Consider the following 72,089-nt stretch of genomic DNA (forward strand, 5'->3'; position numbering starts at 1 on the left):
AATGACATTAAATTAAGAAGCAGAGAACGACAATAAATTAAGAAGCTGATAAAGACAACAATTGAAAATACAATAAGTAAAAGAAGTTGAAAACGACATAGAAAAAATTAAACGACAAGAAATAAAAGAGGTTGAAAACGACAACAAATTAAGAAGCGGAAAACGACAGAAAACATTTAACCGACAAAAAATAAAAGAAGTTGAAAACGACAACAAACTGAAAAAACGACAACAAAATGGGTTTAATTGTATTGTCGTTTTGAAAGTTCGGCTTCCCCTAGATTTGTATTTCTGGTTGTTCTTCTCGCCATTTGCGGCAAAGGCAAGCGCCATGGCTCTCCTCGCTCGAACCTCGGCTCATCGGATTCCTCTCCAGCTCGCCTCGGCTCAGCGAGCCCTGGCCCTTCACACCACCGTTCCTTCTCTCTCCTCCACCAGCAGCGGTAGCGCTCCCACCACGTATGCTCGAGCCCCACCGCCTTCGGCCACGTCGCCGGCCGGGGTCTCGAAGGCCGCGGAGTTCGTGATCTCGAAGGTTGACGATCTGATGAACTGGGCCCGGCGTGGCTCCATCTGGCCCATGACATTCGGTCTGGCTTGCTGCGCCGTCGAGATGATGCATACCGGCGCCGCTCGTTACGACTTGGACAGATTCGGTATCATCTTCAGGCCCAGCCCTAGGCAGTCCGACTGCATGATCGTGGCCGGTACTCTTACCAACAAGATGGCTCCCGCTCTTCGCAAGTAAACCCCCTTTCGCTTTTTTTGATTTGTTCATGATTTTAATCTCTTCAGGGGCTTAGGGTTTGGTGACGATATCGTAAATTATTTTGTGTGTTCCTTTGATGGTGTTGCGATTGGGAATAAATAGATTGTCTTGTTGAAAATTGGGGTCCAATTAGAAGCAAAAAAAATTGTTTATGAATTCAATCCCTTCAGGTATTTAGGGTTTGACAACGACCTTGGTAACTTATTTTGTTTGTTCATTTGAAGGTATTGTGATTGTGAATAAAAAGATTGTCTTGGTGAAAATTGGGATCGAATTTGATAATTCCTTGGTGCTTCTTTGCATAAAAGATTTATCCTTAAGGACATTTTTTGTTGCCCAAATGCATCACCGGAACAAACGTTGATTAAGTATCTTATAATTTTACCCTTTTCAATTAGATATATCTTTGTTTTTTCATGGGTTATTCAACGATTTAAGTCATCACCGTTTGTGCTTCTCATTTGGTTGCTGCTGCAGAAAACAATTTCTTTTCAAAAATATATTTAGATATTATCGATTTCATGACTCGGTTTGAGCAAGCTTGGCATAAATGACCTTTGTTTTGGATGTTATAGGGTTTAGTTAGTTTAGAACTTTATTTTCTTCTGTAACTAGAATCTGTTGTATGACACCATAGGTATTTACAGTTGCTTCGTAGCTAGCAAGCTTGAAACCTTTTCTTTTTTGGTGTATGTGGCTTGTTAGATTGGTGCATAGAAGAAATGCCGACCCATACAATTTGACTTATATGTGAACAAAGTCTTGCAATTGAGGAATGTAGATCACCAACAGTTGGAAATCTTAGGTGGACATTTTGATTGTTTCTTTTGTTGTGCTTGGATATGGAACTTGGTAATCCAAATTTATTGCTGGATTGGTGGTAAATCTTATAAACTTGTACTTTGATTTATAATATTAAGACAATAACTAGTAAATGTACAAGTAAATGATCGGGTGGAGTTTAGCTTGCTGGAAATGTAAATTGCAGAAAAAGTGAAGTCTATATCTATAGTTTAAATAGGACCAGTTGAAATATTACTGGAAGAATCGAAAAAAAAATTCAGGGTTTATAAATTTCTTGGGACTGGAGAAACTGATTAGTAGTGTGTTGAAACATAAATGAGGCCAGAAATACAGTGTGAAAGATTTTATTAATATGTATTGATGACCATTAAATCAAGGTTTACCGCCATATAATACTGAAGAAATAGCTCAATGTTTATAAAACCAGTATATATGATTTAAGTTAGAAATGAATGGAATAAGGTGAAAGTTTTATGTACTTGCAATTAGTGGCGATAACTAATTAGAAACTGATTTGAGAATACTATTAAGTTATTGGAGAGTAAAGTATGAGTTGGTGATGTAGTAAGGTAGAAACTTAGTGAGGTGAGGGAACGGAAGAGATTTCTGAGAGTTTGTGCATTGGGATTTTTTTTGCAAGATTTTTGTGCGTGTAAAGGAATGTGTGCTTATCATTTTCTGCCTGAGGAATGATTTGTATTTAGAGGCTTTTACTGGCTTTGGTTTCTCCCAAGGAAATTTTTAGTAGCAGACAACTTCAACTTCTTGTTGACATGCAGTTGTTTAACTTTGCGGCACTGGTGTTCCTTCATTTGGTCACTGTCACTACAGCGACCAAATGAAGTACTTTGTATTTCTTTTTTCTGTTCATTTCAGCATACTTTTTGCTGTAATCTTTATATATTAAGTTAAATACAAAACTGGCTCCCCCTACCATGTCTTTTTTCTTCTTCATAAATTCCCACTTTGAAATTTCTTGTCGATAACACATATATTTATGCACTTTTTTTGTGCATACATGGATATATGTTAAATGCAAATTTATGCATATATTTGTTGCTTACTTCTGTTTTTTAAAGTAGGTTCCCAGTTGGAGATTGTAAACCCCGTTGAAAACGTTTTAAGATTCTTGTTGATTTCTTATATTGGACAATGCTGACAAATTTTCAGTTGCAAATTTTAATTTGGATAATGTCTAACAACAGTTCATCCAATTTAGATGCTATTCCTCTCCTAATTTAATGAAACAACCTATTTCACCAATGTGTGTGACATATTATTGTGCAGGGTCTACGACCAAATGCCTGAGCCTAGGTGGGTTATCTCTATGGGAAGCTGTGCAAATGGTGGTGGATACTACCACTACTCGTATGCTGTTGTCCGGGGTTGCGATAGGATCGTCCCTGTTGACATCTATGTTCCAGGTTGCCCTCCCACTGCTGAAGCTCTACTGTACGGGCTTCTTCAGTTACAGAAGAAGATCGGCAGGCGCAAAGATTTCCTCCACTGGTGGACCAAATAAGAAGAGCGCCTCGCCTCGCCTCCTACTCATGTTGGATATCTCTGGCCATGTTTCAGTGGTAATAATAAAATTAGTAAGGGATGCTTTGCCCTGTATAAGAACTGTGTAGAGCAATATCTGTTCATGTTATGAGTTTAAATAACACAAGACAAGACAAGCTGTTACGAATTTACCTGTATTTCTCGCTTTTTTCCAGAGCTTTCGCAGTACCTGCAGATTAAGTAAACATACTATATTCTTTGGTTTTCTGTTCTTGACTGAGGTGCATGGACTTCTTGTCATTATTTATCTGTTGTTCTGAGCAATATTGGTTTTGATTTGAGGTTTGAATTTTGTAACCTCTGTTCCTTGTTTCAGTTGTTTTAGATCTAAAGCACGGTTAGCAATCTCATCACTTGTTGGAAATGAGAATGTGTTGTAATTTGCACAAGCCAAATTGCTAAGTTGGTATATTGTGTTTGTCAAACAAGCATTGATTTAATTTTGACAAAGCACGTTCTTCAAAGCCATCCAAAGTTGATATTCTATAATTATTGTTGAATATCATTATTTATTTATTTATCAAAAACTATATGTATGTATTTATTTATTGGACCTTGGAGCATGCTTTCTAATTTGTTTCTCTACATCTTAAAATTGGAATGCATTGTTTGAGTTTTACTAATAATGAGTCCCATATTCCTCATTACCTAGCATTAGGATGGATGATATGACTTTTCTAGTGAAAATTTTATTATTTTATCCTTGTCTCATGCTCTCACATTACCAAGATGAGGGAGACATTTGGACGAACACATACCAAGAGTTTATTCGATAATTTATTTCTTATTTTCATCGGTATCCCAATGATTCTAACAATTGTTGTAACAACATGAAAATGTGAGCAATTGTTGTAACAACATGAAAATGTGAGCAATTGTTGTAACAACATGAAAATGTGAGAGCCCTTGAATAGAGCTTCGAGCACTCTAAGAAATGTATGCGAGTGTGTAAAATAAAATAAAAACACAAAGAATTATAGCGGTTCAACAAAAGATTTGAGTATACGTTCACTTTGGAAAAGAATACTATTTTTTTCATTACTTTTCAGTCATTTTTAAATGTTGTTGGGATCACCTATTTATTGGGAATTAAGGTTTTTCTTTCTCGATTTAGGTCATCCTATGATCGTTTACAATTTAATGCTATTTATACATTAAATGTGAAATATGCTATTTATACATTAAATGTGAAATCTGCCTACATGATCCCAATACATGGATTAAAGGCAAAATCTGCTATTTTCATATTTGAAACAACTAAATTGATTTTGTTTGAAAGCTTCACTTTTTCTTTATTTGTTGGGTGTCTTCACATTTTTTTCTTAATACTATGAGCTCTCTTCTCTGAGATGGGTAGACTAGTTTTCGTAATTTTTACTAAGATTATCCTTGCGGGAATAATAAAATAGAGTCTGTAATACCTTAACAATCAACAATCTAACAATTGTTATATGTTGAAATGATGAAATTAGACCAAATGAAAACTTGGACAAACTCTCAATTTATGCTATTAAATAGCTAAGGGATGAATTTTGATAATTTTTCCAATCCTTTTATTGCCTTGTAGCAATTTAAAGCTTTAATTGGGCAGGAGGAGGGGATTCCTTAGTGGCCTTTTTATATAGGGCTGATCATTGGGCGGGTTGGTCGGGTTACAAGGCATTTTTATTCGTTCAATGTCATAATCAGGTTAGCAAAAGTGACCTGTAACTTGCCCAATTAAGAATTTTTTTTTTAACCCGTCCAATAATTTGGGCGGGTTGGTCGGGTTAACCCGCCCAAACCGAAATTGTATATTTTTTTTGGTGGGTTGGGCGGGTTGGTCGAGTCAACCCGCCCAAACCGAAGTGGTTTTTTTTTTTTTTTTACATTTTTTAATTTTTTTCTTTTAAATACTAGTACTAATAGTGTGAAGTTTGTCTTTTTAAACTTAAAACAATATTTTTAAATTTATAGTAAAAAAATAAAACAAAACTTAATTAATTTATATATTTATTTGAAAATTTTTCTTATATATTAATTGACAATATATTAATAATTGCATCAACATTAAAAGTATTAAACAAAGTAACAAACATATATCATTAAAATGAAAAAGAAAATTAATATAGTCCAAAGTCCAATTACAAATATAAATTTAATTAAGCATATATATAAATTTAATATATTTATTTAAATGTATTAAAAATAATAAATTAATAAAAAGTTCTTAATTGGGCGAGTTGAGTTATATTGGGCGGGTTAATAATTATTTTCAACCGCCCAATATAATAATTTGGCGGTTTAAATTTTGGTCGGTTTATTCGGGTTGCATTTTTTGGCGGTTTTTTCAGATTGGTTTGGACGGTTTATTCGGGTTAGGCAGATTGTAAAGATGTCTGCATAGCCCTACTTTTATATAATATCTCTCGAAAAAATAAAAGAATAAGGACAAATGAGTGCACTTTTTTACTTTTAAAGAATAAGGAGTTAGATGCAAAAAATTATATTAGGGCACCTAAATGCAAAATACACTAAACATTAGGGATATATACTAAAGATTACATAAATACCGTATAAAACATAGACCATATAAAAGGCGAGTTCCAAGCAGTAGCGAAAGCCTCTCTCTCTCTCTTTATCTCCCTTCTCTCAGTGCTCTGCTAGGGTTTTCCATTTATTCAATGGCCGACGAAGCTCAGTACTCTTCTGGTCCAGACTCTGCCACCAACAAGCGCAAATACGAGGAGCAAACCACGCCACCGCCGCCTCGTCGACCCACTGGATTCTCTGCCCCAATTACCTCTGCGTCGCCCGACTCGGCTCCTCACTCCTACAACAACGTCCCGCCCCCAGTCGATGAGATCCAGCTAGCTAAGCAGCGAGCGCAGGAGATCGCCGCTCGTTTGTTCAATAACGCTAGTGGTGGCGGAGCCGCTGGTGGCGCTTCTCCTCTCGAGGCCAAGCGCCCTAGGGTTGAGAATGGCAGTGGCTTTGATTCTGCTGATAAGGGCTTTAGCTCTGCACCAAGTGGTTCGTCTTCTTTCTTGATGTTTCTGTGCAGCTTTAGGTTTTTTTTTCCCTTATTGTTGGTCCGGTCGATCTTAATCCATTCCAAGAACCGAACTTTTTACTTTAGTTATTTGTAGTATAAAATTGGTCAAATTGTGATTTTGCGGGAGTGATGCAGATTTGAAGTCCCAGGCTTCAATGTCTTCGCAATCATCGATACCAGTTTCGTATGGATTCCAGGGTTCGAGCAAGAAGATTGAGATTCCAAATGGTAGGGTTGGTGTTATTATAGGTAAAGGTGGAGAGACTATCAAGTATCTTCAACTTCAATCTGGAGCCAAGATTCAAGTTACTCGGGACATGGACGCGGACCTCAATTCTTCGACTAGAATGGTGGAGCTCATGGGTACTCCTGAACAAATTTCCAAGGCCGAGCAGTTGATAACAGATGTTCTCGCTGGGGTATTGTTTTCTTTGGTTGATGAAATTTTAGTATCGCATGCTTTTCTTTAATGGATGTCTGAACTTTTCAGCTACTCTTAGTTCTTATATTTATAACAAAACCCCAGTTCGGTCCAATTTGTTGGATTATCACTGTAAAGCTTGAACATGCACCATGACATACATTTCATGCAAAAGCTTTATTTTTTGTGTGTTCTTGTTTACGTTAAGCGGGTGCATGCTACAAAATATTGAAATTGGCTGCCCTTTACCATATCTTTAACTTGTTTTGACTTCTAGATATTAAGAATTGCTGATGTATGTTGCACGTTTATTCTGTAGAACTTCACTTATTCGGTATGCACTCATTATCCATTGTAATTTTACCAGGCTGAATCAGGAGGTCAAGGCATGGTTACTCGAAGGGCAGGTAGTCAATCCGGTTCTGATCAATTTGTCATGAAAATTCCTAATAATAAGGTATTGTCAAACTTCTAAATATTTGATTACTTGGGCTGCTACATTTATATTGTTCGGAATGACCTGTAACATGAGAGCGATTTCAGGTTGGTCTTATAATCGGTAAAGGAGGAGAAACAATTAAAAATATGCAAGCACGAACTGGAGCTCGTATTCAGGTATCTTTATTTTTCATACTGCAGCATTTTGCTTTTCTTGAAGTTTGCTATTTATTTTTCTGCTTATGTATATTTAGTGTTTGAATGAACTATACTAATATAGATTTGCATTATAACTTGTATGATTGTGTCTATTTAGGTGATTCCTTTGCATCTTCCCCCTGGTGATACATCAAACGAAAGGACATTGCAGATAGATGGTACCAGCGAACAAATTGAAAGTGCAAAACTGTTGGTTAATGAAGTTATCAGTGAGGTATGTTTGATATATATGTCTGTTGTGGACTATGTGCCAAGTAACTTCTTGCTATATTTAGTGCATTATTATTTGTGTAGTTTTACTCCAGTAATAAAACAACTGGATTTGTATGTTTGACTGCTTATAATATTTTTATATTGGTTTGCCTTATTAACGATTAGCTTGTCTTAAGGATCAAATTATGTTGTGATTCTGATAATTACACTTTTCTAACCACATATGTTTTTTTTACCCTGTATTGATATGGGTTGTTCTCTATTATTGTCTGTGACTAAATATTATTTGTCAGTTTAAGTAATAAACAATAATGTAATCTCAACTCATATACTGTATTGCTCTGTAATTCTAAAGTTTAATTTGTTTCTACAACTTGCCCGAGTTGATTGGATTTTTCATGTTTTATAAAAGATTTTGCACTGCTGTTGCTTGTTTTTTTGTTGTTGCAGGACATGAGGGTTTTCTTTTTAGTAAAGTATTTGTTTTAGTTGCGTTTATGACTTATCTTTCATTATGTCTATTCATCTATATGTGCGTCCCTGTCAATCATCTACCTATATCAACTTCTGTCCCACGTTATTTTGCATTTTCTCATAAAGGTTCTCTTTTAAATTTTACTCTATTTTTATTCCTGAATTTTAATTAACTTCAATTTTTTTTAATGAAACATATTTCTTTGTTTAAAGAAGGTTCATCTGCATTTCTTTTCATATTCTTTTTAGTATAGCATATTGATCTCTAGATGGTACTTTTTCTAGGTCATTGGACATTTATGGTCTAGCATCTTTAAATTTACTTTTGTTTTTTTGCACTAATATAGACACATGTATTCTACCTATTTTATGAGGATTGGATAGATCCATTATAATTGCTTTTCTTCCCTTGCATAGTCTGGTGATATTTGGAAATATCTTTTACTGCTGATCCTCTTAAGCGGACAAAGGATAGTTGGTTAGGAACTTGTTAGCATGGTGACTTGTATCCATTGGTGGCCATTTGGATATTTTTTTAGATTGAGCTATAACACTATATATACAGACTATCAAGCTGCAGGGTCCTTTGACGTGTCATCTATATTGAACTCTTCTTCTGTCAAGTTCTCCCGGTAGATGGTTCATGCAGATAGGGATTGTGAGAATTTTGAGGTTGACTTCAATATAGTTTATACTGCCAAGATATATTGCAGAGTGATTGTTATTATAATTGAGTTTTCTCTAAGCCATATGTTAGTTTGAGTTTGCTAGTCAGGTTTGTCTTTCTCTTTTAGGTTTTCATAGCTAAGGCCGTTCAAGACATTCCTAAATTTCACCTGTATATATGAGTCGATATTACAATATTCTTGGTATAAGCAATTGATCGTTGGGATTATAGCTTGTTCAACCATCCAATATATTTATGTTTGTATCATATGACTGATATTCTTTTTGAGAACTATTGTAGGGTTAGTTTGTATTGGATCATTGGTGACACCAACATGGAATTCTTTGTGTTGGTGTTCCCTCAGCATCACTCTGGTATGGTTCTAAATCCATTTCTGGTATTTAGTAATGATATTGTGGAGGGAAGCTGCAAGGTTCTGTGGGAATTCAAGGTTAACAATGGTGATCGCTGATTAGTTATTAAAGTCGTTTCTATTATAGTTCCATAAACTATATTCTGAGAAATTTTTTACTCTTTATTCTGTTACCGAGCCTTTTGCCTATCGATTTTCTCCTTTGTCATATTGAAGCACATACATATATGTTTCCAATCTTAGTATTTTAACTAGGACTTTCACTCATTTTAAGTCATTTTATATCTTATATCCATTCTTATCAGTATTTTTTGTTACCTTTCTTTATGGTTCAAGATCTTTTAATTTTTTTGAAGCACATATGTTTATGTTTCTGATCTTAAATGTTTTTCATTAGGATTTTTTTCCCGCTCTAAGTCATTTTTATATCTTATATTGACTAGCATTCTATTACATTATATCCATTGCATTCTTATACTACACTTGTTCTTTTCAAGCTGGTGTCTTTTTTTTTTCTTTGAAACAATCTTATTTTTTTCCCTTTGGCTGCAAATTTTATAGCGGTATTGTTGGATATACTTATTCTGTTTAGTTATGTTAGAGTTAGACAATGCAAGTTTAACTTACTCAGCTGGTCTTGTGTTAGAAAATGCAAGTTTATCTTAATTTATGTTAGAGAGTGTAATTTATCTTTGAGATGCTCAGTGAATTGTCCTTGCAGTAGGTTCGTAGATAGTAGATTGGATACAGAATATGTGCATTTATATCTCATGCATGCTATTTTATTTCTTCTATATATGCCAAATAATTTGATGCTATAGATGTGTTTTGCATGTTTCTTGTATGCTTTCTAAAATGTAGTTATGACTGTAACACTATTTTTTTACCTCTACTAAGTGAAGTATTTAATTGTACGACATATTTCTTCTAATCCTAAAAATAATGAAAAGATAGGATGCACGTACCAAATTCTCCTCTTATAAATCTTGATTTTAATTCACAAAATTTCATCTTAAGATAATCAATGCTATGCACTTGAATATGAACTCGTTGCTTCATGGCAACATCATATTTCTCTATCTATGTAAATGCTTTGTATAGCATCGTGTTTTTTCTACCCATTCACTTCAAGTAGGGAGAGGGTGGGCTTCTGCGGAGTAACTCCTTTAATTCAAGAACCAGTACGGTATGTAGGCGTTTATACCCTTCTAATACAGTATGGTATCGATTGATCACTGTATGGATATATATGCTGTTTCATGTGTATCTCCCCCCTGGTTTTGTATATGTTTTATATGCTATTGTTTTGTGCTCTGTTTATTGTATACCTCCATGTCCTGGCATCATGGAATGTTCGCCTTCGTTATTGTGAAACAATTTTCTTGCAGAATCGTGCTAGAAATTCAACAATGTCTGGAGGTTATCCCCAGCAAGGTTACCAAGCCCGACCACCTTCAAGCTGGGCCCCACCAGGGGCTCCTCCAATGCAACAACCTGGTTATGGCTACGGGCAACCTGGTGCGTATTCTGGTCAGTCCTCACAGTATAACATGCCACAACCTTCTTATCCAGGCTACCCTCAGCAAGCATCTGGTGGGTATCAATCCAATTGGGACCAGTCAGCCGCACCGCAATCTCAGCAGGCTGCTCAAGGAGGTGGCTATGATTACTATGGTCAACAACAGGCCTCACACCAGCAGCAACCTGCTGGCTCTGCTGCTCCGACCGATAATTCTGGCTACAATTACAGTCAGCCTCCAGCTTCTGGCTATCAGCAAGGACAAGGTTATGCTCAAGATGGTTACGGTGGATATCATGCACCCCAATCTGGCTATGGTCAGCAGCCTTCATATGATCAGCAAGGCTATTCTGCTGCAGGCTATGGTAATGCGAGCAATTCGGCAGAAGCACATGCTGCCTCGTACGGATCTCAAGGAGATTCAACCCAAGCTCCTGTCCAGTCCTCTGGCCAACAAGGATACAATTCCAGTCAACAACAGCCTAGCCCAAGCCCTGGAAGCTATCCACCCCAAGGAGCTAGCCAGCCAGGCTATGGAGTGCCACCAACTTCACAGGCTGGTTACGGGACTCAACCCGGTGCTCCTCAGCCTGGCTATGGCCCTGGTTATGGAGCACCTCAAGCAAAGCCACCTCCAAATGCCCCAGTTTACGGGCAAGCAACCCAGTCACCCACCACACCAGGTGGAGGGTACAGTCAGCAAGCACCTCAGCAGCCTGGCTATCCCCATTCCCAGCCACCAACGAGTGGTTATGCTCAGCCAGATTCCAGTTCCCAGCGTGGTCCCCCATCCAGCTACGGGGCTGCAGCAGCTTCTCAGCCAGGATATGGTCCCCCTTACGGTGCAGCTCCTAGTCAGCCAGGTTACGGACAGGTACCGCCATATAATGCCTCTTATGGCAGCGGCGGCTATTCTCAACCGCCTGCTTACTCTGCTGACGGAAGTGGTGCACCACCAGCTTCCCAGAGTTCTCAACAGACTGGTGTTGCGAAAACATCTCCTCAGACTTAGTGCTTTTTGAATTTTCTATGTTTGCGTTTTGGTTATTTTGATCATTGGTCGTCCAATCTATTGCTGTAATTTTAACTAAACTAGGTGGATGTAGGGTTTGTAGTGAGATGAGATATTAGTGACTTTTTAGTGTATTGTTACCAAGTTCCTTCTTTTTTTTTTTTTAATTTTTTTAATTTGAAGAGTTTGTGGGTAAGTACTCTTTGGTTCTCCATGCTTTGGATCTTGATCAATATTTTCTCCACTTGTTTCCTGTTGGCATGTTAAGATTTTTCAAAGTGATTCTAGTGTGATCAAGGATAACCACAGCTCACATATGCATAAAAATATTAAACTTAAATAATTAAAGACCGTCTTTGTCTACTTTGATCAACTTTTTTGTTAGGTTATCAAGTCAATTACCCAAAGCCATATCTTATCACACAGCTTTGGCTTAATTTAACTTGTTAATTCTCTTACAATGTTTCATGTAATAGTCATCTCACTGCAAAAAGGGCCACAAAGAAAAGAGTAATTAAATAAAGAAACATACAGCTCAATTAGATTTTTCTAATTGATAATAATGAACTCACCCAAAAATCCCTTTACCAAAATCTTACGCAACTTTTTCAGAGGTGATCGATCACAGCAGCTTTGATCCTTTCAAAGCCACAGTGAGTAATGAGCCACCAGAACCAACCTCAAAGGTTCCAGCCTCCAACTGGTCCAGTAGTTGTATCAATGAGACCAGAATTGGCTGGCCTATCTGGAAGGATGGCAAAGCCAGATGGCAAGAGTGCCACGTAATCACATATATTAGTTGTATCATCATGTTGCTCTGACTAGAATTTGCTTGATCAAAAACAACAACAACAACATTAAGTGAACATGTCATCAAATATGTATTATCATAGTTTTCAAAGTATTAGATGTTGCTCACTGCCAAGCCATAACACATAAATTAATCGATCGACCAAAAACAAAAAAAATGATAACTATTTAATAATTGATGCATTTGATATCCAGTGTAGCAACCCAAAGCTTTGCCCCAAAGGCAATACCTGAATTAATTAGCAATGTATATATATATATATATATAATAGAGCAATGTATAAGTAATGATTACAAATATTTGGGTATCTCCAACTTTTCATTCTCTATTTTGACTTATGTATTTGCATTAGAAACGATTGATGTAAAAGCAATACAATAATAAAAAACAAATCGACATAAAAGTAACACAATAATGAAGTGGGGTCAGAAGAGTTTATTATTTCTCAAAGGATAGGATTTGTATTCTAATATTTAATGGCAAAAAATATGTTATATGAGTTTTAAGAGGAATAATGTATTATATTCTATTTTCATTATAGAGGATTTGAAGTTAATTTTAAGAAAAAGATAAAGAGTGACTTAATATTTGGTAATGTAAATTGTTAAAAAATTCAAAGCAAAAATTATTTACGGTCAAGAATATAGAAGAATCCCACTAGTGAAACTCTTTTTAAAGCCTCTTTTCCATAGTAATTATATTGCAAAAAGATTTTGACACACTTGGAAAAAGGATATCTTTGACTAATAATCAAACAACTAATTTTAAGATCAAACTACTCAAATGCATTGAAAATTATTAAACAATCGCACATATTTCACTTGGACCTAATGCCTCTGCTGAAAAATATATTGTCTTCAGTCTTCAAGACCAGAGCTAATCTATAACATAATAATCAGTAACAAAACATGCATACTTCAATTAAAATTTAATTTACTAAAAAATTGTCTTTTTAACTATTCCTAATTCTTCTATCTACTAGAAATTCTAGAATAGGAGTGTCACTTTATAAACTCTACGGGTAATGTATAACTAAAAATTTATATTTGTGACTAATATTTTTAAAAAGTAAGTTGTGAATTTAGTTAACATATTTGTGAACAAAAATTTATAAAACTAAGTTTGTAACTAAAAGATATAATTTTATTTTATAACTATTATATACAAAAATGTTAAATTGCATTAAACAAGTAACATATTTTTAAAAAAAAAATTGTAATAACTAATAAAAAAATAGATTATATTGATTAAATATATAGTATTTATGTAAGCATAAATATTAATTTAATATTAATAATTATATTCATTTTAAATATTTATAAGTAAAATAAATATATTTGTAATTATTATTATTATTAGCATACCAAAAGTATGTATGAACTAATTATTGAAGAAAAAAAGACAAAAATAATAATAATTAAAGTATAGAGAATAGAAAGAAAATAGTAAGATATTATTATATATATATAAATAAATATTCATTTTTTGGTTTAAAAGTAGTGTGCCCAAGATTTATAATTGTATAAGTATATATATATATATAATATTAGTTTGATGTATACTAAGGTGAATGGGTGCATAATTGTGTGAGTGTGTTAGGAGAGAGCCTAAAATTTAATATCGTAAATTTATAATGATTTTATATAACCATATATTTAGATTTTTTTTCTCAACTTTTGCCCATTTAGCTAAGTGTGTTTTATTTTTACTTTTTTGAAAATCCATTTAGCTAGGTTATGGGCTGAAAAGTTAAAGATTTCTTATTTGGTTGCTTTATATTTTAAGAGAATGAGTTTTCTTCCATTTTCAGCAAAATTAAAAACAATTTCAATACACAAATAAATAATTTTTTCTTGTTTCACTCATTAAATTTGATTTTGTTCATATTCCCATGTATTAATTTTTTTTTGGGATATTTAATGTAAAGGTACTTAAATTATACAAAATATTACACTCAAGTACTCAAAGTTCAACTTTTATTTGTACCAACCGATACTATTTAACATTAAAGTTAACGACAAGTACTAACGGTTAGTATACTGCTATATTAGTGTAATTTAATATTGGGATCCACATAATTTAGTTTAATATAAATATAGAATATCGTTAATCAATCGTGAGGAACTATCTTATGTGGTGTTAGATACATTAATGTGCTTAATAGCAACACTCTAAAATTATACTTGTCATTAATAAACAATTAAGCTCCAACCAAGAATAGACGAAAAAACCCATATATCTACAAATCTTCTCAAAACATAAACCTAGATAATTATCACTATACCTAATAACCTAGTTTATTATATATGCAAAAGATATATAGGAAAATTTTATAGTACGACATAACTTTTGAACTCACTGGTACAGACGTTTCTATTTTTAGCACGTAAAAAAATTATAATTTAATTTTTTATATGACGGTGTACATTATAGTAGACATTCCACTAGTTTTTAGGGAATTCCAAATAATTTAAGGTACCAAAAACAAACTTCAAAATCATCTAGTTCACATGCACGTATAAAACAAGCTTCAAAATAACATGTTTTTTTACATGACGGTGTAAAGTATATTTAGAACTTCCCACAAATTTTTGTGAAATTCTGAATAATTTACGATACCGAAAACATAAAACATGTTGTATCAAAGCCTGTTTTATACGTGCGTGAAATAATTCATTTTGAAACATGTTTTGGGCACAATAAACTTTTCGGAATTTTCTAAAATCTGATAAGGGGTCCTAAACAACTACATTGTACATCGACCGTCATATAAAACAATTTAGATTATAATTTTTTCACGTGCCAAAAATAAAAACGTCCATAGTGATGAGTGATGATGAGAACAAAAGTGATGTCCCCATGAGTGTATAAACTTGGATATAGAAGATATATAAAGAAAGAAAGTCAAGGTTTTTGAAGTTGTGGTGGATGTGTGGATCTGATGGGGTGGCGAGGCCTGGTTTCCACCTTTATGCCAATATTAAATCCTTGGCCTGAAGTAGCAGAAGATGATGTTCCATCACGCCCTGGCAGGAACACAATAGGAAGATACTCTTTACTTTTACAGTAGAAATTCTTGCTCACAAAGGATGCCCTCAAAGAATCAAGACCCTGAAATATAATCATTAATTACATTTAGTACTAATTTGTACTAATTAAAATCGTTTGATTAACTAATTTGTTTAACAACTATATATATATTAGATAAAGGGTATTTGCGGCATAAATACCCAATATTTTACACTTGTTACACTTAAATACCTAATTTTATGTTCAATATATGTTGAAGATAAATACATAGTCGTTTTTCTTTGTAGCAAAAACACACAAAATTGCTTTTATCAGTACCTTTTCTGTTGAAGTTATTGACTGTTGACTCACCAGATATGTATCACTCCGTAATTCGAGTATTTTTGTTCTCAAAATATGAATTTTTTAGATTTGAATTAATTAAAAATTTCTCTTTAATTAATTTTTCTAATTTAAAATGTTATTTTTTAAATATTATGAAATTGACCGATTACATAGAGATAAATGTCTGTTTAGATAACATATTTAACAATTCTAACAGATGAGGTACTTATAGAAACAATGTTTTAGCAATTATAGGTATTTTTGCCGCAAAACAAAATGATTACGTATTTATCTTTAATATATATTTAACATTGAATATTTTTACTATAAAAATAAAAAATTAGGTATTTAGCAGTAAGAAGCGTACAAAATTGAGTATTTACTACACAAATAGCCTTATATATATATATATATATATACGTACTAACCTGGATTTTTGCCAATACCACTTCACAAACCTTAGTACTCTGATACGACGATGACCAACTGAACTTGTGGAAAGCTTCAAAAAATGTCCATGCACCCTCACTCGAAGTGAAATTCACAAATCCATAACCAAGATTAACAATTTTCTTGCGATTCCAGTATTGGCTGCAATTAATAATAATGTTATTAAATAAATATATATCAAAAAGAAAACACAAGATCATATATATATATTACGTACTTGAAATCCATAGGCAAATACAAAAAGTTGTATTTTGAACCAGACGATCTACAGTGTTCGTCCAAGATTCTAATCATATCACCTCGTCTGTCACCATCAACACATGCATGTTTATATATATATATGTATATATATTCTAATAAAGAAGATTATATTGAACAAGAGTAGTCACCTGAAATAATTGGGAATATTTTTGACCATTACCGTTGTACTGTTCGACCATTGAAGATCATAAAAATCTCCAGGAAAAGGTATGATGGTCGAGCTCCGAGTATTCTCATCATCGTCATCCGAAGCAACCGGTTTCACTGTCATCGTCGCCGGCGAAACTTCCTTCCTGGTCCAAACGGGGTTTGGTAGCCGGCGACGAGGAGGAGGACTACTTGGTCTAGTAGAGTACAGATACACCGGTCGGCGAGGAAGCACGACCAGAGTCATAGACGACGTTTCTCCAAAAGATGGATTGAAAGCATGAAAATGGGCATTGTTGGCGAGTACTTTAGTACGGGAAAAGAAAGGTGTAGCGTTTGGATTCAACGGCTTCGCCATTGACTAGCAGAAGAAGAAGAAGAAAGTGAGTTTATAAGAAGAGATGACTCTTCTTCTCATTCATATCTCATCAGTATATACTAAGAAATCTTAAGTATTTTCGGTACAATTTTTTATTGTAGTTATCAATTGTTGTAAAATTTTAATTTTTTTTTTAATAATTTACTTTACTAAAAAAATAAGGTTGAAATTATTTATTATAAATCATGACTTTTTTTTGTTATGCCGGTAAAAAGTAGTTTATTTAAGCATTAGTTTTATCTCGGTAAAATATTCCAAATTTGTTAATATTTAAAATAATTATAATATATATTACAATAAATATTATTTTGAGAAATAGCACCAGTGTACCGAAGAACTACCCATATGTTTGTTTTGAAGGCTTATATATTTAAGAGAGAGAACGAGAATATAGTTTTTGTAATCTATGTTATTATTTTCTTTAAGGAAAACGTAATTTATGTTATTATTATTTATTTATTTTTGCTCTTACATAAATTGGTATTGTATGTTTTTTTTTTTGCTCAGAAGGGAAATTTTATTGGGATCTGTTTGAGATTATAATCTTTGCCATTAATATAACTTATTACAAAACTATATTAGAAAAACTAGCTGAATAAATTTAAAAATAAATAAATAATATTATATATATATAATAATAACATAAAAATATTACAATTGCAATTAAATTAAAATATTGTTTATAATTTTTTTTAAAATAATAAGGTAATTGACGGCAGCAGCGTACCTATGTTGGGAGAAGGAGGGGCATATAATTTTCTATTTTTAATATCTTATCATTTAAAATATATATATATATATACAATATATTAGAGACTATTGCTGCCCAAAATAAAAAACTTAAATACTATAATTTTAAAAGAACGGAGACCTTATAATATCAAATAAATTATAATTTTTTCACTAAAATAGGAATACGTAATCCCCAAGATTATATCAGAGTTCTAATATAAACTTATTAATGTGAAAATGAGGAACGATGAGTAATAAGAGCACTCACAATAGCCCCTTCATAATTTGCTTTCTCTCCATTTATCCTTTAAATATTTTCATTTATTTTTTTATTCAATTTTTTCTCTAAAAATTATTAGTTTTTTTAGTTTTTATTCATTCTTTTAAATATATAATATTTAAATAATATAAAGAAAAAATAATAACTATATAAATTATTTTGTGGTATCCAAAATAATATGATCTACACTATTCCAAACAATATTGAAGTTAATTATGAAAATACCACTCGCATACAAAATACATATTATATGCATGCGTGGTGATGGAGCCAGACTTTGGCAAGAAGTGAGATTTTCAATAAATTTAGAATTTTAGTGAAGACTTTTATGTTATTTTTTATAGTCATATTAAAATATTTAATTAAAATTTTAAATAAAAAAAATTGAGGTGAGACCTGAGCCCTAACATTGCCCTTAGTGCCTCTGTCCCGACCATGTGCATCTAACCGAGCACCCATCTAGCTTGTAATGTGCTTTTCACGTGCCTCGAGAGTTGAGCACGCTACGCATGTATCAAAACAAGTATGATAGTAGATAAAATTTAAAATAATAATTTGACAAAAAAAATTAGTTTACAATTCTCACTGACTTATATAGCTTAGCTTATGGATATACATAGTAATAGAAAAATATAAATAAGATTCTACTACGAATGAGTAAAACAAGTAAACAAGTAATTAGCAAAAGTAAACAACTTAATTATTAGCATTTTTCATCTCTACTTTTGTTTTGTGCCAAAAGTAAATATTATTCACTGTAGCTCAATTTGGAAAACCCCTGAACGTACGCTTTTTAATTTGGTCAAAACAACCATTGATGATTAATTGTTTTCCATAACCATATAAAAAAAACAAAAAAGCAGCTAGCTATAGCTATAGCTATAGCAATAATATATTATTACTTGCTACTCATTGCATCCATTGTTTGTGGTTTTCTTTATATCAATAAAGATACACATATGATATATATATATATACACATATATCGTACGATTTTCCATTCATTTGATCAATAACAATATATCCATTTAAAAATTTATAGTATTAGGTAGGAATTAACACCTAATCAGCATTATATATTGAGTTAAAGAACACGTTTAACCCATAATTAATATAATTTTGTAAATGTTAGATTATATAATAATAAGCCTACTTTTTATGAGGTGAATATTTTTTTTAATCCTACTGATGTAGCTCTCATTTCTGGACGTTACCACAAGACCTCCAATTCCGCTTAGGAATATTCGTCAAGACCTTATTCGACGGGTCGCCCTCACTTACGATGGGGTGCGTCACCTGAGCCCCATCAACTAACTAGCATTAAAGAGATCCTCAGGTAGATGACAATAGTGACTGGACTAGCGCACAGAGTGCTTACATTTAAGATTTTTTGGACTGTCGCTCCACGCTATTAAAAAGAGTCGACCAGATTTGAACCCTTAACCTCTATCATCTGAGGCATGCAACTTTACCACTTCATTGATTATAGCAATGGGAAAGCTGAATGTTCAAATTTGGCAATTGGCCATTTCTTTTTCTATAAATATATATATTTTTTGTGTAGAAATTATTATTGTTATTATATAATTGAACACTTGAAGTAATAGTAATATTGTGTTCCCCATTGGCATCACATAAGTCATGGCCCTCATGGGTAGTAGTGGTAGCCACTTTCGTTGAATAATAAGACTTAAGTTACTGAGAGTAGAGTATTAGTGAGTTTTAATAAGTTCATCTTCAACCATATATGTCATTTTTTTGTGTAAGTTTAGTACAAAAGTTGTGTAACACTACGTTGAATTCTCATTCCAGTCACATCACGAAAAAATAACACAAAAAATATATTTTAATATAATATAACTATAAATATAAATAATAATCATATTATATATATTTAATATAATTTATTATTATAATATTAGTAGTAAAAAAATAATAAAAGGACAAAAATTTGAACCTAGGTGATGAGGTAATAATTAATATATTGAAAAATTAAAACTAACAATAGTCACTATCATATAATAATAGAAAAGAATGAAAAACTGTTTTAAGTATATCTCAGACCTCTTTAAATCATTCCACCTAAAGAGTCATAAAGGAGCTAGCTAAATGTAAAGAATTTAATATGTTTTTTAATCAAAATTATCTATCTGCATGGATTATTTAATAAAATAATATTAAAAATTATATATTAAATAAAATATGGGTTATAATTAGAATAATGTCTCTAAAATAATTTTTTAATCATTTTAGGTAAATAATAGAGAGCATCATTGGAGTGGATATTATGGTTAAATAATATCCAAGAGTAGTTTAGCACTTAATTATTAGATAGTAGAAGAAAAGCTAGATGATTATAGTGATTTGAGCATCGCTATTAGACACTAACGGTGCCTAACACCACCAAGAGGCGATGCTTAATGAGTGATTAGTGATTTTCTATAATAGTTATTAAATTAAAATATGTGAGACTCGATATTAAATTGTGACAACTAATGACGTTGGACATCCTTTTAACAATTTTATAATAATTTATATAAAAGATAGCAATGAGTAAAATAAGAAGTGGATCCTCAATTTAAGGAGTGGAGCCCTAGGCATTGATCATTTGCTATTCTTTTGTTTAAACATGCTATGTAGGCCATTTATTCTCACATGGTGAATGCACACACTAAGCCTAGATATGCTTAATCATTATGTGTGGATATATATATTTTATTTGTAATTCTTTTGGTATGTGTATGACCACAATTTTGTCTCTAATAATAAAATGGACATTTATTTTCTTGAGTAAAAAATTTATATAAACCGAGAATTATCTTTTTCTTTTTTTTTAAAAAAAAAAGAAAAGAGAATTGTCTTTTAGTGGAAAATTTTGTAGTTATTTTTTTTAGTGTGAGGAAAGAATTTGTAATAATTTACCAAGAGTTTAGATTAAAGGTGTATAGTAAGAAACATGAGTATAAATATAAACTTCTTTCATATTTAAAATCCAATTATTTGAATCAAATACAATTTAATTGTAATTGGATATTCAATTTTTTGTAATTGGATTAAATTAGATTAGTTAACTGTAATTAGATTGATTTGGATATTGCTCACCTTAAGTGGCACTGCCTAAACAGTTGACCACAACGACATGAGATGACATGACATGGTCAGCAATTCACACACAAAGCCCAAGAAAATGCCTTTTTTATTATTATTATTATTATCATAGGAACATGACATTTAAAAGAATTTTGTTTCTAATCTAAAAACAAAATAACAAATTATAATCATAAGCACAAGAGATGGGTGTTTGGCAACTTAAACTTCTTGTCTCTTCCACTCAAAATGTCTTTGTTTTGGTTGGAATCCCATGCTTACTTTTATCTTTACCCAATCCAAATCGAATGCTGCTTTTTAATCTTTTTTTATTACTCACCACACCAACACTTTCTTCTTATTATTATGTTTTGGGGTATTTGCGGCGAAAATACCTAAGTTGTTAGTTTTATAACACTTAAATACCTAACTCTTTTTTTTTGCGATGAAAATACATTCCGTCAACAATCCTTGGCATACATTGGTACTTGACCGTCAAGTGCCATGTAGAGGTACACTTGGAAATTTGTAATTGGTCCACACAATTTTAAACATGACAGGTCACCTAAATCCTTTTTTTTGAAAAAATTTACAATATATCTGATATAATAAAATAAAATTAATAAATAAAAACTAAAAACTAATATAACTAAAAACTTAACCATCTGAATAAACTTAAAAATTAAAAACCCCATCCTTCGTGTACAATTTGAAGAAAACGAAGGTCTAGGGCATAAAAGTTTGAATGTGACCATGGAACAATGGAGCTGCAATTGTCGGCCATCGAAAGAAGTCGTCATCAAGACTTCTTGGACCAACGATAATCCTGGAAGAAGATTCAAGTGCTGCCATAAGTATCGGATGTGGTTAATTTGTAGTTTTTTTTTGAAAATTTTGGGTTTGCTCATCTCTTCTTAACTTCTACTGGTTTGATTATTTCTTTTGTGTTTACAGAGTAATGGTGGTTGTGGGTATTTTCTGTTGGTTAGACCCTCATATGTGCGCTCGAAGCAAGGTGGTCATACCTGGGTTGTTGAGAAAAATTAAATAGTTGGAGGATGAACTTGTTTCTAGAAACACACATGTCGATTGGAGCACACAACAAGCTTTGAGTGATCTTTCTGTGGGAGAGGATATGATTTTTGTATCTGATGCTGATTGCAAGGATGGAGTACAGCATGAAGATGAAGTTAGGGTGGTAAAAAGTAATAAAAAATTATGGGTTGTAGCCATTGTAGTAGTTTTAATATGTATCAACAAATGGTTTTAAGTTATGGGATATCGTTATAATGTTTTGTTGTAAATTATGATCCAATTTGTTAGACCCTTTTGTAAGTGTTATTTGTTTAAATCGAATTTGATGGTTTATGTTTAATCTGGTGGTTTTAAGTTTTATATTTGTATTGTGCAATTCCTATAGTAAAAAAATAAATAAGTGTACTTCATTAAGATGCAATACCAGAGTAAGAACCAGAACTAGATAGTATTGACATTAAGTTTAAAGGTCACGTTGTCCATAACTAGCAAACAAACTAAGATCTAATGCCTATTTGGTTTACATCAAGTGTAAAGGCCATGTTGCCCATAACTATCAAAAAAATAAGACCTAGTGAAGTCAAGTATTCACAAAAACATCAACCTAACTAGACATAAATTAGTTCATTCCCTATCTTCAAAAGCTTTGTCAAAAGTGTGAACATTCTTCTAGCAGGTTGTCTAGGCATGTTGTGTGGACCTAGTCGAAGGACCACCTTGCTAAGAAATGTCATGTTGTCTAGCTCGAGTTTTGGGACCCCCTTGCTGGGTGGTCTTTCTTGAAGTTGGAATGCAAGTGCCTAACATAATTTCTCACCTCTGCACCCTCAAAAACAGAAGCAATAGCATTCTCCAACCCTTTCTGCGTATCGCTCATCATAGCAAACTGAGAAGGCCTGTCAATATCTAGATCTTCCTTCAATAATTTTAAAAACCAAAACCAAGTTTTAGTGTTTTCTTTCTCACAAACTGCATAAGCAATATGATACATTGAGTTTGTTGCATCTATTCCTACTGCAGCCAAAAGCAATCCTTTACAATACCCTTTGAGGAAGCACCCATCAAGACCAATGAGTGGTCTACAACCAGATCTGAAACCTTCCTTACAAGCTTTTAAGCAGATGTATACCCTCTCAAATATCCTTTTTCCTTCTACCATATTTGATTTGATGATGGCAATGCTACCTGGGTTTGTAGCCAAGATCATTTTGCAGCAGTCTTCCAAGATAGTATACTGCTCAGAGACACTACCTTCAAGCAATAATTTTGCTCTGGCCTTTGCCCTGTAGAATATCCAATTAGAAACATGTGAGTACTTGGTTTTAGTTGTCATCTCTTTAAAAGTCTTATACTTCATATCTGGATTAATTCTGAATTGCTCTAAAAAATACTTAGACGACCAGGGAGCATCGGCATGACTATTATTAAGGACCAAACCACAGTTGTGGTTATCTACTAAAGTCTGCACTTTGAAAGTAGTGTTGTCAGCTCTTGAAACACTTGCATACAACAACCAAGGGCATTGTTTAGCTTTGCATTTGACCCTAATTATTCTCATGTCATTGCTTACATATTTAAACTCCCTATTACTTTCAATAAAGTACTCTTTAATAGCAATCCTCAATAGTTTTGCAGTCCCAAATTCCATTCCCAATACAAATTTGAAATCCTTAAAGTTGGACCCAGGGTTGTAATCTTTTTTTGACTTCCTAGGCCCAACCTCTTCACCATCACTTCCAAGACTTTGCAAGTCCTCTTCAGTGTCCACCCCATCTGACTCATCTCCCTGAACACCTTGGCTACACAAATTTGTCACACTGCCCCACCATTTAGTTGGATCAGATGGCCTACCCATCTCTTTTTCTGCCTCAACCTCTTGCTCATACTCCTCATCGTTTAACTCAAAGTCTTCCTCTTTTAGACACCCTCTTGACTGCCTCTGATTAGAAATTTCAGGCATCTCATGTCTTTCATTATTCACTTCATCTGGTAAGACCTCCTCATTTTGTGTGTCAGCTTGAGGTATGGGTGCATCATTCCCAACATCCATTTCAACAGCTGCTTCCTCACTATCCGAAGCAAAATGGACATAAAAATCTTCCTCATTACCTTCATCACTTGCAGCCTCATAATCATCGTCTTTCCCATTCCCTTGTTCTGCCTCATCATCATCACCACACTCAGTTTTCTCACTATCTGATGACAGTTCCACTACAGGTATACCCCCCACATCAGGCACCACATCAGTATCGGATGGTAACTCCTCAATCACACATCTCCTTAATATTTTAGGGGGAGGGTCAGGTATATGTGGTACTGCAGTGGGGTCTTCCTTCCATTCCAAACCAAATGTAGCCTCAGGTAGGACCAAATACACTTCAACCTCTGATATTCTCTTGACATCCATTTCATTAAGTATTTCTGAAGCTTCCTTAGGCCCAACAACCATCTTCCCAGCATTAAGATGCTTCCCATGTGGCTTATATAGAAACCCGAAAGGCATAGAATAACTGAATTTGCTAGCAATATCCTCTAACACAAGCCTGCTGAATTTTCTCTTCGAAACATTGTCAAAGTAGTCTATTTGCCCTTTCTCATATCTTTTATTACCAAAGGGTGTGAATCAATGCCCCCTATGATGCAATTTGACTGTAAACTTCCCAGAATTTTCACCTGTGTAAATTAAAGTACAATATGCACCAAAGCAACAGTACATAGGGGAAACAAACCAAGTCAAAAGTAGTAATAGTGAATAAAATAGTAAACAAAGAATCAAATGCACTATTTTACTCCACAAAAAATGTCAAAACCCCAAAATTGTCACATAGAGATTCCTACAAAAATCCATACGTATGGACCCCACTTTCTATTCTTAAATATGCTTTAAAGCATCTCCACCAACCAGAACCCCAACAAAATTGATATAAAAAATGTAAAAAAAATTAACTCATTTAGAACCCCCAAAACACAAACAAAAATTTGAAATGGGTTCTAGCAAACTTACCGTACGCTGGTGGTGGGTCGTTAGGTCCCCTACGTTAGTGATCGCCGTCAACGTCTGCAACTCGGTTTGTCTTCCTCCTTCGTCCGAATACTTTGATTTGTTTCTTCACGTTTCCTTCTTCCTCATTCAGAAGAATGCTTTTCGTCTTCAACTTTGTTTTTCCAGTTGTTAGTTTATATTCAGATGATTAAGTTTTTAGTTATATTAGTTTTTATTTATTAGTTTTATTTTATTATATCAGATTTATTTTAGACTTTTTTAAAAAATAGGATTTAAGTGACCTGTCATGTTTAAAATTGCGTGGACCAATTACAAATTGTCACGTGTACCTCTACATGACACTTGACGGTCAGGTACCAACGAATGCCAATGATTGTTGACTGAATGTATTTTCACCGCAAAAAAAAAAGAATTAGGTATTTAAGTGTTATAAAACTAACAACTTAAGTATTTTTGTCGCAAATATCCCTTATGTTTTACTTCTAATTTTGTTTTTGATAATATATAATCTTTTAAAGTTAGAAAATGGATGTTAATGTCATTTAGTACTTAACCATTTTCTTGTTCTATTATTATTTTCCCGAAAGGAAAAAGATAAATTAAGTTATACCTAGAGCAAACCAAAGATTAATTTAATAAAAGTGAAAATGAATGAGAGAATAATAAAATACAAAATGTTATATGTAAATATTACTTATTTAAGAAATAATAAATTATACTTATCCTGACACATCCAGCAGTGATAATAATATGATTAAACATACCAAAATAAATATTTGATTAATTATTAAATCACCTTTTAGTTAAAGTATAATTGTTTAAATGATTGATTCCATAAATTAAAAAAAATCAATGTATGTTTTGAGCTTTATACGAACCAAAATTTTGTTGTTCATAATTGGGATAGAGAAGATCTCTTGACCTAAAACTTCAGTTAATCAACAACATAGCTCACATTAATCAGAAATTTAAAAAAGTTCTCTAACAAAGTTGGTTTTTAATATTAAGATGTTAATAAATAAAAATAAAAACAAAAAAAGGTCCAAACAAACAAATAGAATGTCTCCTTTTTGGGGTCACAAAGGTAGATCCTAAGGTATATATTTGTGTGTATATAATATGTATATACATATTAGGAGTTTTATAAAAACATATTTTATTAAGTATGTTTTCTAAGTATTAAAAATTTCATGTACAAAATATTGATGTATAATATACTGAATTTTCTTTTATATGATTTTAATTAAAAAAAAAGTAAGTACTTGTTAATATTGTTAATTACCAATCAGACTTTAAGTTTTACTTGTTTTGGTAATTCTTACTATTATTGTAATCTCATGTTTTTTCTTTTGTTTTTTCACATATCCCAAGACAAAAATACTTCTATTTTTTTACAGTAAAATACTTCTACTTTTGACTATATATATACAACAATATCATATCTATTTTTATCTATCTTTTTAATGTATTGTGAATATATAACATAGCTTGAAACTTATGATAACATTATTATTATTATTGATAACACAAATCGATAAAAAATATATCAGTGGCCGTTTACTATTTTGGGTATCTTTGGACTTGTAAATTAAGATGACATTTTAAGTTAATGCTCCAACTACGACTTGTATATAAATCTCATGATTAGTGTACTTTAAATTGTTGTTGTGATCCTATATATGTTTATTAATAGAAAATTTACACAAACTGACGAAACTATCACATTTATTACAAAAATAATGTGAGACGGATTTTTTTTTATCTATTTTACTGTTTGGGGTTTTCTTATATATTCTTTGGTAAGTTTTTATATTACCGTAAGATGGTTTATATTATAATTGAAACCCACATAGGTTTGTCGAGATGCTTTTTCTTCAATATCTTTTTAGTCACTTCACTCTCTTCATTTTTTTTGTTTTTCCCTAAAAACTTGTGCAACTTTATTGGCTGCACTAAAGTTGTCAGTGGAATAATTTATTTATTTTATATATTTTCTTCAATACTTGTTCATAAAAGTCGGATGTTGATCTTTTTAGTCATTCTTGCATTGAAAATGCCAAAAGTTCACATTTTTATCTCTTTCTTTCTTTTATTATATCTTCAAAAGTTCATAAATGTCCATGTATATATCATCTCTCATGGAAAACTGGTTGATTTAAAAAAAAAATCATAAACACGAATAGGCTTAAAGGAAGCACGTGAGCTAATGTGAGCGAAACTAATTTCTTATTTTCTGATCTGTTGTTGGATTGCTGTTGTGTTGTTTATGTATGATTGTTGTGTGATTTCTTATTTTCTTTTTTGTTGTTGGATTGTTATTGTTGTGGTGTTACTTATGTTGATCTGAGTTTTATGACTCAATGAGCTCTCTATATCTTTAATGGTTATGTTGATCTATAGTTGTTTATAAGTTGTTTTGTTGATGTTTTCATCTTTTGATTTTTTTGCTATTGTTGTTGCATTTTGATTTGATTTATTTTGTTATTTTTTAGTTTTCCTATTGTTTTCGTGTTGATCTCATGCTGATGACTCTTTTTATGTTTTTGTTTTGTTGCTTAAGTCTTGTTTTATGATTTATGTTGAGTTGTTTGATCATTTCTCTAACGTTTGCAACATAAACTCTCTCCCTCCAGCTCTTTCTTTCATTCTTTTTTCTTTTTATTCTTCTTCAAATTTTCACAGCAACAACATCATCACCATTAGAGACCGTTGTTGACTTGATGTTGATTTTGTGTTGATCTTGCATTGTCTACTTGTCTGTGCAGGTTGTATGCTAGGATCATTGACAACAACCCAAAAGCAACAATGTTTTAGATTTTGCTGGTGTTGCTGTCAGATCTAGATCGCCGACAACTACAGTATTTTGGTGTTGCTTTTTTCTCAGATTGAGATCGGGTTGTAGTTGTGATTTTTTTTTTCCAGATTGAGATTTGTTGTCTTTGTGGTGTTGCTTTTTAGATCTAGATCATCTGTAGTTGGGGTGTTGTTTCAGAACGAAATGCTTTGTAGTTTTGTTGTTGTTTCAGGTCAAGTTTGGCTATTGTTTGAAATCAAAATCGTCGTGGGTCACCTGAGAGAGGTATGGTCTGTGGTTTTTGTTGTTGTTTGAGGTTGAATTTGGATGCTGTTTCAGGCAGAAATCGCCGTGGGTGTCGCTTGAGAGAGGGCGAGTTGCAGCCTGCAAGAGAGAGAAAGAGCAAGTAGTATTTGTGTAATTTTGAAGTTTTGTTCCGTATAAATATAAATTTTTTTGTGCTATAGTAAAAATGATATTTTTTATTACTTTTTGGTTATTTAAGAAAAAATCCCTTTATTAATACTATTATATATATTTGCATTGTTGCTGGTAATATTATTCATTTATTTGAGTGTTAAATCTTATATTTTTGGTAAAAGATTGAAATGCGAGATGAATTTAAATGAAAAAAAAAGTAAAAGTAAATTAAAAAAAAAGTAAATATAAATTTAAATTAGGATTGTAGCCTAGACCACTTTGGGCAAAAGCACCTTTTTGACTACCAAGCATTATTCCAAAGGTTTCTTTGCCCTAGTCATGAGTGGTGAACAACATTATAGTTAGTTATAAAATCATTTCTTTTAATCCCAAGTTTTCTTTCACATACAAAACAATTTCCTCATTGAGTGTTGATCAAAAGTTAATTTTTTTTTCAAGGCATAAATTTCACTAGATAATGAAGAAACATTTTCTTTTAGAATTTTGTTCTTAGCAACCAATCTAGCAAATTCATCACGTAAATCACTTAAAGTATCAAATAACTGTTCAAGACATTTCTCACAAAAAAAAAAAAAACATTTTCACCATCACGATCACTACTAGGTTGCAACTTCATTTTCTTCATCACTTCAATCAATTATTTCATCATCCCAAGTTGCTTCGATAATCTTCTTCTTGTTTTTTTTTCTCACGAGGCACTCCTTCATGATGTGGTTGAGTTTGTTGCATTCATAGCAAGAGACTCTTTGTCTTTCCTTTGTGGAGAATTTTTGTGCAATGTTTCTCCTTTTCTTGTGATCCTCCTCGTCCTCGTCCTTGTCTTGTTCATCCGTGAAGATTTCATGGTTCATGAGAGAACCAATGAGTGCTTCCAATGGTAGCTTGGAAATGTCTTTGGACTCGTAAATAGCTATCACCTTTCCATGGAAGGCCTTATTCAAGCTCCTCGATATTTTACTCATCAAATCCTTTTGAGAAAATACATGGCCAAGAGTGTTCAATTCATTAGTAATATTAGTAAGATGAGTGTACATGTTAGTAATAATGGTTTCATTTGGTTTCAGAACTTCTTTCATAGAGCCAATGCCTTGATGTGTGACTTGTAACATATTTTCACATTTCATGAGCCGATGAGTCTTGTTGTATATTTTTGAACGTATCTCAGTCTAATTCACATAATAAAGCGTGTTTGGCCTTTGCATTTTTAGATAGCATCAAATTGTTGTAATCATCAAGATCCTTGTATTCCTTATCTACCTCCTTACCTTCTATGGTTTTCTTAGGAACATAAGGTCCTACACTAACAATATGCCATAGATGGTAATTTGTGGCTTGGAGATATATTTTCGTCCTAATTTTCCAATATGAAAAATCAACACCATTGAAAAATGGTGGTCTAGTTGTGTTAAGTTCTTCTAACATTCTATTTTGCGAATTTGTTGAGTAAGCCATACTCTCCCAAACCTTTCACAAACACAGTGATTAACGGTCAAACGTGCACCAACTTTGCGATAGTTATAGTGGAGAAGAGAGATCAATTCAACAAGGAGGTAAAAATAAACAAAAATATTAGTACAAAATAAATAAGAATAGTAAAAAGTGACAAAAAATATGTTTATGATTTTGGGGTTTTGTGAACTTTATAATGAAAACAAACAAAGAGAATGTTTAATCAGTGATAAACGATAGAATTGTTTCAAGAATCACTCATATACGTTATTTTAGTTATTTAAATTTTTTATTCACAAAATTGACACATAAATAGTTTTTTCTCAACTACTCAGTTCGAACAAAAAAAATATTTAAGTGATTAAGTTCTTTACTTTGGAAGTACAATAATAGTCTTATGAAAAACCTCAAGATGACAAAATACCAATAGTCAATAATGCAATAACAAATTGAACATAAAAATAAATATCAAAATTGTTTTTACCAATTAGAAATACATAGAAAGAACATCACTAGTCTTATATATTATTAACAAAAGTAAATAAGGATAATAAAATGAAGATGATGTTGAAAGAACATTAATCACTCAAATGTTTTAAAATAAAAACATAATGAATCAAAAATACAAAATAACATTACTTTACGTAATTATCCCTAACATTCTCAAGAAACTTAGGCTATTATGCTCATTATTCTCGCAAACATTCTAACACGAAGGTATGAGAAGAAAGTGATGAAATTTTGCTATAGTTCTTTTGCACCAAAAATTGCACATCAAATTATGAAAAATGAACCCTTATTTATAGTTTCTAAGGGCTAAAATTATAATAAAAATAAAATTAGAATAAAACAATCATAAAAAGAAAAACTGAAAATGCAGAATATTCGGCTGAACATGGCCTCATTGCTGGAATTTGTGAGAAGTTGGCATTTATGCAAAAATCTGAGAAAAACTGATGCTGGGTCAAATTTGTGAAATTGGGCTTGCGATCGTTGGCCCAAATTCGTACAATTGGGCTGGATCAAATAAATTTTGGGCTTCAAATTTAAAAAAGAATGTCACTTTTCTTTGTTTTCTTTTTGAGTATTTCTGTGCTATAAGTACACAAGTTGTGTACCAAGATGACACCTTTTTTCTAAATCTTTATCATTTTTAACTAGGGGACGAGTGTATTAGCTACTGTGGTAACTTAGAACTCTGCATATCTACGGCTAAAAATGTGGTAACATATTTATTCCTAATCCATAATTAGAAGGAAAAAATAAAAAGGTCTACAAATTTTTTTAGTATAATAAGTGAAGGGGAGTTTGATGAGAAACCTATTTTTTTTATTAATTACTTCTGTATTTAACTATTGAAAAAAAATAACGATAAAACGTTGAATTTTACATGCGAATACAAAAAAAAACAATAAACATTAGTGCAACAAGCTGTTTGAACTTTGTTGGCACTGTAAATTATTCAGAATTTCTTAAAAATTTACAGGTATCTTAAATGACTACACTGTACATCATCATATAAAAAAATTATCGAGATGTAAAAAATAACCCAAAAACATAAACTGGCGGCACCGCAACAGCCAACTGTAGTCTTTCGATTGATCAATTGAATAAAAATTCAAACTAATATGGTTTGACCAAGTTTGGTTTCAGTGGATCAGGGCCGCTTTGGTCTTAAAATGGGTTACATCCAAGCCTAAACTTCCACGTGTAGGAAATATATATATATATATATATAGTATATAATACTTGAATAAACTAATACTATAAATACAATATTTATATCTACTAAATTAAAGATACATAAATATTATAATTATAAATAACATAATATAAATAACTATAATATAAATAGTAATATTATAATTATAAATAATACAATATAAATAGTAACTATAATTAATTTAGACAATAATTATAAAGAATAAAAATAAAAGTCGAGGTTTGTGTAACACACAGTTTCCTTAAAACAGATTCGCCACCTCCACGAGGTTTTGACGTTTGTCTTCCAAGATACAACGGAGAACGACAACTAACTCAATTACTTCGCCAAACCAAATATGTCCAAACTCTATCACACTAAGAATATAAAACATATAACTAAATATAATTAATATCAAGTATATACCTTAAAGAAAAGGAGTTTTTTGATGTTGTAAACTACACACCCAAGACACTTTATTATATAGGCTACACACCCAAATCCCAATTAGTTTTCCATTCAAAATTCTAACACCACTTAGCCGAAAGGCTCCAAATTTTGAAATTTTACTTAAAATATAAATTCAAATTATATAATTTTATTAAAATTAAAATTAGTCAAATAATGAGCTTTATTTTAGTATTGTACAATTAATATAATAATTATACATTAAAGATATACAAGTTATTATTTACACTAACAATACATGTTTTTCAACCAAATCTGATATAATGGTGCAATGCAATCTCAATAAATTAGACTTACCATAAATATAAAAACTTTATTAATATGCCAAAATCAATTAATATGAAAATGAAATTAAATTAAGAAGCTTTCATGACCATAATAATTCACCAATTTCAAAATTGAAATGCTAAAGATACAAAAAAAAAATGGTGGTCAGAATATGCAGAGAAGAAAATTTGGTGATTTTTTAATTTATGGTTAAGTGCAGCATTGATGTTGGGGGAGTTGATTTGGGATATCATGGGGGAAAATTTATTAGGCAGAACAAGAGATTCAATAGTGGTTTGGTCTAAGGAATCTTCCCATTGCAGCTTCTGATCATGGTCCTGGTATCTCCAAAAGACTAGCGTATACCAGGAGAGTGCTGCAACCTTGGAACAGAGAGGTTTTTACATGTGGATACTAGTCTTAAAGTCCTTGAGAATAGGTTGCTGGCTATATAGAATGAGGAAGACCTGTTGATGGAAGAAGATCTAATCCACAGAGAGATGAATGAACTTTGGCTGAGGAAAGAGTGTATATGGAGGCAGAAGTATAGGGAAGCATGGCTGTTCAATGGGGACCGAAACACAAAGTTTTTTCATGCCTCTACACTCATCCGTTGTAGATGAAATCACATATGAACACTTCATGATGTCGATGGTTGTAGAAAGGAAAAACATAATGATATGGGGAAGATCCTAAATGACTACTTTCTTTCAATCATCAAGTCTGATTGTCCTTCCATTCCCGATGATTTGGAATCACTCATCCATCCTGTGATCACAAGAGAATGAGGCAATTTGGGATCCCCTATGAGGGAGGAGATAGAGAAATGTGTGTTTTAGATGCACCCCTGTAACGTCCTGGATAGCCAAGACCGTTACACTGTTTACTTTTAAATAGTGCTAGACTCCCTAATCAAGTCATTTGGTCGTAAACATGTAACTAAAGGTAATTGACAGGTTAGGGTTAAAAATTTTGGTCTATAGAAGTAATTATTTCATTAAAAGTTTAAGTTCGTACATGGGATCCCAAAATAAACATTAAAAGGCCATTTACAATTTAAAAGAATACAACAGGCCGACCTAAGCGGCAAAATTAAGGTTGGACCTCAGTTCCTCTGTGAACCCCCAGTCATGGTGGTCGAGCAAGCTGCATATGTACACGTTGCCACTGAAGCTCTCCAACTCATGGCTGGTCCAACTTCCATTTTTCCTTACATGCACCACATAGCACCCGTGAGCCAATGCTCAACAATAAAGCTTAAACATGCTCATAAGCAATTAATAACATGTTACAGAATCATAATTAGCATGCCTAGTAGTAATAACCTACTTGTGTATGCATTCAATCTAGATAGGTGACTATAGAGTCACACCAGGACCCGTTGCCCTAGATAAGGGACCATAGAGTCACCTATGGCCCGTTGCTCTAGATAAGTGATTGTAGAGTCACCCAGGGCTCGTTGCAATAGTCTGTATAACCAGCCTTAGGGCTGGCCAAGCGTACCTGACGCTTTATTTTCCAAACGACCGTAGGGTCAGTCAAGCGTATACCACGCTCCTGGATAGGCCTAACTATATTGGCTAGCACTATTGCTGCCCTTGACTTATAAGTCAAGCCTTTCAATCATATAATACATACAAGCACAAATCATTTAACAATTATCTAGATACATAGCATTCAAGCATGCTTAATCAAATAATCATAGGCATAATCATAATTATGCTTATTCACAGGGGCTTGAGCCCTAATCATAACCCAAGGTGCAGTTTTCTTACCTCTCGACCCTCGAGCACGATCCCCTTTCGAGCCCTAGCGGTACTTTAGTCACAACCATAATAGATGATATCCATCAATATCGAGTAAATAAAGGCTTCCGAACCTAGTCCTAGCCTCCGGGACCTCGAATTCTAATAAACCGGGTAGTAGAATCCTTCCTAAGGTTCGAATTCTACTAAACCCTTAGGTTTGAATTCCTATAATTGGAAACCTCACTTGGCTATTCTTTCCGATTAGCGACGTGGTGAGCCCCAAAGTAGAGAACCATGGTCCTGTTTTCACTTGACACGTGCCGCGGCGTTAAGGTGGTTCAAAAGAACACCAACACCTCTGAGTTCATACGGGCCACAACTCTCCAAGAATAGCGCCGCGGTGCAACCCCACCAACCCAGATTTCCAACATTTTTCTATGAGCCAAATCCCTCCAAATTCATCCCAAAGTTGTACCAATGTCAAAACTAAATCCCAAATATCTCGAACAACATATAAACCCCAAAAATTTCATCAAAATTCAATTAACACCGAAAATCCCATCTTGATCTTCTAAGCTAAAAAACACAAAGAACTCAAACCAAAAATTCACAACAAAGATAGAGTTTAAACCTTACCTCAGCTGTGTATTACGACCCTACGCATCACCTTAATCCAATCCTAGCTCCAAGCACTCAATTCAAGTCAATCTCCTCCAAATTCAAAGAAACTTCACCACAATAAGGTAATCCAGGGCATGAAGGCTCCAAGCACTCAATTTAGTATCTCTCCTCTCGTCTGAAGGCTTCTAGGTGACTAAGGTAATCCAGGGCATGAAAAGACTGAAATGTCCTTTGCCCAAATTCTTTCTCTTTAATGCCCTCAAGGGCAAAATAATCTTTTGCCACCATTTCCCAGTAATCCACAATTAACATCATATTTCCCAATTAATTCAAATATCCCCAAGTAATCACCAAATAACTTCCCATTACCTGATAAATCCCGGTAATTTACTAAATTACCAAAATACCCCTAGGCTCACTTGGAGCCGGGTATTGGACCCGTTGTGACTAACCCGCTAACTTACTCACTAGGATATCCTCATATCGAGTAACCCGAATATATCCACATAATAATGTGGTCTAAATCATAAAATACATATATTTACAATTACACCCCCAACGGGTCAAAATTACGAAAAATACCATTCTAATAAGAAATGGGCCAACATGCATGCTTAATACACCTAAACATTCAACATTAGTCATATCATAATATAACTCACATAATGCATATAATCACGCATATGATCATAGAAGTGCATGTAATATCACATAAACACATAATTGATCCAATTATTTCCCTCATGGCCCCCTAATAAAGACATTAAGCCTTATTAGGGTATTTAGGACTTACAACCCCCTTAAAGCCCCTGGGCCTGATGGGATGTCGGGGTGCTTCTATAGACGATGTTGGGACTCAGTTGGAGATAGTGTGGTTGATACTGTCCAGGAGTTCTTCACTTCGGGCACACTTGAAGAGAATCTGAATTATATGTACATAACGCTTATTCCCAAGATTGATGGTGCGGATAGAGTGGTGAAACTTAGGTCAATAAGCCTATGCAATTTTGTCTATAAGCTTATTACCAGAATTCTCTCTTCAAGGTTGCGTGGCGTTATGGATGAATTGATATGCCATTATCTTATTATCTCTATTTAATTTTACTAATAGTATAAATATAACACATATATATATATATATATATCTAGTCATGCTCTTTCTAGATATCATCAAATTAGTAAGAATAATATAGATAATTTCTTTTATCATTCTCTTCACCTTTATTTATTTTTGCTAAAATTATATAGAATTATTCATGCTCTTTCTATGTATTTATAATTAGTTAAAGTAATATTTATATTAAGTTTTATATTTAATCTTATATTGTTGTAATGACCTCCTTACTTAACATACATATATACATTACTGGGCGTGCGAGGCATCATCCTCGGTAAACGCAATCAGTTGGGACTCGACCCTTTGTTAGTTCGGTGCTCGGGGTTCTTGAACATAAAGGATATCATCCCCTGTTTTCAGCTCTTGCACATACCTCTTTTGAGCATTTCTACTCGTGGGGTATTTTAAACCCATAAGGGAAGGCAGCCTTCGAGATATGTGGTGCAAATTGTTTGAGCTCTTCATCCGAATGATATGTTTTTTCTTTATTCTTTCCTTCTCGTAGGAGTCTGAATTGCTCCTTGAGTAAATTGATCTGTTCTTGAACTGGATCTATGGGAGAAGGTACTTGTACCCTTGGGAGCTGGTTATTATTCAACGAAGTTCTAGCTCCTTGTTGCAGTATAAGGTTGTAATTATTTTCATATATTGGTGGTATAGGATCTCATCACTTGGCATTTAGGTGTGCCCTCAAGTCAATGTTTGGATGATTGAACTGCCCCTGGTTCTAATTTAAATGGTCTTGTAGGTCAAGACCATCATTTGGATAGTTGTTGTAGTATCTTGGCTCGGTGTTATATACGCTCACTGACCTGCTCCTATCTTGGTTGTTGGTTCGATAACTCTCCTTAGCAAAACTCACAGTTTGCTGCTATTGTTGTTGCTAAGCATTGTTCTGAGGTAGGTTTTCGACGTGTATTCTTATCCAGTGGCCAGGGAACTAGACATGTGACTTCCTGTTTGTTGAGGCTGCCTCGTTTTTCCAGTCCTTTGGTTTGCTCCTAGTGGAGCTTCATGTCCACTCCTTTGTCCGTATCTAAGTCTAGGATTTCTACCTGCACTAGCATTTCTCGTGCTCCGAGATGGCCTTTGTGGTATTCCCTCGTTGGCTTGTCTTTCTCCCTGAACAGGCTCCCTATTTTGTGGGATGTCCCGAGATGACGATGGATGCCTTATTGGCAATGGAGGATGTCGAATCAGAGACATCTAGGGTCTTTCATTATTTCGAGCAGGTCACGCATGTTTCAGGTTATTGCTCCAACTTACTCTTTGAGTAGCTCGGTTGTTCCTAGTGTCTACGGACACCTCTCTAGACTGGTTAATGTTTACCCATGGGGGATTTTGAGATGAATTCCTTTGCTGGTTAACTCTAGGGTTTGTAGCAGTTCCTCTTGTTTGGGCCGAGTGAGCTCTTTACTCAACCATCCGAGCTACGATACTTCCTCGTGGTCGTCCCCTAGCTCTCCTCGGGGCCGCCTCAGCTTCTGCAGCCCTTCTAGCCATTTCCTCATTTAATTGGGTTGCTTCAGCAAGCCACTCCCATAATTGCTGGTTCTCCAACACCACCATGGGGATATACCTCGTCGGGTGATAGTAATCCTGGCGAGGTTGTCGCGAGCTCTGCCCATGGTCTCAAGGGGTCGTCGAGGCACTCCCCTCGTCATGGGCTTATTCACCATTCATAGGTCACTTGTCTACCCATCTGGGAGGTTCTTCAATTCGTGGGGTTGTTTCTTCAGATATTCTTGGAAGTGGATGTCCACTTCTAGATCCAGGAAAATTTCCAGTAGAGGCAACCATTGTGATGATGAACTAAGAAATTTAATGAGGTGTAGTTTGAATCGCTTAATGCTCTCAACGAAAGCACTAATCTGTTGACACAAGTTTTCGTTAACTAAAAATAAGAACAAATAAGCTAATGAATTTAAGAGAAACAAGATGAACACAAAGAGTTTTTACATGTTCAGTAGTTAAATCTACCTAGTGAGTCACTTTTATTTAGAGTTTTGAGTTAAAGCTTATAAAGCGTTTTCCCCATAATTTCAGTACATAATTTGTGCGTGAATTATAAATGACTATAGTGTAGGTAATTATAGACCGAGTTTCAGATTCTCTTCCGCACGATTTTAGAGGGAAGTTACATAAATATCTTAATTTAAATTCAAAATACAAACTAATGAGTCAACGAGTAAATATCTAAACTAAATCCCTATAAAATAGGAGCCATTCACTTAAATACTATTTTTTATGCTTTTTCAACGCCCTTCCGAGTTGATCTTCATCCTCTTCGAGCTGGAACATCTCTCACCCGAACTAGAATAACATTAAAGCTTTCGAGCCGATTCTCTGCCTCCGAGTTGATCTGATCTAACACTTATTAATCATAATATTATTAATGATAATAATATCTAAATCCGTGCTTATTGTGATGATTTCCGAGTGGAATGTTTTCTTCGAAAATAGGATATAACAAATATAAAAACGTACTCTAATGATGTGATTAAATTATATTTTGTAATATCTAGTGTAATTTCCCCTAAAATATATAAAGGCCCATGAGATCTTACATTCAACTAAACCATCTTTGACTCCAACACCAAAATGGTGTGATTGGTTTGCTCTAATGGAGCACTGAATTCCCTCCAAACTAAAGCAAATAGAACTTGTTATCTTTTAATATAATTTATTTATTTTATTATCCTTTCAAAATAATATTTTATTTACAATACTAAAATTAAACTCGAACGTACATTTATGTTCTTGTTTTTTCTTTTAAATTTGTTTTTTTACATTATTTTGATTGTGTATATTACTATATTTAAAATAATCATATAACTAAAAAATAAATACTATAAAAAAATTAAACGTGATAATAAAGTTAAAATAAAAGACAAGATACTAATATAAAATACTAAAAAGAAAAAAAAACGCATAACGCTAATTTAGAATACTAACTTTAAAACAAATTACAACATATATAACACTAATTTAAAATGTCAATATATAAATAAAAACATAACCTAACATAAAATACATCATAAAATAAAATAACATTTAAGTAGATCTTACTCAAAAAAAAAAAAAAAAAAAATTAAGTAGGTGGATTGGGTTTGCTAGGCTTCTAAAAGTTATTTTTTTGGATTTTGAAGTTCTAAAATCACTTTTAAAATTGATTTAGTTTCTAATACATTTTGGATTTTAGCTTTAAATATCCATTTTATAAAAAAAAATATATAGGAAATGGACAATTATAAAGGTGATATAGCAAATTAACTAATTAGAGATGGACAAATGCACATATTATTTTGTTCTTAGTGCAGCCACACATGAATGAGAGTATTCAATTACAAATATCCAAAGCTGATTCAGTTGGCAGTAGAATGGGCAAGGTTGCATTTCTTTGTGACTCTCATGATGAAGCCATTGCTGCACTAATCAGGAAGAAGTCCCCTCAAAATGGAAAGAAACTGTGGCAGGTCTTTTCTAATGTAATTGTTTTGTTGAACAATCTTAGAGATCGTTCGGTACAATGAGTTTATAGTTTTTTTATTGTCAGGAAAGTTGAAAAGGGGAATCTGATTGTTTGAAAATTTGTATCATTGTGTTTGGTTGTGCACTGGAATCTAATTTATGATTCATGAGAATATCACTTTCTGTATTTAGTTGTGCATACGAATATATCATGTTTTCATAAAATTAATATAATAATATATTTTATATAATAAATAATATAATTATAAATGGCAAATGACATTTTGAAAAATTATCAAATTTTCCCTTAGATTATAATTTATAAACAATTTTACTCATGAAATATTTTTTTAACAGAATTAAAAAATACAGTTATTAAATACTAGAATCGAGTGTAATTTTTAAAAATACAAAAATACCCTTATTTTATTTTTAATAGTATTTCATTTGTTATTTTAAACTAAAATAATAAAATAAATGATTTACATATCAATTTATTTAAATAAATAAATATTATTTATCATTTTATAGTTTGATATATGTATATTTGTTTTTATAGTATAAGCTTCAAAAACAAAATAAGTTATTAATTAAAAAAGTTATTGATTTAAGATTTTTTTTTAGAAAAAAAGAATAATTTTGAACTATTTCACATTCTTGAGTATCTGAAAACTAACTGTCATGTGGATTTTACTTGACCCCAGAACAAGGAAAAGTTAATGGATAAGTTGAAAATTAGCCAGTTTAATGAGTTATTAACTAAAATTATCTCATAAATATTTTTAGTTTAGTTCTACCCATTTTTATCACAGACAATTCCAAAAATACCATTGACCACATGGTACTCTTCTAAAAACAGTATCCACCAATTATAGGGGTATAATAGGTATATTGATTGAAATAGTGTGTATTATACTAAAACTTAAAAATTATAGATAAAAAAGAAAGGACTTGTCTAAAAGTGACTACTGGATCTAATTTTTTGTCGGGGTCTGATTGGTATCCTATTGGGATCTAATTTTATGTTTTCAAATACTTAAAATTAGCGGGACCCATTATAATTAATGATTGGTAGTTTGTTTTTTAAAATCAAATTCAAATCTGTATCCAAAATTTGTTAAGGAAAATTGAAAACGAGAAAAACTCGTTTTCTCAGTTTTGTGAAATCATTTTCCAAAATCCCATATATTTAATTTCTGTTATATTTTCAAATTTAATATCAATCACATACTCAGTTTTTTAAAACTAAAAAACAGTTTACTGACATTGAACCAATCACATTTTCAGAAATATGTTTTTAGTTACTAAATTCAGATTTTCATTTCAGAATCCCATTTTTCAAAAATACAGTTTTCTAATCGCGAACCAATCATATCCTAAAACTCCTGGAGTATAGTTTTTCAGATTAGAAAAATTCAAACTTAATACCAAACATGAGAAAATATTCAGATTTTCATTCCTGTCTTCATACTCCTACATACCAAACAATCCCTTAGTAGTTATAATGTGAGGGAGGGATCTGATGTGGTTCGATCGATATTTTCCTTGTTTAATGAACATCCAATTCTAAAAAAATGCATATTATTTTATTATTTATCGAAAAACACAAAAGAATATTGTTGTATTTGTAAATGTGAATCTAATAATATATTTTTCTAATGTTGTCTACATTTAATTGGCCTAACATAATAAAGACAAAGGAAGTGAAAGTATGACCTAAACTACAATATAATGCACACTAAATTAAACATGTCACTTAACTAGTTCAATCCCATTTGTCTCTTGTTCTATTGGGTATCTTATTAAATAATATCAAGTGGTAGCCATGGTAGACTTTGTAATCTAAGGTAAACGATTCGAATCTAATTGTATAGTATAATAATTATCTTTATATTATTGTCTTAATAATGGGTGGTTGTCCACAAGTTGGTAGAGCATCCACACTCCTTTCTTTTTAAGGCTCATGGCATAGTTATAAGCTATGTGCCTTTTATCGATTTGATTGAATTAGATTGGATTTGATTATATTAGTAGATATACGAATGAGATCGATTAGATTAAACTAGATTCAACTCAATCATTTAAGTATTTAAGTGGTACATTATGTTTTTACTAAATTTGTAATACAATATATAATTAAAATAATGAAAATGTATTTTTAAATAATATAAATACTTTAAATAGCATAATGAGAAGTAAAAGAAAAGTTCTCCCTACTTTTATGTAATAGTTATAATATTGTCTAACATTGTACCGAGTGATGTAAATGTAATACATTAATTAATTTCATAATATAAATAAAATATTAAAAATATTAAATTCTTATATAAAATATTGTATATTTTGTAATTATTGATCTACCCATCTCCATGCTTCCCTAGAGTACGAGATCGTATTTATTGACTAAAAATTAACGTTGTAAATAAAATGAATTTATATCATTATTGCAAATAGAAAAATTGGGAATACCAATAATTTCCCATGTTATTAATTTAGTCAAATGTAAAAATTGTACATTATTTATTTCCTTTTTTATGATAATATGCTATGTGACCCCTACCCCTCTAGCAGTCAATTAGTGGTATACCCATTTATTTCTTTTATTATTATGACCATGATTGTCTCAAGTGCAATGCAATAGATGGTGAATTGTGATTTGCTCTTGTAATTGTCAAATCACATTATCTTCTTTTTCTTCTTTACTTTTGAAGGAAAAATCACATTACCTAAGGCCATCACCCTAATTTTCAACCGACAAAAAGATTTTCATCAAGTAATAATATATTTTTAAATAAAATAAAATTGTCTAATGTATACTCATTATTTGTGTTTCGAGTAAAATATTTTTATTGGGTAACTTTACACGAGACAAATACTTATTAGTTGTCATTTGATTTTAGTGTGATAATATGTGAATATAATATTTTTATTGTATTTATCACAAATAATATTTATTGGTAGAATAATATATTTAATTTATTTTGTGAGAATTTTCAGAGTTTATGTTTACTCAGGGATGAGAATGTTTTCAAAAATGAACATGGTAAAAAAAATGACCAATTTTGTTCTACCAAATAAATTTGATGTCTATACTGACAGAACAGTTTCCTATTCTGTCGACATAGAATCAATTTGGTTGGCAGATTTTCTAAATTAAAGAAATTTACAAATATCCTTGTATTGATTACAAGATTTCAGAAAGAGCTGGTCTTGGTCGATTTTTTTCACCTATAAATACTTTGCCAAGACCTTTGGAAATTTATCTCTTCCACCTTGAAATTTGTAAACATTTGTTGTTGTTTTGAAGAGTGTTTCTTTGTAAATATTAAGTTGTTCTCCTTAATTTTTGTGTGTGTGCTAAGTGTACTTGTAGATATATATATATATCTATCTTGTTCTTTGCAAACAAGTGGTATCACTTGTGAACGTGTTCCTAAGGATTTTCGGGAGAAGATTCTATCAAAGTCTCACTTCGGGAGGAAGGGAGCACTCGTTATTCTTTGAAGGGATTCCAAGAGAATCAACGTTTTATCAAAACCAGATTCGTAGATAAGAGTACAACAAGATTGCGGTAATAGCTTAAGAGGGAGTCGTACATTGTTTAAGTCAATGTTTTTGTACATATTTTTTTTTTTACTAATTGGTTTATTCTCTTAGTGTGGCCCGTGAATGTAGGTTATCCGAAATGATTTATGAACCGCGTAAAAGTTCTCTTGTGTTGATTTTTACTTATTTTTCTATTTCTGTCTTAACACTCGTCTCAGTTGTGATAACAATTCTATCATCAGTTTAAAACTTAATTAGTATTCCTCATTTAATTAAGTTGTTTTACTCTAATCACTTGGTAATCATAAAATACAGAATTTCATTTCCATTAGTAGAATGTGTATAAAATTCAAAATATATATAGGGACGATAGTGGGGAATGTATTTGCCCTTATCGGTAGGGGCATGCATTTTGCCCATACCGGTAGGGACATTTTTGTTTTTGACATGTGAAAAAATTATAATCTAATTTTTTTTATATGACGGTATACATTATAACTATTTAGGACCTTCCACCAATTTTTGGAAAATTCTGAATAATTTACGGTACTGAAAACAAGCTTCAAAATAACTTGTTTCACATGCATATAAAATAAGCTTCAAAACAACCTATTTATTCTTTTCGACACTTTAAATTATTTACAATTTTCTAAAATTTTGTGGGGTATTCTAAATAACTACATCGTACACCGCCATATAAAAATATTTGGATTGTAGTCTATTCATGTACCGAAAATACGAAAACAAGTTGTTTTTAAGCTTGTTTTATACACGAGTGAAACAAATTATTTTGAAGTCTTTTTCGGTACCGTAAATTATTCGAAATTTCCTGAAAACCATGCCCCTATACCAAAAAAATTTCATATATATCCAATTTCTTTTGATCCGTAGTGAGACTATAACTAAGGAGGATTCTCCGGTGCACCCCCAAAAAGGGGCACACCGGTGCACCCCTTGGTGTTTTTGGCTCGGTAAGTATTTTCGACAATTTCTTTTATGACCGTGTACATTATAGTTATTTAGAGTATCCTGTAAATTTTTAGAAAATTCTGAATAATTTATTGTACCGAAAAATAAGGTTTAAAGATGTTACATTCCACGTGCATAAAAAAAACAGTCATGCGTGCAACAAACTATTTAAATTTTATTTTTTACACTATAAATTATTCAAAAATTTATAAGATACTCTAAATAACTATAATATACACTACTATAAAAAAATTACACTGAAAATACTTCCCAAACCAAAATCTAGGAGAGATTACACCGATATACCCTTTTTCTAGGGTGTGCTAGAGAACTACCTATAACTAATCGTTTAGATATTTCAAGAATGAACAAAAGTTAAAATAATATTTAAATATATAACATACACCATAGAGTCATAGACTATGTATGAGATACATTATAGTTTATAGACTCGTTATAAAAAAATAAAAGATTTTCTATTTTACATATTTGAAGGAAAAGATGTTTTTTTTTTTTTTTTTTTTTCTAGAAGGGAAGGAAAAGATGTTGGGAAGACTAAATTAACGGAGTGAAATAAGCCAGTCCAAAAAAAGGAATGACACGTGGTTAATTTTTATGATGAGGTGGTAAAGAGACAGCAGATTAGGATCGAAATATCTTTTCAAAAAAAAAAAAGAAAAAAAAGAAATCATATCCATTATTTTATTACTTAAAAAAAATATAACATATTGTGTGTAAAAAATTGAAAATGACTTTATTCATCAATATAACTAGGGTTAAATTATATCACATTTATTCTTTTTTTTTTGTAATTTAATTCTTATAAATTTGTATTTATGACGTTAGTTTGATTATCACGTATATTAATATATTTAAAATTATTATATAACTTAAAAAATAACTAATTTAAAGAGAATAAAACAAGCTAATTTAAAATACTGAAATTAAGATAAAAAAACTAGATATATAACATTAATTTAAATACTAAAATAGCAAGGAAATACAAGATAATAATAATATGAAATACTAATAAGAAAAAAAAACAAAGCATTACACCATATGTTTATGTGAGAGCAAATTAACTAATTATTCTTTAATTAATTTTTTAATGTTGTTTAACATTTAATTGGCCGAACATGATGAAAACAAGAAAGTGAATTCAACAATTATAAAGTTGAAGAGAATTATAATATAAAGAATCACATTTATCTCTTGTTCAATTGGATACAAGTTATTAAACCACCACTTGTTAGCACTATCTTAGGCTTTATATAACTTAGTGTAAATGATTCGAATCTAGTATTCTATATAATATGATATAATATTAATCACATGAATATATTTACTAATTAGGTGGTACTCTTCTTGAAGATTTACTTGTAACATATTGTTGTGTCATTCAAATATTGTCTTAAAGTCTCTAATAGTATCGCCTATTATTTAGTTAAGTTAGTTTTTTCTAAGGAAAAACACATGTTATGGCTACGAGGACACTCTTATTGTACTGACTCTTGTATTCGGGCTTATGACCACTATCAATGATATCTCTTCCATACTCTTTTTCCCTTTTTTTCTCAATAAGTTTTGATCTTGAGGGTTTTAATTAGGCCAAGTAACTTTACAAAAAAAAGATTTACTTGTAATATTGAATATTAAAATCAAATCTAAAGAATTATTATTTTGTTAGAGAATGTTTGGTGGTTAGATGTTAACGATGTACATAAAAAGAAGATATATACTCATACATGAACATGATTATTTGCAAATAATCAAATTGGGTATGTTTGCTAATGATTTCCCATATCTTATTTTTCCACTTTTCTCACTTAGTATTAATATGACCATGTGCTCATCCATTCATGAACTTTCCGAGGAGAAAACTTCAATTCTCATGAGAGGAGGAACCACCTCTAAGTTCACATAGGTGAAGTTCTTACAACATCTTTGCTACATTTAGAGATGTTTGTTGCACTCAACCAAACTTCATTAATCAATATTCCATTCAGTTCACATAAATCATTATGTATCTTATTTAACAATTTAGAATTTCTTTCAACACTAAGAAAATATTTATTTACCATTTTAGATTTAACACATAGTTCACATTTATCATGCTCGATATTATCACAATCAATCAATCAATCCACATTTAGTTTCTCTTTTAATTGTGTTAAATCATATATGTTCAAGTCTAACATGCCACAAAGTAATAGAATTTGAGTCAAACATATAACAAGAAGAATTAGAAGCTTTATTGTTCAAATTATCAATAGAGGTACAAAGTTTGAACACGCCATCACAAGCGTATCCCTTCCCCTTAAATACATTCCCCTTTGACAATGTAAGCTTGGTGGAATCTATCACAATCTTGATTCACATATTTACCAAGCAAATTGTCACTCACAAGGTTTCTACTCATTTCCGGTACATACAAGACATTAATGAGTAGAAACTTCTTGCCAGATGTGAAGAATAAGCCAATTATTCTTTTTCCTTCAACCTTGGACATTTTCTCATTGCTCATTTGAATCTCATGGTCTTGAATAATGATCTATCATAGGCAATATGTATGGTAGCACAAATACCATACCACCACCCATTTACCTTTCTATATATGGCATTGATTTCACTTAGTGTTGCCACTAGCTCTTCTTCGGTTGAATTGACTCTTGCTTCATTGTTATGGTACCTCTTGAACCTACAATCTCTTGCAAAATGGTCATTCATGCCACATACAAAGCAAGGCCCTCAAATCAACTCATCTTCTTCGCGTTTCTTCCTTTGTTTGATGACTTCTTGAGTGTCATCCTCCTTTTTGGGTTCTATAGCTTTTAGGTCATAATCCAAGACATAGTATATTTTGAGAGTGGTTAACAAAAACCTAATCTTGTCTTACCAACGAACAAAGTTAGTCCCATCAGATCTATCCAATCTAACAAAGTCTTGAGTCGTGTATTTCAAGGGAAAAAATGAAGAAGATTCTTCCATGATGATGTGTATCAGATAATAGAGAATTAGAATGTTGGCGGAGAGTGAGATTACACTTCCACAATATTATAAATCTACACACAAATATCCTTGAGAGAGGCCAACAAAATATTGAGTTAGAGGATGCAAACCTTTGTTTGTAGATAAAACTTCTTGGATCTTCTTGAAGCTTCAAAACCTTGCTAGAACACCATTTTGAACTTCTTCTTCTTCCACAAAACACAACCAAGGCTTATACATGAGGAATATCGTTGCACTAATTCTCTATTTCATAACCCTTGATGGATGCTTGAGGCATTTCTAAGAGGAAATGAGAATTGAGATTGAACAAGTCTTTAAACTCACAATGACAAGCACTTTACTTATGAGTTTCTTGAAGAAAACTTGAAATCTTGAAAGCTAGAGAGAAAGAGAGCTTAAAGAGATATTTGAGATAGTGATCAAGTCTATCAAAATTCTATGAGAACCCTTTTTATAGAGAAGATATAGTCATTAGTTCTAACCAATAGGATTAGAGCCTTAAAAACACATCATTTGGAGCTAAACACGTGTCTATACAGGCACGTCAGGTCGCCTGCTAGTAGGTGATGCATCGTTTGCCATGCGATGCGTCACCTACTGGCATCCCAGCAGGTGCCTACTGCTAGGTGATGCTACGCCACATGGGTGGCAACGCAACACCACCCCATCAGGTCAAAATGTCTAAAATTGGTCTTAAATACCTTCAAATGCTACCAAACTTTTTAGGCATCCTTAGATACCTTATTGTATCACTTTGGACCCAAAAACACAATTTTTAAGTGCCTACAATTGAAACTCAAATTTCACATATTCACTATGTGAAATTATTAAGTGTTTCACACCTAACTTGTATAATAATACTGCCTTTGTATTTAACCAATTATAACACTTTTTACGTGGTTTAGTAATTAAAATTAATCTAGTCCACGAGTCTATATTATTTCTGGGTATTTGTTCTAGAGATTACTTGGTTTAGTGGTTAAAATCCATTTAGTCTACAAGTCTATATTATTTCTGTGTATTTATTCTAGAGATTACTGCATGTAGCCATTTCTCCAGAGTTTCTATATGTAATTTTGTTGTCTCTCTTTATAATGTGCTAGTTCCTCACTATGTATAGAGGAGATTAGCATTTAAGGTTTTTCCTACAAATAATAAGAGTTAAAAATGTTTATTTGTAAAATGGTCCTTCAGATTAATATGTTTTGGCAAGTTGGTCCTTAAATTTTCTTTTTGCAAATTGATCCCTAAACTTCATGTCTACAAACACAATTTTTGGCCTTTTAAAGGAGTGGGGTCATGACTGTCAATATATAGAAAGTTTAGTGACCAACTTACCCAATTATGTAAAGTTTAGGGACATGATGTACAAATAAAAAAAATATTTTTAAAATTACAAAATGATTAAAAAATAAATTTTAATTAATAAAAAATATAAAAATCAACTTTTGTTTTTAAAAAAATTATCTCTCTCTTTCTCTTTCTTCTTCTTCTTCAACTCCTGCCAACTCTTCACCTCTTTTTCCGCTTTAACTGATCTCAATCCTGATCTCTATTCCCACTGCTACAATCCCTTAGCCTCATCATCTCTTGTAACTCTATCAGTCCATCTTCCGTTGCAACAAACCAAAAAAAAAAATAGAGAGAATGACAAACTAAGCATCATTATTCAAAATAAAAAAAAACTAGGTATTTTTTTCAAAGCATTTTGATATGTTAAATTTTTAACTTGGAAAGACTCTCAAGCACCTAATAGTTCCATGAATGAGCTGAGATCTTGCGGATGGGTAAAGCTCTAAGGTAATAGGTAGAGATCTCATACCCCTTTGGTAAATTGGAGATTTCACTAATTTCTCCAAAAATGTATTACACTCGTGTTCTACTCATTCGATATTTTCCCCCAAAAAATATCATGGGTAAATTCTTCTATTGGAGTTGAAACAGAGCCTTAAGTCCACATTTGAAATTTTTTTCACATTTCGATGGCAATTTTCTCAAGTTTTTAACTTATATTTGTATATCTCTCAGTATTTTGGTCGTATCAACCTCTACATACCTCGAAATTACACGAAATTTTATACATAGAAGCCTAAGACATAGGGCTACAACTTTTGTGACCATTACCTTCGCAGATTACTTAGTATTCACTTTTAAAATATTGCCCGAATTCATATTATAGAAATCAAATTTTTCTGAAAGGGGTACCCCTTTGGTAAATTTGAGATTTCACTAATTTCTTCGTAATGTATTACACTCGTGTTCTACTTGTTCGATATTTTCCACCATGACATCTCATGGGTAAATGCTTCTATTGGAGTTGAAACGGAGCATTAAGTCAACATTTGAAAAAATTTCCCCTTTTCGATGGCAATTTTTGCAAGTTTTCCCCTTATATTTGTACATTTCTTAGTATTTTCGTTGTACCAATCTCTATACACCTCGAAATTGCACGAAATTTTATACATAGAAGCCTAAGACGTAGGGCTACAACTTTAGTGCCCATTATCTTCGCAGATTCCTTAGTATTCACTTTCATAATATTGCCCGAATTCATATTATAGAAATCAATTTTTTCTGAAAGGGGTACCCCTTTGGTAAATTGGAGATTTAACTAATTTCTTCGTAATGTATTACACTCGCGTTCTACTCGTTCGATATTTTCCACCATGAAATCTCATGGGTAAATGCTTCTATTGGATTTGAAACGAAGAATTAAGTCCACATTTGAAAAAAATTTACACTTTTCGATGGCAATTTTCGCAAGTTTTTCCCTTATATTTGTACATCTCTCAGTATTTTGGACGTATCGACCTCTACACACCTCGAAATTACACAAGATTTTATACATAGAAGCCTAAGACATAGGGCTACAACTTTCATGCCCATTACCTTCGCAGATTCCTTAATATTTCCTTTCAAAATATTTCCCAAATTCATATTATAGAATTCGATTTTTTCTGAAATTACCCCTTAGGTAAATTGGCGATTTCACTAATTTCTACGTAATGTATTACACTCGTGTTCTACTCGTTTAATATTTTCCCCTATGAAATCTCAGGGGTAAAAGCTTCTATTGGAGTTGAAACGGAGCCTTAAGTCCACAATTGAAAATATTTCCACTTTTCGATGGCAATTTTCGCAAGTTTTTCTCTTATATTTGTACATTTCTCAGTATTTTGGTCGTATCAACTTTTGTGCCCATTACCTTTGCAGATTCCATAATTTTCACTTTCAAAATATTTCCCGAATATTATAGAAATCAAACTTTTCTGAAAAGGGTTCCCCTTTGGAAAATTGGAGATTTCACTAATTTCTTCGAAATGTATTACACTTGTGTTCTACTCGTTCGATATTTTTCCCCATGACATCTCATGGGTAAATGCTTCTATTGGAGTTGAAACGGAGCCTTAAGTCCATATTTGAAAAAATTTCACTTTTCGATGGCAATTTTTGCAAGTTTTTCCCTTATGTTTGTACATCTCTCAGTATTTCGGTCATATCAACCTCTACACTCGTCGAAATAGCAAGAAAATTAATACAAAGAATTCTAAGAAATAGAGCTACAACTTTCATGCCCATTACCTTTGTAGATTCCTTAGTATTCACTTTCAAACTATTGCCCGAATTCATATTATAGAAGTCAAATTTTTCTGAAAGGGGTACCCCTTAGCTAAATTGTAGATCTCACTAATTTCTTCGTAATGTATTACACTCATGTTCTGCTCGTTCGAGATATTCCCCCATGACATCTCATGGGTAAGTTCTTCTATTGGAGATAGAATGGAGCCTTAAGTCCACATTTGAAAAAAATTCCACTTTTCGATGGCAATTTTTGCAAGTTTTTCCCTTACATTTTTACATCTCTCAATATTTCGGTTGTATCAACCTCTACACTCCTCGAAATTGCACAAAAATTTATCCAAAGAATCCTAAGACATAGGGCTACAACTTTCATGCCCATTACCTTCGTAGATTCCTTAGTATTTACTTTCAAAATATTGCCCGAGATCATATTATAGAAATTGAATTTTTCTGAATAGGGTACCCCTTTAGTAAATTGGAGATTTCACTAATTTCTTTGTAATGTATTACACTCGTGTTCTACTCGTTCGATATTTTCCCCCATGATATCTCATGGGTAAATGCTTCTATTCGAGTTGAAACGGAGCCTTAAGTCCACATTTGAAAAAATTTCCACTTTTCGATGGCAATTTTTGCCAGTTTTTCCCTTATATTTGTACATCTCTCAGTATTTCGGTCGTATCAACCTCTACACTCGTTGAAATTGTACGAAATTTTATACATAGAAGCCTAAGACATAGGGCTACAACTCTCTTTCCCATTATATTCGTAGATTTCTTAATATTTACTTTCAAATTATTGCCCGAATTCATATTATAGAAATCAAACTTTTCACAAAGGGGTACCCCTTTGGTAAATTGGAGATTTAACTAATTTCTTCGTAATGTATTACACTCGTGTTCTACTCGTTCGATATTTTCCCCCATGACATCTCATGGGTAAATGCTTCTATTCGAGTTGAAACGGAGCCTTAAGTCCACATTTGAAAAAAATTCCACTTTTCGATCGCAATTTTTGCATGTTTTTCCCTTATGTTTGTACATCTCTCAGTATTTCGGTCGTATCAACCTCTACACTCCTCGAAATTGCATGAAAATTAATACAAAGAATCCTAAGACAAAGGGATACAACTTTCATGCCCATTACCTTTGTAGATTCCTTAGTATTCACTTTTAAAATATTTCGCGAATTCATACTACAGAAGTCGAATTTTTCTGAAAGGTGTACCACTTTGGTAAATTGGAGATGTCACCAATTTCTCCGTAATGTATTACACTCGTGTTCCACTTGTTCGATATTTTCACCTATGACATCTCATGGGTAAATGCTTCTATTGGAGTTGAAACGGAGCCTTAAGTCCACATTTGAAAAAAAATTCACTTTTCGATGGCAATTTTTGGCAGTTTTTCCCTTATATTTGTACATCTCTCAGTATTTCAGTCGTATCAACCTCTACACTCCTTGAAATTGCACGAGATTTTACACATAGAAGACTTAGACATAGGGCTACAACTTTCTTGAGCATTACCTTCGCATATTCCTTATTATTTACTATCAAAATATTTCCCGAATTCATATTATAGAAATTAAACTTTTCTGAAAGGGGTACCCCTTTGGTAAATAAGAGATTTCACTAATTTCTCTGTAATGTTTAGACTCGTGTTCTACTCGTTCGATACTTTCCCCCATGACATCTCATGGGTAAATTCATTTATTGGAGTTGTAACGAAGCGTTAAGTTCACATTTGAAAAAATTTCCACTTTTCAATGGCAATTTTTGCCAGTTTTCCATTATATTTGTACATCTCTCAGTATTTTGCATGTATCACCGTCTACACACCTCGAAATTGCATGAACTTTTTTACATAGAAGCATAAGACATAGGGTTACAACTTTCATCTCCATTACCTTTGCAGATTCTTTAGTATTCACTTTCAAAATATTGCCCAAATTCATATTATAGAAATCGAATTTTTCTGAAAGAGGTACCCCTTTGGTAAATAAGAGATCTCACTAATTTCTTCGTAATGTGTTACACTCGTGTTCTAATTGTTCGATATTTTCCCCAATGACATCTCATGGGTAAATGCTTTTATTGGAGTTGAAACGGATCATTAAGTCCACATTTGAAAAAATTTCCCCTTTTCGATGGCAATTTTCGCAAGTTTATCCCTTATATTTGTACATCTCTCAATATTTTGGACGTATCAACCTCTACACACCTAGAAATTGCACGAAAAATTATTCATAGAAGACTAAGAAATAGGGCAACAACTTTCATGCCCATTACCTTCGCTGATTCTTTAGTATTAACTTTCAAAATATTGCCCGAATTTATATTATAGAAATCGAATTTTTCTGAAAGGGGTTCCCCTTTGGTAAATTGGAGATCTCACTAATTTCTTAGTAATGTATTACACTCATGTTCTACTCATTCGTTATTTTCCACCATGACATCTCATGGGTAAACGCTTCTATTGGAGTCTAAACGGAGCATTAAGTCCACATTTGAAATTTTTTCCCCTTTTCTATGGCAATTTTCGCAAGTTTTTCCCATACATTTGTACATCTCTCAGTATTTTGGTCGTATCAACCTCTACACACCTCAAAATTGCACGAAAAATTATACGTAGAAGCCTAAGACATAGGGCTTCAAATTTCGTGCCCATTACCTTCGCAGATTCTTAATATTCACTTTCAAAATATTGCCCGAATTCATATTGTAGAAATCGAATTTTTCTGAAAGGGGTACACATTTGGTAAATTGGAGATTACACTAATTTCTCCGTAATGTATTAAACTCATGTTCTACTCGTTCGAAATTTTCCCCCATGACATCTCATGGGTAAATACTTCTATTGGAGTTGAAACGGAGCTTTAAGTCCACATTTTAAAAAAATTCCACTTTTCAATGGCAATTTTTGCAAGTGTTTCGCTTATGTTTGTACATCACTCAGCATTTCGGTCGTATCAACCTCGACACTCGTCAAAATTGCACGAAGATTAATACAAAGAATCCTAAGACATAGGGCTACAACTTTCATGCCCATTAACTTCGTAGATTCTTTAGTATTCACTTTGAAAATATTGCTCGAATTCATATTATAGAAATCAAATTTTTCTGAAAGGGTTACCCCTTTGGTAAATTGGAGATCTCACTAATTTCTTCGTAATGTATTACATTCGTGTTCTACTCGTTCGATATCTTTCCCGATGACATCTCATGGGTAAATGCTTATATTGGAGTTGAAACGGAGCCTTATGTCCACATTTGAAAAAAATTCCACTTTTCGATGGCATTTTTTGCTAGTTTTTCCCTTATATTTGTACATCTCTCAGTATTTCAGTCGTATCAAAGTCTACACTCCTCGAAATTGCACGAAAATTTATACAAAGATTCCAAAGACATAGGGCTACATCTTTCTTTCCCATTACCTTGTCAGATTCCTTAATATTCAATTTTAAAATATTTACCGAAATCATATTGTAGAAATCAAACTTTTCTGAAAAGGGTACCCCTTTGGTAAAATGGATATTTCACTAATTTCTCTGTAATGTATTACACTCGTGTTCTACTCGTTCGATATTTTCCCCCATGACATCTCATGGGTAAATGCTTTTATTGGAGTTGAAACAGAGCCTTAAGTCCACATTTGAAAAAATTTCGCCTTTTCAATGGCAATATTCGAAGGTTTTCCCCTTATATTTGTACATCTCTCAGTATTTTGGTCGTATTAAATTCTACACACCTCAAAATTGCAGGAAATATTATACATAGAAGCCTAATACATAGGGCTACAACTTTCATGTCCATTACCTTCGCAGATTCTTTAGTATTCACTTTCAAAATATTGCCCAATTCATATTATAGAAATCAAATTTTTCTGAAAGGGGTACCCCTTTGGTAAATTGGAGATTTCACTAATTTCTCCATAATGTATTACACTCGTGTTCTACTCATTCGATATTTTCGCCCATGAAATATCATGGGTAAATACTTCTATTGGAGTTGAAACGGAGCCATAAGTCCACATTTGAAAAAAATTCCACTTTTCGATGGCTATTTTTTCAAGTTTTCCCTTATGTTCGTACATCTTTCAGTATTTTGGTTGTATCAACCTCTACACTCGTAAAAATTGCACGAAGATTAATATAGAGAATCCAAAGACATAGGGCTACAACTTTCATGCCCATGACCTTCGTAGATTCCTTAAAATTCAATTTGAAAATATTGCCCGAATTCATATTATAGAAATCGAATTTTTCTGAAAGGGTTACCCCTTTGGTAAATTGGAGATCTCACTAATTTCTTCGTAATGTATTACACTCGTGTTTTACTCGTTCGATATCTTCCCCCATGACATCTCATGGGTAAATTCTTTTATTGGAGTTGAAACGAAGCCTTAAGTCCACATTTGAAAAAATTTCCACTTTTCGATGGCAATTTTTTTCAGTTTTCCATTATATTTCAACAACTCTCAGTATTTTGCTTCTATCACCATCTACAAACCACGAAATTGCACGAACTTTTATACATAGAAGCATAAGACATAGGGTTACCACTTTCATGTCCATTACCTTCGCAGATTCTTTAGCATTCTATTTCAAAATATTGCACAAATTCACATTATAGAAATCGAATTTTTCTAAAAGAGGTACCCCTTTGATAAATTGGAAATCTCACTAATTTCTTCGAAATGTATTACACTCGTGTTCTACTCGTTCGATATTTTCCCCAATGACATCTCATGGGAAAATGCTTCTATTGGAGTTGAAACAGAGCCTTAAGTCCACATTTGAAAAAATTTCCACTTTTCGATGGGAATTTTTGCAAGTTTTTCCCTTATGTTTGTACATCTCTCAGTATTTCGGTTGTATCAACCTTTACACAGCTTGATATTGCACAAAAATTTATACAAAGAATCCTAAAACATAGGGCTACAACTCTCTTTCCCATTACCTTGTTAGATTCCTTAATATTCACTTTCAAAATATTTACCGAAATCATATTTCAGAAATCGAACTTTTCTAAAAGGGGTACCCCTTTGGATAATTGGAGATTTCACTAATTTCTTCGTAATGTATTACACTCGTGTTCTACTCGTTCGATATTTTCCACCATGACATCTCGTGGGTAAATACTTCTATTGGAGTTGAAACTGACCCTTAAGTCCACATTTGAAAAAATTTCCACTTTTCGATGGCAATTATTGCAAGTTTTTCCCTTATATTTGTACATCTCTCAGTATTTTGGTCGTATCAACCTCTACACTCCCCGAAATTGCATGAAATTTTATTCATAGAAGACTTAGACATAGGCCTACAACTTTCTTGCCCATTACCTTCGCAGATTCCATATTATTCACTATCAAAATATTTCCCGAATTCATATTAAAGAAATCAAATTTTTCTGAAAGGGGTACCCCTTTGGTAAATTGGAGATTTCACTAATTTCTCCGTAATGTATTACACTCTTGTTCTACTCGTTCAATATTTTCCACCATGACATCTCATGGGTAAATGCTTCTATTGGAGTTGAAACGGAGGATTAACTACACATTTGAAAAAATTTCCACTATTCGATGGCTATTTTCGCAAGTTTTTCCCTTATATTTGTACATCTCTCAATATTTTGGTCGTATCTACCTCTACACACCTCGAAATTGCTTGAAATTTTAGACATAGTAGCCTAAGACATAGGGCTCCAGCTTACGTGCCCATTACCATCGCAGATTCATTAATATTCACTTTCAAAATATTGCCCGAATTCATATTATAGAAAGGAAATTTTTCTGAAAGGGGTACCCCTTTGGTAACTTGGAGATTTCACTAATTTCTTCGAAATGTAATACACTCGTGTTCTACTCGTTCAATATTTTACACCATGACATCTCATGGGTAAATGCTTCAATTGGAGTTGTAACAGAGCATTAACTCCACATTTGAAAAAATTTCCACTATTCGATGGCTATTTTCGCTAGTTTTTCCCTTTTATTTGTACATCTCTCAACATATTGGTCTTATCTACCTTTACACACCTCGAAATCACACGATTTTTTTTACAAAGAAACCTAAGACATAAAGCTACAACTTTTATAGCCATTACCTTCGCAGATTACTTAGTATTAACTTTCAAAATAAAGCCCGATTTCATATTATAGATATCAAATTTTTCTGAAAGGAGTACCCCTTTGGTAAATTGGAGATTTCATTAATTTCTTCGAAATGTATTACACTCGTGTTCTACTCGTTCAATATTTTCCACCATGACATCTCATGGGTAAATGCTTTTATTGGAGTTTATACGGAGCATTAAATCCACATTTAAAAAAAATTTCCACTATTCAAAGGGTATTTTCGCAAGTTTTTCCCTTATATTTGTACATCTCTCAACATTTTGGACGTATCTACCTCTACGCACCTCGAAATTGCATGAAATTTTATACAAAGAAGCCTAAGACATAGGGCTACAACTTTTATAGCCATTACCTTCGCAGATTACTCAGTATTAACTTTCAAAATAATGCCCGATTTCATATTATAGATATCGAATTTTTCTGAAAGGAGTACCCCTTTAGTAAATTGGAGATTTCATTAATTTATTCGAAATGTAATACACTCGTGTTCTACTCGTTCAATACTTTCCCCCATGACATCTCATGGGTAAATGCTTTTATTGGAGTTGATACGGAGCATTAACTCCACATTTTAAAAAATTTCCACTATTCGAAGGGTATTTTCGCAAGTTTTTCCCTTATATTAGTACATCTCTCAACATTTTCGTCGTATCTACCTCTACGCACCTTGAAATTGCATGAAATTTTATTCATAGAAGCCTAAGACATAGGGCTCAAACTTTTGTGCCCATTACCATCATAGATTCTACAATTTTCACTTTCAAAATATTGACCGTACTCAAATTATAGAAATCCACTTTTTCTGAAAGGGGTAACCCTTTGGTAAATTGAAGATTTTGCTAATATCTGCGAAATTTATTACACTAGTGTTCTACTCTTCGATATTTTTCAACATGACATCTCATGGGTAAATGTTTCTATTTGAGTTGAAATGGAGCATTAACTCCACATTTGAAAAAATTTCCACATTTCGAAGGCAATTTTCACAAGTTTTTCCCCTATATTTGTACATCTCTCAGTATTTTTGTCGTATCGACCTCTACACACTACGAAATTGTAAGAAATTTTATACATAGAAGCCTAAGATACAGGGCTACAACTTTCTTATTCATTACCTTCGCAGATTTATTCGTATTCACTTTCAAAATAATGCCTGAATTCATATTGTAGAAATCGAATTTTTCTGAAAGGGGTACCCCTTTGGTAAATTAGAGATTTCACTAATTTCTCGGTAATATATTACACTCGTTTTCTACTCGTTCGATATTTTCCACCATGACATCTCATGGGTAAATGCTTCTATTTGAGTTGAAACGGAGCCTTAAGCCCACATTTGAAAAAATTTCCACATATCGAAGGCAATTTTCGCAAGTTTTTCCCTTATATTTGTACATCTCTCAGTATTTTTGTCGTATCGACCTCTACACACTTGGAAATTGCAAGAAATTTTAGACATAGAAGCTTAAGATATAGGGCTACAAGTTTCCTATTCACTACCTTCGCAGATTATGTCGTATTAACTTTCAAAATAATGCCTGAATTCATATTGTAGAAATCGAATTTTTATGAAAGGTGGTACCCCTTTGGTAAATTGGAGATTTCACTAATTTGTCTGTAATGTGTTACACTCATGTTCAACTCGTTCGATATTTTCCACCATGACATCTCAAGGGTAAATGCTTCTATTTGATAAGAAACGGAGCTTTAAGCCCACATTTGAAAAAATTTCCACATTTCGAAGGCAATTTTCGCAAGTTTTTCCCATATATTTTTACATCTCTCAGTATTTTGTTGTATCGACCTCTACACACCTCGAAATTGCACGAAAATTTATGCATAGAAGCCTAAGATATAGGGATACAACTTTCCTATTCATTACCTTCGCAGATTTCCTCGCATTCACTGTCAAAATAAAGCCTAAATTCATATTATAGAAATCGAATTTTTCTTAAAAGGGTTTCCCTTTGGTAAATTGGAGATTTCACTAATTTTTCGGTAATGTATTACACTCGTGTTCTACTCGTTCGAAATTTTCCACCATGACATCTCATGGGTAAATGCTTCTATTTGAGTTGAAACGGAGCCTTAAGCCCACATTTGAAAATTTTCAACATTTCGAAGGCAATTTTCGCAAGTTTTTCCCCTATATTTGTACATCTCTCAGTATTTTTGTCGTATCGACCTATACACACTGTGAAATTGTAAGAAATTTTATACATAGAAGCCTAAGATACAGGGCTACAACTTTCCTATTCATTACCTTCGCAGATTTCGTCGTATTCACTTTCAAAATAATGCCTGAATTCATATTGTAGAAATCGAATTTTTCTGAAAGGGGTACCCCTTTGGTAAATTAGAGATTTCACTAATTTCTCAGTAATATATTACACTCGTTTTCTACTCGTTCGATATTTCCCACCATGACATCTCATGGGTAAATGCTTCTATTTGAGTTGAAATGGAGCCTTAAGCCCACATTTGAAAAAATTTCCACATTTCGAATGCAATTTTCGCAAGTTTTATAGCTTATATTTGTACATCTCTCAGTATTTTAGTCGTATCGACCTCTACACACCTCGAAATAGCACAAAATTTTATACATAGAAGCCTAAGAAATAGGGCTACAACTTTCCTATTCCATACCTTGGCAGATTTTGTCGAATTCACGGTTAAAATAATGCCTGAATTCATATTATATAAATCGATTTTTTATGAAAGGGGTGCCCCTTTGGTAAATTGGAGATTTCACTAATTTCTCGGTAATGTATTACACTCGTGTTCTACTCGTTCGATGTTTTCCACCATGATATCTCATGGGTAAATGCTTCTATTTGAGTTGAAACCGAGCCTTAAGCCCACATTTGAAAAAAATTCCACATTTTAAAGGCAATTTTCGCAAGTTTTTCCCTTATATTTGTAAATCTCTCTGTATTTTTGTCGTATCGACCTCTACACACCTCAAAATAGCAAGAAAATTTAGACATAGAAGCCTAAGATATAGGGCTACAAGTTTCTTATTCACTACCTTCGCAGATTTTGTCGTATTCACTTTCAAAATAATGCCTGAATTCATATTGTAGAAATCAATTTTTTTTTAAAGGGGTACCCCTTTGGTAAATTGGAGATTTCACTAATTTGCCTGTAATGTGTTACACTCGTGTTCTACTCGTTCGATATTTTCCACCATGACATCTCATGGGTAAATGCTTCTATTTGAGTTGAAACGGAGCCTTAAGCCCACATTTGAAAATTTTCCACATTTCGAAGGCAATTTTCGCAAGTTTGTCTCTTATATTTGCACACCTCTCATTATTTTGGTCATATGCACCTCTACACACCTCGAAATTGCACGAATTTTATACATAGAAGCATAAGCTATAGGGCTAAAACTTTCCTAATCATTACCTTCACAGATTTCCTCGTAGTCACTGTCAAAATAATGCATGAATTCATATTGTAGAAATCAAATTTTTCTGAAAGGGGTACCCCTTTGTTAAATTGGAGAATTCACTAATTTCTCGGTAATGTATTACACTCGTGTTCTACTCATTCGATATTTTCCACCATGTCATCTCTTGGGTAAATGCTTCTATTTGAGTTGAAACGGAGCCTTAAGCCCACATTTGAAAAAATTTCAACATTTCGAAGGCAATTTTCAAAAGTTTTCCCCTTATATTTGTATATCTCTCAATATTTTTGTGGTATCGACCTTTACACACCTGGAAATTGCAATAAATATTAGACATAGAAGCCTAAGATATAGGGCTACAACTTTCCTATTCACTACCTTCGCAAATTTTGTCGTATTCACTTTCAAAATAATGCCTGAATTCATATTGTAGAAATTGAATTTTTTTTAAAAGGGAACCCCTTTGGTAAATTAGAGATTTCATTAATTTGTTGGTAATGTATTACACTCGTGTTCTACTCGTTCGATATTTTCCACCATGACATCTCATGGGTAAATGCTTCTATTTGAGTTGAAACAGAGCTTTAAGCCCACATTTGAAAAAATTTCCACATTTCGAAGGCAATTTTCGCAAGTTTTATAGCTTATATTTGTACATACCTCAGTATTTTGGTCATATCGACATCTACACACCTCGAAAATGCACGAAACTTTCTACATAGTAGCCTAATTTATAGGGCTACAACTTTCCTATTCACTACCTTCGCAGATTTTGTCGTATTCACTTTCAAAATAATGCCTGAATTCATAATGTAGAAATCGAATTTTTCTGAAAGGGGTACCCCTTAGGGATTGGAGATTTCACTAATTAGTCGGTAATGTGTTACACTCGTGTTTTACTCGTTCGATATATTCCACCATGACATATCATGGGTAAATGCTTCTATTTGAGTTGAAACGGATCATTAAGCCCACATTTGAAAAAATTTCCACATTTCGAAGGCAATTTTTGCATGTTTTATAGCTTATATTTGTACATCTCTCAGTATTTTTGTCGTATCGACCTCTACACACCTCGAAATAGCACAAAATTTTATACATAGAAGCCTAAGATATAGGGCTACAACTTTCCTATTCACTACCTTGGCAGATTTCGTCGAATTCATGGTTAAAATAATGCCTGAATTCATAATGTAGATATCGAATTTTTCTGAAAGGGGTACCCCTTAGGGATTGGAGATTTCACTAATTTGTCGGTAATGTGTTACACTCGTGTTCTACTCGTTCAATATTTTCCACCATGACATCTCATGGGTAAATGATTCTATTTGAGTTGAAACGGAGCCTTAAGCCCACATTTGAAAAAATTTCCACAATTCAAAGGCAATTTTCAAAAGTTTTTCTCTTATATTTGTACATCTCTCAGTATTTTCAACGTATCAACCTCTACACGCCTCAAAATTGCAGGAAACTTTATACATTGAAGCCTAAGATATAGGGCTACAACTTTCCTATTTACTACCTTCGTAGACTTCGTCGTATTCACTTTCAAATTAATGCATGAATTCATATTGTAGAAATCGAATTTTTCGGAAAGGGGTATGCCTTTGGTAAATTTGAGATTTCCCTAATTTCTCGGTAATGTATTACACTCGTGTTCTACTCGTTCGATATTTTCCACCATGAAATCTCATGGGTAAATGCTTCTATTTGAGTTGAAACGGAGACTTTAGACCACATTGGAAAAAATTTCCACAATTCAAAGGCAATTTTCGCAAGTTTTTCCCTTATATTTGTACATCTCTCAGTATTTAGATCGTATCGAACTCTTCACAGCTCGAAATGGCACGAAACTTTAAACATAGAAGCCTAAGATATAGGGCTACTACTTTCCTATTAATTACCTACGCAGATTTTCTCGTATTCACTGTCAAAATAATGCATGAATTCATATTATTGAAATCGAATTTTTCTGAAAGCAGTACCCCTTTGGTAAATTGGAGATTTCTCTAATTTCTCAGTAATGTATTACACTCGTGTTCTGCTCGTTCGATATTGCCACCATGAAATCTCATGGGTAAATGCTTCTATTTGAGTTAAAATGGTGCCTTAAGCCCACATTTGAAAATTTTTCCACATTTCAAATGCAATTTTCGCAAGTTTTTCCCTTATAGTTGTACATCTCTTAGTATTTTTGACGTATCAATCTCTACACACCTCAAAATTGAACGAAACTTTATACATAGAAGCCTAAGATATAGGGCTACAAATTTTATATGCATTACCTTCGAAGATTTCCTCGAATTCACTATCAAAATAATACCTGAATTCATATTGTAGAAATCGAATTTTTCTGAAAGGGGTACCCCTTTGGTAAATTGGAAATTTCACTAATTTCTCGGTAATGTATTACACTCGTGTTCTACACGTTCTATATTTTCCACCTTGACATCTCATGGGTAAATGCTTCTATTTGAGTTGAAACGAAGGCTTAAGCCAACATTTGAACTAATTTCCATGTTTAGAAGGCAATTTTCGCAAGTTTTTCCCTTATATTTATACATCTCTCAGTATTTTGATCATATCGACCTCTACACACCTCGAAATGGCACGAAACTTTTTCCATAGAAGCCTAAGATATAGGGCTACTACTTTCCTATTCATTACCTACGCAGATTTCCTCGTATTCACTATCAAAATAATGCCTGAATTCATATTATAGAAATCGAATTTTTCGGAAAGGGGTACCCCTTTGGTATATTGGAGATTTCACTAATTTCTCGGTAATGTATTACACTAATGTTCTACATGTTCTATATTTCTACCATGACATCTCATGGGAAAATGCTTCTATTTGAGTTGAAACGGAGCCTTAATCCCACATTTGAAAAAATTTCCATATTTAGAAGGCAATTTTCGCAAGTTTTTCCCTTATATTTGTACATCTCTCAGTATTTTGGTCGTATCGACCTCTAATCACCTCGAAATAGCACGAAACTAGATACATAGAAGCCTAAGATATAGGGGTACAACTTTCCTATTCACTACCTCGGCAGATTTTGTTGTATTCACTTTCAAAATAATGCAGGAATTTATATTATAGAAATCGAATTTTTTTGAAAGGGGTACCCCTTTGGTAAATTGGAGATTTCACTAATTTCTCGGTAATGTATTAGATTCGTGTTCTAATCGTTCGATATTTTCCACCATGACATCTCATGGGAAAATGCTTCTATTTGAGTTGAAACGGAGCCTTAAACCCACATTTGAAAACATTTCCATATTTAGAAGGCAATTTTAGCAAGTTTTTCCCTTATATTGGTACATCTCTCAGAATTTTGGTCGTATCGACTTCTACACACCTCCAAATAGGACGAATTTTTTTACATAGAAGCCTAAGATATAGGGCTACAACTTTCCTATTCACTACCTTCGCATATTTTGTCGTATTCACTTTCAAAATAATGCATGAATTCATATTATAGAAATCGAATTTTTGTGAAAGGGGTACCCCATTGGTAAATTGGAGATATCACTAATTTCTCGGTAATGTATTACACTCCTGTTCTACACGTTCTATATTTTCCACCATGACATCTCATGTGTAAATGCTTCTATTTGAGTTGAAACGGAGCCTTAAGCAAACATTTGAAAAAATTTCCACATTTCAAAGGCAATTTTCGAAAGTTTTTCCCTTATATTTATACAACTCTTAGTATTTTAGTCGTATCGACCTCTACACACGTCGAAATGGAACGAATCTTTATACATAGAAGCCTAAGATATAGGGCTACATCTATCCTATTCATTACCTTCGGAGATTTCCTCATATTTACTATCAAAATAATGCCTGAATTCATAGTATAGAAATTGAATTTTTCTGAAAGGGGTACCTTTTTGGTAAATTGAAAATTTCACTAATTTCTCGGTAATGTATTACACTCGTGTTCTACACGTTCTATATTTTCCACCTTGACATCTCATGGGCAAATGCTTCTATTTGAGTTGAAACGAAGGCTTAAGCCCACATTTGAACTAATTTCCATATTTAGAAGGTAATTTTCGCAAGTTTTTCCCTTATATTTATACATCTCTCAGTATTTTGATCATATCGACCTCTACACACCTCGAAATGGCACGAAACTTTTTCCATAGAAGCCTAAGATATAGGGCTACTACTTTCCTATTCATTACCTACGCAGATTTCCTCGTATTCACTATCAAAATAATGCCTGAATTCATATTATAGAAATCGAATTTTTCGGAAAGGGGTACCCCTTTGGTATATTGGAGATTTCACTAATTTCTCGGTAATGTATTACACTAGTGTTCTACATGTTCTATATTTCTACCATGACATCTCATGGGAAAATGCTTCTATTTGAGTTGAAACGGAGCCTTAATCCCACATTTGAAAAAAATTTCATATTTAGAAGGCAATTTTCGCAAGTTTTTCCCTTATATTTGTACATCTCTCAGTATTTTGGTCGTATCGACCTCTAATCACCTCGAAATAGCACGAAACTAGATACATAGAAGCCTAAGATATAGGGGTACAACTTTCCTATTCACTACCTCGGCAGATTTTGTTGTATTCACTTTCAAAATAATGCAGGAATTTATATTATAGAAATCGAATTTTTTTGAAAGGGGTACCCCTTTGGTAAATTGGAGATTTCACTAATTTCTCGGTAATGTATTAGATTCGTGTTCTAATCGTTCGATATTTTCCACCATGACATCTCATGGGAAAATGCTTCTATTTGAGTTGAAACGGAGCCTTAAACCCACATTTGTAAAAATTTCCATATTTAGAAGGCAATTTTCGCAAGTTTTTCCCTTATATTGGTACATCTCTCAGAATTTTGGTCGTATCGACTTCTACACACCTCCAAATAGGACGAATTTTTTTACATAGAAGCCTAAGATATAGGGCTACAACTTTCCTATTCACTACCTTCGCATATTTTGTCGTATTCACTTTCAAAATAATGCATGAATTCATATTATAGAAATCGAATTTTTGTGAAAGGGGTACCCCATTGGTAAATTGGAGATATCACTAATTTCTCGGTAATGTATTACACTCCTGTTCTACACGTTCTATATTTTCCACCATGTCATCTCATGTGTAAATGCTTCTATTTGAGTTGAAACGGAGCCTTAAGCCCACATTTGAAAAAAATTCCACATTTCAAAGGCAATTTTCGAAAGTTTTTCCCTTATATTTATACAACTCTTAGTATTTTAGTCGTATCGACCTCTACACACGTCGAAATGGCACGAATCTTTATACATAGAAGCCTAAGATATAGGGCTACATCTATCCTATTCATTACCTTCGGAGATTTCCTCATATTTACTATCAAAATAATGCCTGAATTCATAGTATAGAAATCGAATTTTTCTGAAAGGGGTACCTTTTTGGTAAATTGAAAATTTCACTAATTTCTTGGTAATGTATTACACTCGTGTTCTACACGTTCTATATTTTCCACCTTGACATCTCATGGGCAAATGCTTCTATTTGAGTTGAAACGAAGGCTTAAGCCCACATTTGAACTAATTTCCATATTTAGAAGGCAATTTTCGCAAGTTTTTCCCTTATATTTATACATCTCTCAGTATTTTGGTCATATCGACCTCTACACACCTCGAAATTGTACGAAACTTTATACATAGAAGCCTAAGATATAGAGCTACAACTTTCCTATTCACTACCTTCGCAGATTTCCTCGTATTCACTTTCAAAATAATGCATGAATTCATATTGTAGAAATCGAATTTTTTTGAAAGGGGTACCCCTTTGGTAAATTGGAGATTTCACTAATTTCTCGGAAATGTATTACACTCGTGTTCTACTCGTTCGATATTTTCCACCTTGACATCTCATGGGTAAATGCTTCTATTTGAGTTGAAACGGAGCCTTAAGACCACATTGGAAAAAATTTCCACAATTCAAAGGCAATTTTCGCAAGTTTTTCCCTTATATTTGTACATCTCTCAGTATTTAGATCGTATCAACCTCTACACAACTCGAAATGGCACAAAACTTTAAACATAGAAGCCTAAGATATAGGGCTACTACTTTCCTATTCATTACCTATGCAGATTTCCTCGTATTCACTGTCAAAATAATGCCTGAATTCATATTATAGAAATCAAATTTTTCTGAAAGCAGTACCCCTTCGGTAAATTGGAGATTTCACTAATTTCTCGGTAATGTATTAGATTCGTATTCTAATCGTTCGATATTTTCCACCATGACATCTCATGGCTAAATGCTTCTATTTGAGTTGAAACGGAGCCTTAAGCCCACATTGGAAAAAATTTCCACAATTCAAAGGCAATTTTCGCAAGTTTTTCCCTTATATTTGTACATCTCTCAGTATTTAGATCGTATCAACCTCTACACAACTCGAAATGGCACAAAACTTTAAACATAGAAGCCTAAGATATAGGGCTACTACTTTCCTATTCATTACTTTCGAAGATTTCCTCGTATTCACTATCAAAATAATTCCTGAATTCATATTGTAGAAATCGAATTTTTCTGAAAGGGGTACCCCTTTGGTAAATTAGAGATTTCACTAATTTCTCGGTAATGTAATGCACTCGTGTTCTACTCATTCGATATTTTTCACCATGACATCTCATGGGTAAATGCTTCTATTTGAGTTGAAACGGAGCCTTAAGCCCACATTTGAAAAAAATTCCACATTTCAAAGGCAATTTTCGCAAGTTTTTCCCTTATATTTGTACATTTCTTAGTATTTTTGACGTATTGACCTCTACACACCTCGAAATGGCACAAATTTTTTTCCATAGAAGCATAAGATATAGGGCTACTACATTCCTATTCACTACCTTCGCAGATTTCCTGGTATTCACTTTTAAATTAATGCGTGAATTCATATTATAGAAATCAAATTTTTCTGAAAGGGGTACCGTTTTGGTGAATTATAGATTTCACTAATTTCTCAGTAATGTATTACCCTCGTGTTCTACTCGTTCGATATTTTCCACCATGACATCTCATGGGTAAATGCTTCTATTTGAGTTGAAACGGAGCCTTAAGCACACATATGAAATTTTTTCCATATTTAGAAGGCAATTTTCGAAAGTTTTTCCCTTATCTTTGTACTTCTCTCAGTATTTTGGTCGTATCAATCTCTAAACACCTTCACATAGCACGAAACTCTATACATAGAAGCCTAAGAGATAAGGCTACAACTTTCCTATTCATTGCCTACGCAGATTTCCTCGTATTCACTGTCAAAATAATGCCTGAATTCATATTATAGAAATCGAATTTTTCTGAAAGAAGTACCCCTTTGGTAAATTGGAGATTCTCTAATTTCTCGGTAATGTATTACACTCATGTTCTACTCGTTCGATATTTCCCCCCATGACATCTCATGGGTAAATGCTTCTATTTGAGTAGAAACGGAGCCTTAAGCTCACATTTGAAAATATTTCCACATTTCCAAGGCAATTTTCATAGGTATTTCCCTTATGTTTGTACATCTCTCAATATTTTGGTCATATCGACCTCTACACACCTCGAAATTGCACGAAACTATATACATAGAAGCCTAAGATATAGGGCTACAACTTTCCCATTCACTACCTTCGCAGATTTTGTCGTTTTCACTTTCAAAATAATGCCTGAATTCTTCTTGTAGAAATCGAATTTTTCTTAAAGGGGTACCCCTTTGGTAAATTGGAGATTTCACTAATTTCTCGGTAATGTATTACACTCGTGTTCTACTCGTTCGATAATTTCCACCCTGACATCTCATGGGTAAATGCTTCTATTTGAGTTGAAACGGAGCCTTAAGCACACATTTGAAAAATTTTCCACATTTCAAAGGCAATTTTCGTAAGTTTTTCCCTTATATTTGTAAATCTCTCTGTATTTTTGTCGTATCAACCTCTACACACCTTGAAATAGCACAGAACTTTATACATAGAAGCCTAAGATATAGGGCTACAATTTTTCTATTCACTACCTTGGAAGATTTCATCGTATTCACTTTCCAAATATTGCCTGAATTCATATAGTAGAAATCGAATTTTTCTGAAAGGGGTACCGCTTTGGTAATATGGAGATTTCACAAATTTCTCAGTAATGTATTACACTCGTGTTCTACTCGTTCGATAATTTCCACCATGAAATCTCATTGGTAAATGCTTCTATTTGAGTAGAAACGGAGCCATAAGCTCATATTTGAATAAATTTCCACATTTCGAAGGCAATTTTCACAAGTTTTTCCCTTATATTTGTACATCTCTCAGTATTTTGGTCGTATCAACCTCTACACATCTCGAAATTGCACGAAACTTTATACATAGAAGCATAAGATATTGGGATACAAATTTCCTATTCACTACCTTCGCAGATTTCCTCGTATTCACTTTCAAAATAATGCCTGAATTAATATTGTAGAAATCGAATTTTTCTGAAATGGGTACCCCTTTAGTAAATTGGAGATTTCACTAATTTCTCGGTAATGTTTTACACTCGTGTTCTACTCGTTCGATATTTTCCACCATGACATCTCATGGGCAAATGCTTCTATTTGAGTTGAAACGGAGCCTTAAGCCCACATTTGAAAAAATTTCCACATTTCCAAGGAAATTTTCACAAGTTTTTCTCTTATATATGTACATCTCTCAAAATTTTAGTCGTATCGACCTCTACACACCTTGAAATCGTACGAAACTTTATACATAGAAGCCTAAGATATTGGGCTACAACTTTCCTATTCCCTACCTTCGTTGATTTCGTCGTATTCACTTTCAAAATAATGTTTGAATTCATATGGTAGAAATCGAATTTTTCTGAAAGGGGTACCCCTTTAGAAAATTGGAGATTTCACTAATTTCTCGGTAATGTATTACACTCGTGTTCTACTCGTTCGATAATTTCCACCATGACATCTCTTGGGTAAATGCTTCTATTTGAGTTGAAACGAAGCCTTAAGCCCACATTTGAAAAAATTTCCACATTTCGAAGGCAATTTTCACAAGTTTTTCCCTTATATTTGTACATCTCTCAGTATTTTGGTCGTATCAAACTCTACACACCTCAAAATAGATCGAAACTTGATACATAGAAGCCTAAGATATAGGGCTACAACTTTCCTATTCACTACCTTCGCAGATTTTGTTGTATTCACTTTCAAAATAATGCAGGAATTTATATTGTAGAAATCAAATTTTTTTGAAAGGGGTACCCCTTTGGTAAATTGGAGATTTCACTAATTTCTCGGTAATGCATTAGACTCGTGTTCTACTCGTTCGATATTTTCCACCATGACATCTCATGGGTAAAATTCTTCTATTTGCGTGGAAACGGACCCTTAAGCCCACATTTGAAAATATTTCCACATTTCAAAGGCAATTTTCACAAGTTTTTCCCTTATATTTGTACATCTCTCAGTATTTTGGTCGTATCAACCTCTACACACCTCGAAATGGCACGAAACTTTCTACATAGAAGCCTAAGATATAGGGCTACAACTTTCCTTTTCACTACCTTCGCGGTATTCCTCGTATTCTTTAAAAAAATAATGCCTAAATTCATAATATAGAAATCAAATTTTTCAGAAAGGGGTACCCCTTTGGTAAATTAGAGATTTCACTAATTTCTCGGTAATGTATTACACTCGTGTTGTACTCGTTCGATAACTTCCACCATGACATCTCATTAGTAAATGCTTCTATTTGAGTAGAAACGGAGCCATAAGCCCACATTTGAAAAAAATTCCACATTTCGAAGGCAATTTTCCCAAGTTTTTCCTTTATATTTGTACATCTCTCAGTATTTTTGACGTATCGACCCCTACACACCTCGAAAATGCACGAAACTTTATACATAGAAGCATAAGTTATAGGGCTACAACTTTCCTATTCACTTTCTAAATAATGCCTGAATTCAAATTGTAGAAATCGAATTTTTCTGAAAGGGGAATCACTTTGGTAAATTGGAGATTTCACTAATTTCTTGGTAATGTATTACACTCGTGTTCTACTCGTTTGATATTTTCTACCATGACATCTCATGGGTAAATGCTTCTAATTGAGTTGAAACGGAGCCTTAAGCCCACATTTGAAAAAATTTCCACATTTCAAAGGCAATTTTCGCAAGTTTTTCCCTTATATTTGTACATCTCTCAGTATTATTGACGTATCGACCCCTACACACCTCGAAAATGCACGAATATTTTTACATAGAAGCCTAAGTTATAGGGCTACAACTATCCTATTCACTTCCTTCGCAGATTTCCTCGTATTCACTTTCAAAATAATGCCTGAAATAATATTGTAGAAATCGAATTTTCCTGAAAGAGGTACCCCTTTGGTAAATTGGAGCTTTCACTAATTTCTCGGTATTGTATCACACTCGTGTTCTACTCATTCGATATTTTCTACCATGACATCTCATTGGTAAATGCTTCTATTTGAGTTGAAACGGATCCTGGAGCCTTAAGCCCACATTTGAAAAAATTTCCACATTTCGAAGGCAATTTTTACAAGTTTTTCCCTTATATCTGTACATCTCTCAGTATTTTTGTTGTATCGACGTCTACACACCTCGAAATTGTACGAAAATTTATACTTAGAAGCCTAAGATATAGGGCTACAACTTTCCTATTCACTAGCTTCGAAGATTTCGTCGTTTTCACTTTCAAAATAATGTCTGAATTCATATTGTAGAAATCAAATTTTTCTGAAAGGGGTACCCCTTTGGTAAATTGGAGATTTCACTAATTTCTCGATAATTTATTACACTCAAGTTCTACTCGTTCGATATTTTCCACCATGACATCTCATGGGTAAATGCTTCTATTTGAGTTGAAACGGAGCCTTAAGCCCACATTTGAAACAATTTCCACATTTCAAAGGCAATTTTCGCAAGTTTTACCCTTATATTTGTACATCTCTCAGTATTTTTGACGTATCGACCCCTACACACCTCGAAAATGCACGAAACTTTATACATAGAAGCATAAGTTATAGGGCTACAACTTTCCTATTCAGTTTCTAAATAATACCTGAATTCAAATTGTAGAAATCAAATTTTTCTGAAAGGGGTATCCCTTTGGTAAATTGGAGATTTCACTAATTTCTTGGTAATGTATTACACTCGTGTTCTATTCGTTTGATATTTTATACCATGACATCTCATGGGTAAATGCTTCTAATTGAGTTGAAACGGAGCCTAAAGCCCACAATTGAAAAAATTTCCACATTTCAAAGGCAATTTTCGAAAGTTTTTCCCTTATATTTGTACATCTCTCAGTATTATTGACGTATCGACCCCTACACACCTTGAAAATGCACGAATATTTTTACATAGAAGCCTAAGTTATAGGGCTACAACTATCCTATTCACTTCCTTCGCAGATTTCGTCGTATTCACTTTCAAAATAATGCCTGAAATAATATTGTAGAAATCGAATTTTCCTGAAAGGGGTACCCCTTTGGTAAATGGGAGATTTCACTAATTTCTCGGTATTGTATTACACTCGTGTTCTACTCGTTCGATATTTTCTACCATGACATCTCATTGGTAAATGCTTCTATTTGAGTTGAAACGGAGCCTGGAGCCTTAAGCCCACATTTGAAAAAATTTCCACATTTCGAAGGCAATTTTTACAAGTTTTTCCCTTATATCTGTACATCTCTCAGTATTTTTGTCGTATCGACCTCTACACACCTCAAAATTGTACGAAAATTTATAAATAGAAGCCTAAGATATAGGGCTACAAATTTCCTATTCACTACCTTCGAAGATTTCGTCGTTTTCACTTTCAAAATAATGTCTGAATTCATATTGTAGAAATCAAATTTTTCTGAAAGGGGTACCCCTTTGGTAAATTGGAGATTTCACTAATTTCTCGGTAATGTATTACACTCGAGTTCTACTCGTTCGATATTTTCCACCATGAAAACTCATGGGTAAATGCTTCTATTTGAGTTGAAACGGAGCCTTAAGCCCACATTTGAAACAATTTCCACATTTCAAAGGCAATTTTCGCAAGTTTTTCCCTTATATTTGTACATCTCTCATTATTTTTGACGTATTGACCCCTACACACCTCGAAAATGCACGAAACTTTATACATAGAAGCATAAGTTATAGGGCTACAACTTTCCTATTCACTTTCAAAATAATGCCTGAATTCATATTATAGAGATCGAATTTTTCTGAAAGGGGTACCCCTTTGGTAAATTGGAGATTTCACTAATTTCTTGGTAATGTATTACACTCGTGTTCTACTCGTTCGATATTTTCTACCATGAC

At 32.9% G+C, this 72,089-nt stretch overlaps 3 protein-coding genes across 3 annotated transcripts; 2 read left to right on the top strand and 1 right to left on the bottom strand.

Annotated features, from left to right (window-relative positions):
* The first annotated feature begins 280 nt into the window (after positions 1 to 280).
* LOC133805279 (NADH dehydrogenase [ubiquinone] iron-sulfur protein 7, mitochondrial) lies at positions 281 to 3,343 on the top strand. Its single transcript, XM_062243412.1, has 2 exons — positions 281 to 744; positions 2,861 to 3,343. Exons 1-2 carry the CDS (start codon positions 332 to 334, stop codon positions 3,093 to 3,095), a joined length of 648 nt encoding a protein of 215 aa, XP_062099396.1. The 5' UTR covers positions 281 to 331; the 3' UTR covers positions 3,096 to 3,343.
* A 2,391-nt stretch (positions 3,344 to 5,734) lies between these two features.
* LOC133807239 (uncharacterized) lies at positions 5,735 to 11,759 on the top strand. Its single transcript, XM_062245449.1, has 6 exons — positions 5,735 to 6,148; positions 6,306 to 6,589; positions 6,959 to 7,048; positions 7,135 to 7,206; positions 7,346 to 7,462; positions 10,364 to 11,759. Exons 1-6 carry the CDS (start codon positions 5,800 to 5,802, stop codon positions 11,504 to 11,506), a joined length of 2,055 nt encoding a protein of 684 aa, XP_062101433.1. The 5' UTR covers positions 5,735 to 5,799; the 3' UTR covers positions 11,507 to 11,759.
* A 3,462-nt stretch (positions 11,760 to 15,221) lies between these two features.
* LOC133804370 (protein MEI2-like 7) lies at positions 15,222 to 16,887 on the bottom strand. The gene is made up of 4 exons (XM_062242536.1): positions 16,511 to 16,887; positions 16,339 to 16,425; positions 16,100 to 16,262; positions 15,222 to 15,428 (listed from the first exon to the last, which is right to left on the bottom strand). Exons 1-4 carry the CDS (start codon positions 16,885 to 16,887, stop codon positions 15,222 to 15,224), a joined length of 834 nt encoding a protein of 277 aa, XP_062098520.1.
* Positions 16,888 to 72,089: the final 55,202 nt, after the last annotated feature.

This window comes from Humulus lupulus, chromosome X (genome assembly GCF_963169125.1).
Source record: "Humulus lupulus chromosome X, drHumLupu1.1, whole genome shotgun sequence".
Classification (NCBI taxonomy): Eukaryota; Viridiplantae; Streptophyta; class Magnoliopsida; order Rosales; family Cannabaceae; genus Humulus; species Humulus lupulus.

Bases quoted from the DNA above. Each gene is read 5' to 3' on its own strand.
- LOC133805279 (XM_062243412.1), top strand. From the start codon at position 332: ATGGCTCTCCTCGCTCGAACCTCGGCTCATCGGATTCCTCTCCAGCTC. The intron at 745-2,860 runs GTAAACCCCCTT...ATTATTGTGCAG, and splicing joins ATGGCTCCCGCTCTTCGCAA to GGTCTACGACCAAATGCCTG.
- LOC133807239 (XM_062245449.1), top strand. From the start codon at position 5,800: ATGGCCGACGAAGCTCAGTACTCTTCTGGTCCAGACTCTGCCACCAAC. The intron at 6,590-6,958 runs GTATTGTTTTCT...TAATTTTACCAG, and splicing joins TAACAGATGTTCTCGCTGGG to GCTGAATCAGGAGGTCAAGG. The intron at 7,463-10,363 runs GTATGTTTGATA...ATTTTCTTGCAG, and splicing joins TTAATGAAGTTATCAGTGAG to AATCGTGCTAGAAATTCAAC.
- LOC133804370 (XM_062242536.1), bottom strand. From the start codon at position 16,887: ATGGCGAAGCCGTTGAATCCAAACGCTACACCTTTCTTTTCCCGTACT. The intron at 16,426-16,510 runs GTGACTACTCTT...TGATGGTGACAG, and splicing joins AATATTCCCAATTATTTCAG to ACGAGGTGATATGATTAGAA. The intron at 15,429-16,099 runs GTTAGTACGTAT...ATTATATTTCAG, and splicing joins TGGTATTGGCAAAAATCCAG to GGTCTTGATTCTTTGAGGGC.